General features: G+C 39.3%; 4 protein-coding genes across 4 annotated transcripts; 3 read left to right on the forward strand and 1 right to left on the reverse strand.

Annotated features, from left to right (window-relative positions):
* Positions 1 to 5,965: 5,965 nt before the first annotated feature.
* On the reverse strand, positions 5,966 to 21,798 carry LOC149280958 (adenosine deaminase-like). Its single transcript, XM_089499918.1, has 13 exons — positions 21,609 to 21,798; positions 19,657 to 19,748; positions 19,189 to 19,257; positions 13,968 to 14,029; positions 13,116 to 13,238; positions 12,663 to 12,806; positions 12,288 to 12,403; positions 8,876 to 9,000; positions 7,935 to 8,006; positions 7,416 to 7,517; positions 6,819 to 6,886; positions 6,536 to 6,665; positions 5,966 to 6,070 (listed from the first exon to the last, which is right to left on the reverse strand). The coding sequence occupies exons 1-13, from the start codon at positions 21,796 to 21,798 to the stop codon at positions 5,966 to 5,968; spliced, it is 1,398 nt and encodes a 465-aa protein (XP_089356044.1).
* Positions 21,799 to 32,728: 10,930 nt separating this feature from the next.
* On the forward strand, positions 32,729 to 40,015 carry LOC149280959 (adenosine deaminase-like). The gene is made up of 11 exons (XM_089499919.1): positions 32,729 to 32,764; positions 33,727 to 33,788; positions 34,953 to 35,078; positions 35,719 to 35,862; positions 36,122 to 36,237; positions 36,680 to 36,804; positions 37,271 to 37,342; positions 37,821 to 37,922; positions 38,406 to 38,473; positions 39,339 to 39,468; positions 39,920 to 40,015. Exons 1-11 carry the CDS (start codon positions 32,729 to 32,731, stop codon positions 40,013 to 40,015), a joined length of 1,077 nt encoding a protein of 358 aa, XP_089356045.1.
* Positions 40,016 to 46,829: 6,814 nt separating this feature from the next.
* LOC149280960 (CCN family member 5-like) lies at positions 46,830 to 50,827 on the forward strand. Its single transcript, XM_089499920.1, has 6 exons — positions 46,830 to 46,889; positions 48,198 to 48,414; positions 49,157 to 49,405; positions 50,089 to 50,285; positions 50,369 to 50,567; positions 50,817 to 50,827. Exons 1-6 carry the CDS (start codon positions 46,830 to 46,832, stop codon positions 50,825 to 50,827), a joined length of 933 nt encoding a protein of 310 aa, XP_089356046.1.
* Positions 50,828 to 59,149: 8,322 nt separating this feature from the next.
* On the forward strand, positions 59,150 to 60,205 carry LOC149280961 (P2Y purinoceptor 1-like). Its single transcript, XM_089499921.1, has one exon. The coding sequence runs from the start codon at positions 59,150 to 59,152 to the stop codon at positions 60,203 to 60,205; it is 1,056 nt and encodes a 351-aa protein (XP_089356047.1).
* Positions 60,206 to 65,383: the final 5,178 nt, after the last annotated feature.

The following is a 65,383-nucleotide window of genomic DNA, read 5'->3' on the forward strand; positions in this document are numbered from 1 at the left end:
GCTATGCATGCAAGGTTATTTCATACAGTTACAAAAAGTCCCTAGATTCCCTCTGTAGCTCATTGTGTACCGGACTCGCTCGCTCGCTGTAAGGATTCAGGTCCAAAGTAGTGCTCTGGTGTTGCACGCTAACTCAATAAATCACTATATATGGATTCATGTTCTAACACAGGGATGTAAATGTACTAGAATGAATGGTTTATATAAGACAGATGGTTGTATCTGGAGGGCTTGGCTGAGTGACTCTATTCACATTTGAAAGAGCTAGAAGGCTTTGGATACATTTTATATAGGTACTTAACAAAGGGCTGTTGTGTATTTAATGGCAAACGATCCGCTAGAAGTGCTGGGGGCACCATCCAGGCTGCCAGGTAACATAAGAAAACTCATAGATGGTCCAATGATTAGTACGCAGCTGTGTGACTAAAATTCCCATCATCCAAAGCCGATTGATCGACATAGAGCATATCACATGCCAGATACGGCTGCCCTGTAAATATATAAAAAGACTATTATAGCAGCGTATTTGCCCAACTCTTAGACCTGGATCAATGTTTATCCAGGAACAACCCACGTTATATCTGGTGCTATTAAATCATGATCATAGAGTTCAACATTTCACGTGTCTGAGAGGGCCACTCTTGTCCTTCAATCAGGGACTGTCACTTGGGAGGTATGCATTAATTAGGTGGATTCTCAGAGTCCCCCTCCAAGCTCTGTTCCTTGTGAAGATGGAGGCACCTAGGGCAATGGACATAAACACAAGTTTCTCCAAGGCTTGGACAATCAGGTCAAAGGCTTAAACCCCTGAAGAATGTCTACATTGGGTAACACCACACTGCTTGTCCAATAAGAGAAAGGAGTTCACAATAACAAACCCTTGTTTAAATTTTTATATCAATATAATTTACTACCCTGAGGTTTATATAAGTCGTATATTTAGAATATTGAGAGATTTCTAAACAGTTTGTCCAAAGAATGGAATCTGGCAGTCACATTGAAACCGGCAGAGGTTCTTAAATACAGTCAGGGTTTACAAATTGTTGAGCTTGGATTAAAGCCACATTGAGCTCCAGATACGAAAATCAGATCCAAGTTTTACTTGTTGATGCTAAGATCCACATCCAAGCTTTTATTCATCACTTCCGTGAAAGTCAGTCATGTTATCACAGATCCATCCAGGACAGGATTTCAGACAGAAACAAGTCTGTAACATACAAAACAGAAGAAAAAGTATCACGAGAAACCATTGACAGCTAAAGACATACAAGTCTGATGTATTCTGTACTTAGTAACGTATCTGCCCACTGTGCTTGAACAATACTTGCAGTATGCATAGTTTAACATGTATTTTGTCCTGTTATGGCAATAAATTCTAATGTCCTACCGACTGTTAATAACCTTTGAATCTGCTGCCCTCTACTGGACAAGTCCCCGGTGTCAACTGACACACAGGAAGGGACTACATGCTCGGAAGAACTTCATTTCTAGAAGGATTTAGCATAAAGCTCTTTGGTTCCTCCAGTCAGGGTGGACCGGCCATCTGGCACACCGAGCAAATGCCTGGTGGGCCCATGGCCGATATTACAAAATACTTACCGATCCTGTCTCCCCAGCATCAGATCGGGTCCTGGACTACTCAGCCACACGCTTCATGTGTATGAAAATGTAACCTGCTGCCATGTGCATTCAGCCGGTGGTCGCACTTGTATCATTTGGTGACAGCTGGCCTTAAAGTGCCAGGGCCACTTATTTATTCCTAGTCTGGCCCTGGTGAATTAACATATTTTCTTAAATGTTAGTACCAATTCAAAGTAATACTCCATTCACAAGATCATAAGTGGAAATATTAAGTGACAGATATCATAGTGGTCTATATATGTTATATAGCACACAGTGTGACAGAAATCACACTGAAAGGTAATTAAAATCAAATGACTTAATGACAAGCAATTTTAATGACATGTTAACTAGAAATAGGCAGTGTATCTTCCTTTGTTTTATTAAATACTAAAAAATTAAAGTCATTTTAGAAATGTGTAATAAATATTCAGCTCCTTGATTGGAAGTTAAAAACTTGAAAAGTTAAAGAAGTTCTAAGTATTTTGCTTTAAACATATTAAATACATCATAATTTTTAACATAATGTATTTTTTTTCGTCATTTGGTTCTTTTTTTTATCTAAAATGTTTAATACATAACCCAGTTCATGTTGGTGACAGTGCTCTCATACTTACCAAAACTGATTTGGTGCGAGTCATTATCTTTTGCCAAAAATGATCTAAATATGACGTTTTGTTCTTTTTCTTCAGATCTAATGAATTTGATATGAAACTAAAGTTATGGATGTTGAGTCTGCATACTCTGAATTTATATCTTGCGACAGAACAGGCAGAAGAAATGCACTTCCCGACATCAAGGGTGAAAGTACTTCAGGAGTAAGGGATCTTTCCGAAAACATGGGGGAGATGAACTTACAAGGAGCAGGTTAGTTACAAGCAGCTTGTGATTTGTTGGGCCACTACCAACATATTTCATTACTAAATCATGTATGGATGAAAGCTGTGGCTCAGTTAGAGTTGAATGCTATTCAGAAAAACATGTTAAAGTAGCCATAAAGATTAAAAAGCAGTATATTTGTATGGTTTTTTACTCTAGTTGACAGCTGGGTCACAGAAGGTCATTGACCCAGTTCCAAGGGCAACAACATGGCAAGGGTTGGAGTTGAAGGGCATTGAGGGTTATCAATTCAAAACACATCTGCAGGTTCATGTGTGCACCTCAATGTGCATTAGATCCTGGTTAGTATAAGATATTGATTAGAACGAGGGTATCTTGAGCTTATGGAATGTCGAAAGTGGCCAGAATCTTTTAATTTAGAACATCAAGCTTTGAATCCTAGGTTCCTAAGATTAAAACTCTGAGGTTGGGTTCACTGAAGAATTTAATTTTCAGAACATTGTAACGTCTGCAGAAAAAAGAGTCGGCCCTGAGTTGGCCCTGGGTATTCTACTACATTATTTTTAATGTCATTCTAATGATATCTTTTTATTTTATCATATTTGAATTATCTGATGTTGTAGAGGTTCAAGAAGGGGCAACATCTTCAGACAATGAACAAGAACAGAGGCCAGAAGCACAAGATGGTAACTCGCCATCGTGAACTACATACGCCCTATGAACTTCCACGTGAATTGACTTTTTAGCAGGGAAGAAAAGACTTATGTGATTGGAAAGTTCTTCTGGAAAGCAGGATTCCGGGTTGGAAAATACAGTTCACGTAGATGCCTACACGACATGAAGAACTCTGTGGAGCGTGTAAGAACCTCGGGTGGCTAAGGCATATTCAACATGTCTTATGAAAGTCCACCAGACCTAAACTTGCCTTAGTGATTTTTATTTTTAATTTAAAAAATATGCAATCTCCTCTACCATTGATGTTTCATTTAAGGTACATTTTTGCCCCCTCTCCTATTCTATTTTGTAATTTGTTAAATATAATTTATTCAGTAGGTTCAGAGACTTTTTTTCTTTACCCCTCCTAAATTTCTACAATGGATACAATTAGCATTTAGCTATGGAGGAGAAGACTTGCTCCATCTCTTAAGGGCCCTTTTTTAACACTGCCTTACAGGATTTAAGTGGACCAATAACGAGTAGCCAGTCCAATTTGGAAATGGCTCCTAAAAAAAGTCAATCTGCCAATTTTTTTTTTTAATCTTTTTGTTTAAAGAAAAAAAATAATCACATTTTCTAAGTACAATCTGTTCACCTAAAAACTTCACCTAAAACTCTACATCTAAAATAATTATGATACATGCTGAAAAAAGAATGTCTTTTTTTTTTTCTTTTTTTTTTAGGTTTTTTTTCTTCATAAAAATATTTAGTTGGGTGAAAAACTTTTGGTTTTGTTTCTTTGAACACATCATTTATTAAATCACACTGAAATGTGAATATGCAGTCGTGTGTGTGTGTTCAATTTTCTGTGAATTCAATATAATTTTTTTTTTACAAATTTAATAAACAATTTAACAATATTGTTTAAAATTGTAGAAAATTTAACAATATTTCTTAATGTTGTTAGGGAACATGAACACGTGCGTAATTGACAGAGTCCATGTAGAATTACAAACTGTTTTTGGATTTATCTCAATACATATAATTCAAAGAAATAATATGCAGTCTGTAGAAATGTAAATTTTAATGTAGATATAGTAACACAAAGGGCACATCTATAATTGGGTTATTCACATAAGGCATGGAGTGCATATGAAAAAAATTGCATTTTATCCAGGTCCTTCTAACATTATCATAAGGAATATGGAGCTCTGAATAATGTCCTTATCAAAGTTCCTCGGGGGCTGGCCCAACTCCTTCTTCTTGAGGGCAGATTGTCCAGTTTCTAATTAGTTCTAATACTGTGGGCATAGAAATAAATGTTGCAGAGCCTTCCATACCCTTCAAGCTTCACATCACCCAGTTAACCTCATTGCCGTAAAAGTTTTAATATATATTTTTTTGTTATTACTATTGTTTTCTATTTAGATCATGTAAATACCGCTATAATTATTTCGGTACTCATCTGATTACTTAAAAAGAATGCATAATTTTTTAGTCACACACACTGATAATTATAATACACAGAAATATTATGAAACCAAGATAAAATGTAAACTTTATATTTTGAATATATATTGTAAATGGGTAAACTGTGAGGTTATGCTTTTTACTTGAGTATAATACTTTTATTTTATAGTGTGTAAGCCATGCTTAGAATACTTTTTGCTCATGTTACTTCTGATCCTGGTTACTAAGATGTTTCCAAGTCTGTGGTCCTTATAGTCCACTCAAGGACCTTTTGAAGTTGGTCCTTAAGATGACACCAAGGATATTTGTCCTTGTATTGGAAAGCGGGAGACTAAAAACTAAAATAAGCTTTTAATCAAATTTGATCATTTACAACACTTTTGATTATTTGAATTTTATTATTATTTGAATTATTTGTATTTGAAGATCTGCCATGGAAGTCCAAAGCGTTTTAAAGCTGGCCCCATTCGTAACAAATTGGTAAAATGAAATCTATTGATGCAACTCCTTAAGGAATTATCTCATACTAGTTGAGTGGCCTTTGTACCTAGATGTATTAGTCAGTAAAGCATGATGGTATATAATGACACCAACCAAGAGAATTTGTAAGCTGGACTTTAATGTTAATTTTTAAATTTTAAAAATTAGCTCACAAATGTTAATATGAATTTGATATTTGGCTTCTGTTTAGCAATGATAATGATAGGGTTGTGAAGACCACGTACAAAATATTCTCTTTGGAAACCTAGTAATCCTGGTATTTTTACTGTATCCATTCATAATATTATCGACCACTTGCTTTTATGACCTGTATGACCTTCTTTCATACTGGGATTCACTATTTAGATAACAGGAACTGTTTGAATGTTTTATGTTAAGGTTTGGAAGGGCTTCTAAAAGGTAAGGCAACAGTTTAATTCCCTGTTCACAATGGAGCTAAAGACGATGCGCCCCCCCAGTTATTCTATTGATCGCAAATTATTTTAGAGCTGTACATCATGTGAATGTTCTACACATGTCAAGGAGCTGACTTTTATTATGGACTAACCTTAATTTTCTGTTCATTGGCTTGAGGCTCTTTATTAAAACCTTTCTAACTGCTATATTACTCAACCAAAGCCACAAACACGCAAAAAAAACAGCTCAGTACGTTGTTACCCTTATGAGACCAAAGGTCATGATGAGGATGCACTGAACATGAACTGGTGGAGGCACTTGGACCCCTTTCAGTACCAGCCTGAACTATACTTGATTTAAGAAAAAAGTGTAAAAATTAAGATATCCATCCTGATGGGCAGTAAATAAACATAGGAAGAGTGCGTGTGTTTGTCTAAAGGCTGGAGGATCTTGGGTTTTGACGAAGGTGTAAAGGTCATGTTCACAGTCCGGTTGACACCAGCATTCCGTAAGCTTCGTACAACTGATAGAGTAATTCCTTCTTCTCGTTCTCTGGTAGAAAGCTGGCTTTTGCGGCATTAATATTCTAGTGGAAGCAAAAGAGTAGGGGCATGTTATTTGATGCGTAAAAATCTGTTTGTGTGATTCGATTAATAAGCATCTGCTCCATTGCGAAAAAAGAAATTGACCCCGGGTTTACTACCTTAGAGCAGGGTTTGGACACAAATCCATGCAAGATCGAACACTCATTGGAAGTAGTGTTAGTTTCTTTATTCACAACGGAGAATATGCTTATTTACTAAGCAAGAAATTGACACATTTTAGAATGTGTAGGAAATACTGGACTGTACCACTTTTGGGTTTGGACACATATCCATGCAAGCATAAGCTCCCTTCGGAAGTAATGTCTTACTCGTGCTAAGTATCACAGAGCGGTTTCTCTGGGATTTCGTAAAACATACTTTTACACTTGTAAATGTGCTTTGAGTACTAGGCCATCCAATAAGATTGTCACAGTCCACATCCCATAATACAGAGTGCAGGAACCTACCACCCTCTTGAACTCTTCTTCGGTGAACTTCATGTGCTGGACTGCAATGGAATAATCAAGATCCAAGGTAGACCTGAAAATTAGAGGGTCGTCTGTGTTTAAGGAGTAGTTTGCTTTATCTTCCATGAATCTGCAAGAAAAGAACAAAACATTAAAATAGAACTTCGGATTTTATGCAGCATAATCAGAATGCCAGCCAACACATCCATCCACAGGAGACAGACTAGGAAGTCCTTGTGACGATCTGACATGTCTTTCCAAAAGGTTTAATATAAATACTTACTGTCTTACTGGGTGTCTTGTGAAATCTGGATTGCAAGCACCGGTTAGGTAGCTGGACCAAGGACATGTCTGAAAAAAGGACATTATATTCATTCGAATTATCCATGAGCGTCCCTTTACCCCAGCGGGATGGGAGGTTTGCCTCAACCGGGCACTGAATGGGGGAATACGGGATAGGAAATTGTGTCTGCCATTTTTGGTTTGAATGAAGTTCTATTGAGGGCATAGAGGTCACTCATGCGTTCTCATCAACGGCAGGGCATTGGGGTTACACTTGCATGAACCCTATGGAGAAGCACAGAGCCCACCCATGCATCTCACTGTCCCTTCATTCCCTGGCCTATGGGATGCAGGACATTAAATGGGTATATAAAAGTCTATATACAAATTAACCCCTCCAACTTCTGGGGACATAAGGCGGAGGGGAATCTTTTGCACCCTATAAGTGCCAGGTCAGTGAAAATCTTAAAAAGCTCCATGCAGAAATGACCCTCAAGTGCTCATCTTTAGGCCAGAAGAAGAGATGGAGATAAAACAGCCATGGGTGGTCTTTCCTCTTCTAACAATGTGTAATTTGCATTGATTTAAACTATAATACCTCAAAGTGCATGTTCTTGTCCAGCAGCTCTCTGTAGAGAACTGGATCCTCGATAATGTGGTATCCGTGCCCGATGCGTTCCGCCTTCAGCACCTCAATGGCCTAGAGAAAGCAGTGAGCATTACTAAACATGTTGCTATACGCCTTTAACATGCCCCGTAAACATAAATACCGTTCTTGCTACCTCCCTTCTTGTAATTGCCAAATACATTTACAAATACAAACACATTTAGTTAAGAAATATGTCTGAACAAAGACCCAGTTAGATAACTCACTTATGTAATCACCGTGGCCTCCACCTTAAAGTTGACCTAGAGCCGTAAATCAGAAAAAGCTTAAAAAACTTACAAACAGAATAGTTTTTTTTAACAATATTTTTACATTTCTGCCTTTTAAACTTGTATGGTATAGCGACCATATGGTCCTGTCCTGGTCTTAGGTTCTTGGGGGTGCAAGTAAGGACTTTGTCACATAGCTCTCTTACGTTACCAACTCAGGTAAGACCATTGCCCTTCTCACCTCCTTAATAATTCGTGGCGGTCCTACTTCCCCGGCGTGGACTGTCCGATGGACGCCAGACTTCACTGCCTCCTGTATTAGAGAGAGAGAGAAAAGTAAAATAAGCTGAGAGTGAAAGGAGTTACAGTATAACCGTAGCTAGCCCAACCCTACTTTACCACCTTCAGAATCATAAAAAAGGTGTCAACTACTTGACTTGGCTGTAAACACCTTGGCCCACATTTTCAGATAAACGCGGAATTTACAGCCTTCCCATAAAGTGAGAATCCCAAAAATATGAGGGGGGGGGTTCTTACCACAATAGGAGCCATTGGACTCGTTAGTTTTTGGTTAATTAAGTACAGAATTAGATTCCAGCATTATCGTTTCACAAACCCAGCAAGAATTTATATTATATGTTTTTAGTCTTATTTACTGTAATACATTAGTCTTAATCGTATTATTATTAGTTTTACTATTATTAGTCTTAATATTAAAATTATTATTATTGTAAAAACATAGCTAGTTAAGTTATATGTAAAAAATGATCTTGAAAAAATGCAACTAGCCAATGGGTCTGTAGGTGGTGCCACATCATAAAAGTTAAGGAGAATCATTAAAATGTAACACCTAACGTTCTTAAGGTAATATAGGATATGTCAACACAAAGCCAAGCGCTATAATTAACTATATTACAAAAAAATAACCCCCTGGGTGTCCATATTAGTGGTTTAATAAGTTAATTTTGCAAAAAAAAAATACTTCTTTCTTCTGCAATGATTGCGTTGTCTGGAGGCCTTCAGTCAACAAAAAACCTAACTATCATAGTTCATTGTCTATGGTTGTTGGGTCTAAGAACTGCAGACGGTAGAAAAATTGTAATATTTGGGAAAAGCAACCAATGAGTTTTAGACGAAACCTTTATTTTATTAGTCTATTAGAACTGCGTGTATTTGACACACCTCGTAAGCCTTTCTGTGCCCGGGGTATGCCTCGCAGTCCAGCGACTCGTCTCCGGCAAGGTCAATGGCAACAACTGTGTTATTTTTGTATTTCTTACAAAGCTCCACGACCTCGGCCGACCAATCTGCAAAGCACGAGATTCATTGTCACTATTCAGTGGACAGGAACACAATGTTTCGTAGATTAGGTGGATAGTGCATGTCGGTGAATAAATAATTCCAACTTATTTCTACCACGTTGGAAATAAACAACCCTGGACCTTTTTTTCTCAATGATGGGTTCAATGTTAAATTCCCCGTTGACGTCCAACAGTAAGTAGATTAAACCGGAGATGTTTTCTAAATAAACAACTTTCAGGACAACTTTTTTTTTAATAACAACATATATGAAGTTTTTTGACTATATATATATATATATATATATATATATATAATATATATATATATATATATCGCAGCAAGGGTCTGCTATATTGGGTATTTTATAATTCATATGTATTATGGAGGGTCAGCTGTCCTGCCAACCCCCTTTTTAGTTAATCAGCCCCTTCCCGGTGGCACCACCACACATGCCTAGCTTCAATAAAGCATGTTCTGTTACCTAATATGCTTTTGAATATTATTATTTTGACATTTATTTATTTTACTTTTTTTCTACTAATACTATTAAGTTACAAATATAGACAACCAAAATGAATGCAAAAAATGTCTGAAAATATAGTTTCTTCATCATCCAAAGAATGTTTTTTTTTTTCAGAAATACCATTAAACCTAAAATAAAAAAATGAATTATTTGAAAAATATTATGGCTTGAGCAGAACCTAGCAGTTAACCCCTTCCTAGCTATTTGCCCTGGAGTTTCTATTGTAGTTAGGTCACTGAGCAGTGTTGATAGTCCAGGAGAAGCCAGGGCCACCAAACCTATAAAAACGTCTCCTAAAATGCTATATCAGCAGAAGTGAAATGCGTTAATTGCTCTGATTCATCGTAAACAAATAGCTAATTACGGATACTTAGAGGTGATTAGAGGTGTGCCGAAAGTAGAGGCTTTACCAAGACTTTTTGATGTAACTTTGTGACCTTGTGATATGACTTTGTGAAGTATCTTATTTACACAATATTATTTATAAAGCAGCTGTTTCTATACACATTATCGGGGCTTTTAGGGCTGTAGAACCCTGCGATACCCTCATACCCAGCAAACATTCCGAGCTCTTAGAAAAGAGGGGCATCAGGGGAGGAAAGAGGGCACAGGGGAGGAAAGAGGGCACAGGGGAGGAAAGATGGACACTTGGTAGATATATCTCAATATACTTGTTTAACTTCTTAAATGCAAATGTATCAATGATCACACATTTTAAGGAGAGGAAAATATATATATATATATTTAGGTCAGCTTAAATTCTATCCTCATTTTATCATCTTGTTCCAACTTGTCTGCCAAGCATACTATGGCATGTATATTAATCATTTCTAAAAGCAGATTATTAACAAGGAATTATATGCTTTAGATAAACATTAATCTATAAAATAAATGCCCATATTTTGGTTTGATTTTATTTTCGAGGAGAATGCTTTTGTAGAGTTTTTCACTTGATCTACACACAACCTTTTTGAAGGACTCAAGTTCCTATCAGTCAGGATGACTTCAAAGTCAAAAAGAGGAGCTGTGTCGACTAAGAACAGATTAAACCTCCAACTTGTTTTTCTTTTACTAACAAAGTAGACAAATTTGTTTGCAAGGGAAGGTTTGGAATTAGCTTCAAGCCACGCTTTACCGGATGTAAAGATGACTAAGGTGTGTCCGCACCCTTAGGCTCTCATCGCTTCACGTTCTAAAATGTGACCTACAGTGATAAAAGGGGTGTCGATCGGAATGGAACTCCACTTAGGTCTTGAAAACATTATGACATTGTGACAGCAAACATCAATAGCGTAATAAAAATTACACTATTATCACCTTGGGTGGCAGGTCCAGGTTGATGGCAGGCTCTCTGCCCCATAACCATACCTGGGAACCCTTTGGGTTTGACTGCTTTTCAGGTTCAACACCTGAATCCTCCCGTTTATTTCCCCGTTAAATGGAGGGTGTTTCCCGTGATGCTGACCAGAACGTCCTGGTGAAACATCAGAATATGAGATCATATTCCGGCGCTCAGCAGAAAGAGTGATTGATCAGCTGGTGGCTCTGCCCTGGGTTAGTCCTACGGCGGGTTAATTCAGTGCTGACCTATGGTTTTTTTATCAAGTGATGACATTCTGTGGCACAATAAATACAATACTTATAAGAAACCAGTGAATATGAGAATTGTTTTAACAAAAGAGTGGTTTTTTACACTATTTGTAAAAATACTGTGTACTTCTTGAGTATTTTGCTGACCAGCTGAAAAGCTCTGTTATTGTCGTTTTAATTACTTGGGCTACAAGAGGAATTCTGTGGCTTTATTGGAAGCGGAGACTGAACCGATTCACCACCTGTCTTTAAAAACATTAAACAGACACCTAGTTGATCACTCAAAGAATAAAAAATATATACGCCGAATAGTAGGACATCTGTAAATTCTACTTAAAAATGTAAAAAGATGTTCTCTAGAACTAATGTAACCTTAAAGGTGACATATCAGTTTAATAATGAAGTATAAAAAGATGGTCATTTCACGAGTTTTTTTATGGCGTTATTTTTATAGATAATTGCTAACTGCAGCCACTGGGAGGATCGACAATGCGCTTGCGTCTGTCTGCCAAAGTCAACAAAACATCTGAGCCAACGTAATATCGCTCCAGGCAAAGCCAGCCGCGAATTAAGAAATTGACACTGTTTCCAATAAGGCCAACAAAGAGTGTTGTGAGGACACACATTGTACGGGATTATTGTGTTCCGTATCAAACATTTTTTCAAAAGAAAATAAGAGGGCATTAAAGGGACAGTCATACCCTATTTTTAGTGATCGGTAAGTGGTGGCTTCGGGTAGCCAGAGCCTGGATGTTCCCAGGTAGGATGAAAGGATGATGGTATTTAATATTGGTATACAAATTAAATTTTTTTTTATATTTCATTAAAATAAAATCTTTTTTTTAAAAAAAAATAGGTATTTATATGATTGTGGTATTTGGTAGTGGAACTAAGCACAAACCTTGATTTGTTTCTTTGGTTTGCTGACCTGGAGAGCCCTAGATAATCAATCAGTGGACTAAAGACATTTTGTTGGGACGTAATAGATTTTCAAAAAATATGTTTAAAGTTTCAGCTAAGAGATCAAAATCAGGTATATATACATATACAAACAATATATTTATACTATCCAAAGGACATAAGAAGCATGGTCGGTGGAACATGGTCCATGGTTATTGGTATTATCCCTGGTTAGATAGAAGAGTTAAAAAAGCGGTACGGGGGGCTTGAATACGTTACTTGGCATGTGACGCATGCAGCATAGAATAGACCTGGCTTTGATGTTAAACGCTTTCTCTCCTTCCCGCAATCCCTGATTAACGAGGTTAACCACTTCGTCGGGCGTCACGTCACCCCTGTTGAAAAAAAAAGAATACAAAACTTTAGTTTAAATGAATAATAATCAACAAGAACACGGCGGACAAGCAATACTGGCTTCTAAAGGTAGTACGAAATTTGTTTTTGCTTCACCATGGAGGAACCAGTTCCTGATGGAGGGTTCACAGTGGCCGATGGAGTGGATTAAACAAGGTGGATGTTGTCTATAAGCAACGTTACTTAACATAGTTTGTTAAAATATTAGGTATATTGAATATATTATTGGACGTGACTTACTCTTTCTGGCCCCAGGGGATGGGATCCACTTTGGAGTTGGCCAAAAAATGAGGACTATATCTGACCTCAACGTAAATCACTCCTTCTTTGGATTTCATTTCCACAAATTCGTAGGCAATTCTTTTTATCGCTTCTCTGTCACCCCTGGAAAAAAACCAAAAACAGTGAAACGCCTTCGTTAATGAAATAGCTTTATCTGCCACCGACTCGTTTTCATCAATGTGATGGGTGGTGCTGAGGCTTCCAATGAGGTGTCAAACCATAAACATATATAAGACTGAGTCATTATACATTATAAGACATGGATGCCCTTCTTGATGCAGTTGCTAAAAACCTAAAAATATATCTGAAAAAAGCACAAGAAATTAGAAAAAAATTCAAAGTTCTATTTCTCGAGACCAACCACGTCAACGGTAATCCTAGTATCTGAAAGAAAGTAAATCTATCACTTACGCAATAGCAGGCATGTAAATATTAAATTTGGCGAGGAATTCTGTGAGGCTGAGGGGTTCTTGGTACGAAACATGTTGCAAAAGGTCCTCAAGAGTATCTGCTGGGAGCTTAATCTCTCTCTTCCTGGAGAAATAAAGAAAAATAGAGAGCTCTGTTTTGGACAAAATAATAATCACGAGCAGATCACGCAAATCAAAACAAAAATGAAACCATGTCTAATAATAAATTGCCCGGATTATGGACGTGAATATACTTCTCAAAGTATGTATGCAAACAAGTACAACATTTACTGCTCCTGATGAAATCGAAAAGCGAGGGGTGTTCTGGTGCCCATCTATGCCACATACCAAGAACTTAAATGTATAGAATCAGAAGATGAGCTAAAATCTGTGCAAAGAACCATGGACCCTTCAGCTGGTTCTTTCTGGATTTGCCTAGGAGGCTCGGAGTGGTCATGACCAAGACAACAAGGTTTCTTGTCACCTCACCATCACAGGTTCTCATCTAAGAACCCCCGTCTTGCCCCTTTCTGTCCCGTTTCAAAGAAAAGAAAGGGTGACTGGATGAAGGCCTCCTTGGTGGTACCCATGTGTTACTTGTGTTTGCAGTTTTTGGTTGGAATGGGAAATGTTATGGCGTCACTGAGCTTTGGGGGATCCTGGGGATTGGGAGGAGATCTGATGATCCTGAGGAAATTCTAGGGTTCCGGATGTGCCATGGAGACCCAGAATACTGAGGAGCTGGAGGAGGGGGGGAGGGGTGCAGAAGCTATAAGAGAACCTTCATAACTGTCAAGGTGACAACAAGTAATTGAAAAAGACCTTGAAACACCAACTGGAAATTTGTGCTTACTTGGCAAAATATAAAATGGTTTCAGGCTTGATGCTTCCATCTAAATGCACATGAAGTTCAACCTACAAGAAAACAAAAACAAAAATATTTTTTAAAAAGCAATATTTTTGGTTTAATGCGCTTCTCATGTTTTGATATATTTGGTTAATTCTAGCCAACTTTTTACAAAAAAAAAGATTTGTTTACATTTTGATTGCATCGTAATTCATAAAATCATGCATCATAATTCATAATTACTATGTAATAACCGTACATTAATTATGCAGTAACATCACTACTTCACACACATTACAATATACGGTAATTATGACATCACTACCGTTTGGTTATTTTAGTGTAGTAATGAGGAGGGCAAGCTGGAACGTTCTGCACCAGGGATCCGGTATGAAAAGAGGTAAATCCCTCACCGGCTACAATTTAAAACAATCTTGCCACCCACCAATGGGTTTACCGCTGGCATGTCCTTAACTGCCAACCTTCGGCAAGCAGTCATTTCCCCCCTTCCTTTCCCCATAATATACATATTAGATTATTTTTTTGTATAAATATGCGTAAATTATTTTATTCTGTAACCACAGATATTTGAGTGTATAGAACTGTAGAAAAAATGCAGAATTTGGTTAAGGTGCCCAATCCCATTTAAAGTGGTGCTGGACGTTCTAGAGGCCCTGAGGAGTCCATCAAGTTGAACTGTCTTTGGTCCCAAGGGTTGAGCAAAAAATACATGAAGCTGAACTGCAGCCACCCCTATCGGGGACATTATTAGTCCCAACAGCTGACACTTAAACATAAATCTACACAAAATAACCAAAATACTTTGAATGAAAAAGGAGACTTCCCTGGACCCCACGCACCCTCAAGAACCTTTATGGACAGATTACTGCCGGTACTACAGTCTAGTTTTGACGGTTTTAGAAAGATAGATCATTAGAGTCTACTTCTGACATCACTAGTTGATGATCACGTGGTAATAAGTTTTGTTTTGACATCATACTTGCACCAATAACCTGTTACTTCATGCGTCAGTAGGTTACGATGTGGTGCAAGCTGCTTTAAAGAGATATGCTCCACAACGTCTTGAAAGCACTATCTCAGGCCACAGCTTGGATGGAAAGACATTCCAGCTTCATGTCCTAAGTCGTTGATATTCAGACCACCCTTAAAAAGCCATTCAGTCTTATAATTAGCAAGGATCCTTGGTATATTCAACTGTCTATAGTGATACGTTGTGTCTAAGAGATTCCCAAGTGACATCATTGACCTCTAGAAACTTTACCACTAGAACCGAGATTTTGTTGTAGTTTTTTTTTTAGTAGAGAAGAAGCAGACGGACCACAAGATTAATTAAGAAAAACAGCATAATACTATTTTATTGTTATTGTGCGTTTGAGTAATGTCCGGCACTTTAACACAGTAGAAAGGGTTAAAGACACATTCTGTTTTACTTAGAAAGGTGTGGGGAGTGAGAATCCAGAACTATTTTTTAAATCGGTATTTTCCACGTTGCTGTGGGTAAGACGAGTGCATGTGACCTTACTGATAAAGGTAACGGTAGTGTGTCACAGTTTTCAGAGTTGCTGGATCACAAAGATAAGGCTGACTTCTTCCGAAGCACTCAACATATTTTGTTTATTGAAGGTTCTGTTCCGCCTACTCTGCTGAATTTAACAGTTTTATAATTACACATAAACATTATTGGTTGTTTTTTCCGATACACTGACCCTTCCCAACAAAAGTGGGCACAGCTATGAGGAACAGAAAATGTTTAATTTTTAAAAGGTTTATTTGATAAACTTGCTGGAGAGCACAAGCAATCTATTGTGTAAGTGGAACATCACATCACAATAGAATTAACACTTAAATGAAGTATCCAGTAATACAATCTTAGTGGAATTGTCTACATCACTGAATTAATAATTATATATCCCATGATTAATAACAACTCCACAAATTGAGTATTGAGACTTTTAAAAAAATTACCTTTTAGTAGCCCATGAGATAAATAATATTATGTTGCGAACAAAATGGTTTTCATACAAGAACATGTCAAGACTTTGTGAAGTCTTCAAGCAGGGAGATCATTGATCTACATTTGAGAAATACAGCTCACAGGTTGCACAAATCAGAAATGGAAGAGTCATCTCAAGAAGAACGACCCTGAGAATTTTAGGTCTTGATAATCAAGATGGAACTCAACATGACAAATTGAGACCCAGGTAGGTGGACAACCATACAACAACTACCACCAGTCAAGATACAAGCAGCCAACAAATAGTAAGGAGATAGTGGTGTACCTTGACTGATGCTAGTTTCATTATTCTCCTTTGTGATACTTTTGAATTTCTGCGCTAAGAGAAATAAACTATTTATGATAACCCGTATAGACTGATATAATAGTCGCTATCTGCAAATTGTCTCTAAAAACAGAAAATTATAGCTATAACATTTATTGCTAGGGAGAACTCCCTATAAAATGGTTCAGTTTTGTTTGCTAATAATAAAAATTAAGAATTCTGGTTTTTCACTAAAACAGAAAGCATTCTAACTTGGAATTCAGATTTTTCAATGTTTTGCTTGTTTCTTGGTTTATGTATTTTTTCCACAGGATCTATATCTATATATATATATATATATATATATATATATATATATATAAATAAATGACAATTGATAACAGGCATCAGATCCCTGCAGAATGAAAATGTTTCATTGTTTATTCACCATACGGCCAGCAATGTCCAAGGGCAAAGCATCTTGTGTACTATTTAGAACAACTTGTTCTCTTCTGGGACTAATCATCTCACCAGATGTAATTCTGTTTCTGCACTGGGAGCATAAAAAACATCCTATTCCATTTAGTGAACTTTGGATGACTTACAAATTGATGCTTGTTAGACAGGATGTGTACTTAGTGCATGTATTTAATTTAGAACCAGAATAATAGTGTTTGACAATCACCTGGTAGAAACAAAGTGTGGAAGTGTACCTATTTTAAGTTGTCATTAAAAAAAGGGGTAAGCTGACAATATGAGCTCTTCTTTCTTTAAACGCATATAGGATGCCATCTGATTTGTTGTTTTAGCCATTAGGTTGCGGCTGATTCTTGGAGGCCTTGGCGGTAAAATCTCTGCCTATTGTCGGTGATTGACATCATCCACTGCTTCTGGTTGATGTTCTTCAATCCTTCCAAAGTCATGTAGCTCTCCTTGACCAAATTGTTCACGTTGACGTTCTTTCTAAATCTCAACATCATGATGTTTACATCTTCTTCATGTTAAAATTCTGTTTGTTAGATGTATTTACTGTTTACCTGTGTTACTAAGAGCTTATATCACAGGTATTACAGGTTACTGGTGTTTCCTTGAGTAGCTTTGATACTACCTTAATTTTCATTGAGACACACTTTCTTCATACATGCAAATCAATAAACTTTGGAAAAAGTTTGGTTCCCACTGTCATTTTATGGTTGCTATATAAATTATTCATGGATCCTCACATTTTAAGTAAGTCCCATGTTTCCCATGAACTCTGTTTCATTATTTCCAATATTGCCTCTAAAGCCTGAGAAGATATGTCCTCCTGTTCCTTCCATTATCCAGCAGATGTTAACTAAGTGATCTTGGATTCTACTCTGTGTCCTGAATCCAACAGAAGGTTCCATAATCTCCTTCACAAACATTCAGATTTCTAATATTAGTTTAAATAGTACATGTTCCAGGATTCTCTACTGCTTTCCAAGCAGGGCTCAGATTAAATCAATTTGTAAGAAATGACTCAAAAGCCTTCTTAAGGACCCCCCATTGCCTTTTTGCAATCTTACACTGTAGACTGGTAAAATCATGATGTTTGAGTCTTAAATATATGGGGTTCATCCAATAAAAATGTACATGTTGACACGGCTGTACATTGGTTAGGGCAAGATGGGTACTTTCCCTCCAGGAATCTCTGGCCCTACCAATTCTGGGACCTTTCCACCAGGGCCGGCCTTAGGGGTGTGCGACCTGTGCGACAGGGCGCCATGGTTGCAGGGGCGCCTGACCGGGACTTAGATTAAAGGATCGTTTTTTTTTGTGTGTTTTTTTTTTAAACTTTATTTAACATCATTCATGTTAAATAAAGTTTTAAAAAAAAAATGATGCTTAAATCTAAGTCCCGGTCAGGGGCGCCGAGCGGTTGCTCGTGAAGTTCTCGGCAACCGCTCGGCGCCCCTTACTCTCCGTGACTCCGTCGCGGTGCCGGCATCTCATGTTGAGCGCCGGACTATTCCGGCTCTCAACATGAAATGCCGGCACCGCGGCAGAGCGAGAAGACGGATGCCTCCCGCTCTCACCGCAGGACTCCGGCAACAAGGTAAGTGGGGGGGGGTGTAGTTTGAAGGGGCAGGGGGGGGTGTAGTTTGAAGGGGCAGGGGGGGGTGTAGTTTGAAGGGGCAGAGGGGGGGTGTAGTTTGAAGGGGAAGGGGGGGTGTAGTTTGAAGGGGCAGAGGGAGGGGGGTGTAGTTTGAAGGGGCAGAGGGGGGGTAGTTTGAATGGGCAGGGGGGGTAGTTTGAAGGGGCAGAGGGGAGGGGTAGTTTGAAGGGGTAGAGGGGAGGGGTAGTTTGAGGGGCGGTAGTTTGAAGGGGCAGAGAGGGGGGTAGTTTGAAGGGGCAGAGAGGGCGGGTAGTTTGAAGGGGCAGAGAGGGGGGGTAGTGAGGGGGGCGCCAGAGGAGTAGTCCGCACAGGGCGCCACAACGCCTAAGGCCGGATCTGCTTTCCACCACTCTTCCGTTGATGTTATGGCTGGTGAGGTTGTTCAATACAATATATAATGATGCAGCAGAGTAACTAACCCGAAGTGTATGTACCAAATATACCAAATGTATGGTATAATTTAAATCGGAATTCCAAAAATGGTGAACATAGCTATAAATCACTAGTGATTTTTAGGCGTGGAGAGGGGACTGTGCTGGTGGTAGATTAGACTCTATACGATCAGTCTCTTGAAACCTCTCAGTACCATCAGAAAAGCGCAATAAATCGCAAAGTTTAAAGGTTATTCAGTAGAGGCTCCTGAAGAATTTCATGGAAAACCCAGGAACCGCCACAGCTGAACACAAAGTACTCCCTCCTTCGTCATAAATCCTTGGCTCTTTAGTGCTGAGAACATTATGATAAGCGGCGTCTATAGGTTCGTAGCTAATTATTAATATTAGCTGTAAAAATCTCACTATATTTGCCTCACCAGCATTTTCAGCCCCGAAACCAGCTGATAACGTGTGCCACTTTCTATTAAAAAGTTCCTGTAAGAATGCTGAATTGGAAAAAAAGACAGAATGATTAACTATCAATTATGGCCTTTGCATTTCCAATGGATAATTGATAACATGAACAGCCTCGCAAAAATTTATATTGGTTCTCTGTCACCCTCCAATAATCTACTTCTAAAGGTTTTAACCATTAAATGGAAGCTCAAGGCGACGATAGAATATGTGAGGCAGGGCAAACATTGCTGAAAAAGTAAGTGATATGTGATGGCGGACATTTTCTCGACGGTTCAACTGACCTTGACTTAAGCGCTAGACCAGGTGTCATAGGACCGTAGTGAGTTGAGTTTGCGAGTTGAGGTAGTTGGGTCTTGGTTATATTTAGTTAGTACATGCGGTATTAAATATCTGGGTCATATCCTAGAGTTATCACATGTTGAAAGTACCTTCTCTTGAATGGAGACCAACGTGGACCAAGACCAACGTGGACCAACACCAAGTGTGGCCAGCAACTCCAAAGCTCCAGAAACAATTTGATCTGTAAGGATACGTTCATCCTCGTGTCATTTTTAGAACATCCCTCTCCTGTGATCTCTTGCCAGCTGATCAGCGTTAAGGAAAGTGGAACTTTTCCCCGGGATAATCATAGTTACGGTAAATAAAATCTCTCCCTCTTGACACTGAAGTGTCTCTAACATGGAGATACGTTGTTCGGGTCAATGCATTCCTGGTTTCGTTTGTGCATTTTATTAAAAACTTGGAGACTTTCCATGAATTTGCAAAGTTACACCAGGTAAGCGATATGCTTGACCTATGAGGGATTCTTAAATGTCTGCTGCAAGTTTTGATGAGCAGAAGATAAGTTAACCGTAAGCGTTTAGCCGAGGGCAAGAATCTTTTAAGTGACCTGGTAGGGTCTTATAGGATATTCACCCAAATAGCCATAGAGCCCACATTCTCCCCTCTCATACAGGAACACGTGCCGGTAAATTTTTTTGTTCAAATATTTTTTTTTATTCATATTATTATGGTTTAGGATTTATTTATATAGCACCATCATAGTCTGCGTCGCTGTACAATGGGTAAACCGGAGGTAACAAGTAGTGCATCCAAGTAGCAGTTTGGACTTACAGAAAAAAAAGGTGAGGAATTATAAAGAATATTTGAGCTGTACATCTGTATTTTCATTCAAAAGTTTGGGGTCAATCGGAAATGTCCTTGTTTTTGAAAGAAAAGCACATTGTGTCCATTAAAATAACATAAAATGGATGAGTAATCCAGCGCAGACGGGGTTAATGTTGTAAATGACTAGTGTAGCCAGAAACCGCTGATTTTTTATGGAAATACAGAGGCCCTTTATCACTCCCATCACTCCTGTGTTCCAACGGCCCTTTATTACTCCCATCACTCCTGTGTTCCAACAGCCCTTTATCACTCCCATCACTCCTGTGTTCCAACGGCCCTTTATCACTCCCATCACTCCTGTGTTCCAACGGCCGTTTATCACTCCCATCACTCCTGTGTTCCAATGGCCCTTTATCACTCCCATCACTCCTGTGTTCCAATGGCCCTTTATCACTCCCATCACTCCTGCGTTCCAATGGCCCTTTATCACTCCCATCACTCCTGTGTTCCAATGGCGCGTTGTGTTCGCTGATCCAAGTTTAGGTTTAAAAGGATAATTGATGGTTAGAAAACCCTTTTTGCAATTATGTTAAAGCCAGAAATGTCCTTGTTTTCCAGGCTTGTGCGTTTGTACCAGGCATACGAAGATACATTGATTATGTTGACCTCCGACCTTAGTAAAAGAAATCTAATTGATTGTGTGTTGTCCCTGCTGACACCAGCAGCTGTGGTACACAAGGACAGGAAAAAAAGCGAAATAAAGCACTTTTGACTAAAACACATGGATTTCGCAAGGTCCCTTTGTGTATTTTCGCTATACTTTGCATATTTGAGTGCGCATTAAATCCTTTTAGTGCCGCGTAAAGGTCAGGAGACGGACTTAGACCGGGAAAAGCTCTGTAGACCTACACATGGCTTTATCTGATAGTAAAACAAATTCATATAAAAGCTAAGCAAATACCGGCCAATGGGCTTTATGTTTATTCTACAGGATACGGATTTCGGGCCGTCCTGCACTAAACCACTTGAAAATGAATGTATCAATAAATCAAAAACATCGTAACATTTTTAATGGTTTTGCTGCCTTTTTTACATAATTATGTTCTGTTCCTTTTGTGTTTAGAAAACAATATTCCCCGCTTTGCGCCCGACTTCCTCCTCCTCCTGATTGGCTGTTCATGTTGTATATTTTTAACTGTTGTTATGTTTTACTGGTGCAGTAATAATGGAGGGAGGAATCTGAGGCTTTTTTTACCTCAGGCGCTACCCTAACCCGTGAGCTCCAGCTGCCCCTCCACAGCCGCTGTCTTCACTGCTGAGCGCCGGGATGTCATCATACCTGGGAACGTCCAGGCGCCAGCTACCCGGAGCCCTACCTTTTCGGCAGCCGAACCCGCTGCCGGCGGTGGGCTGTCCTGCTGACGGAGAATTCCCAAGTATGGATAAGACTTAAAGGCACGCATCTCCTTTTCAAGCAGTCTACGAAGGCTCGGGACAGCCTCCTTAGTGCAAGTGGGCCACTTTGGACAGCAGAGTCACAGTGGGGGACATGATCGCCCAAGAGGAAATGCAGTTTTGCAGTGGACGGGACTGCCGCCTGAAGCCAAGGCCTAGTCAGCCTGGGTGGATTGGGAAGAGATATATTTGTTCTTTTTATGTGCCTAAAATGAATTCAACATTAATTCATATTTTGTATTATTATGTATGTTTTTCTGTATATGTACTAAATCTTGTATTTTGGGGATATTGTTTCTTTTTTGAAGTGCTTGGTGGAGAAGGTAGGGAGACAATGAGAGAGAGTGAATGAGAGTGGGAGAGAGAGTGAATGAGAGTGGGAGAGAGCGTGAATGAGAGTGGGAGAGAGCGTGAGAGAGTGAATGAGAGTGGGAGAGAGCGTGAGAGAGTGAATGTGAGTGAATGAGAATGCGAGAGAGTGAATAAGAGCGTGAGAGAGCATGAGAGTGGTAGAGAGCATGAGTAAGTGTGAGTCAGGGTAAGGAAAAATGACAATATGCAAACTAAAATTTGAAACTCTCTGCTTGCTTTTTGTTTGTTTCCTTGGGGTCTTTCCACATTTTTGGTTTTCAGTACGAATTGATGAAATTGATACATTTCATTAAAATTTTAATTTGTTTGAATTGGGAATCTACTTAATAAATAAAAGGGGTTTTTTTTTTTGCTTTTTTTACTAATAAGAAAAACTAGTAGAACTAGTATTTGTGAATTAAAGACATCCTTTTAAATATTTGAACAGCTGGCAGCCCTGTCATATAAATGAACACGCGTGCACCCGGCGCACAAAACTAGTCCTTGGACACGGAATTGTGAAATCAAACATGACCTGGTCGAAAAAGCCGGCTCGTGCACAGACACGTGCTCAGACATAACAAAAAGCGTATTGAAAAGGATTTGCTGGCGCATGTCAGCGCTCACAATATAACCCCAGTGCCGCCATACGATGTACCTCCTTTCACCGGGGCAAACTTGGTGGATCTACTACTTTTCTGGTGCCTGCGTACACTGAAAAGAAAAAAAACCTAGAAGCACAGAATTTAATGGCAGATCAGACCCATTTGGTCCATCTAGTCAACACAGTCAACTAGACTGAATTATGCTGATTTAAAAGGCAAGTAAGTATGTAGTAACCCCAAGGGATCAATAAGATGGCTATGAATATACTGACAGGGTGGTAGATAAGTGGAATAGCCTCCCAGCAGAAGTGGTAGAGGGTAATACAATGAGAGAATTTAAACATGCATGGGATAGGCATATGGCTCCTGAATCCAAGACGAGACCAACGTCTGATTAAGGTTTGAGTTGGGGCCGAATGGGGCCGGTCTGCCGGCAAATTCAATGCTTCTATGTTTTCCCCCTGAAAATGATTGAAAACAATATTCGGTCTCCAGGTTTTATTCATTCTTCTGCCGTCTCTTCCCAGAAAAATGAAACCCCATACGTGGGCTTTTTCAGTTTTGCTGACTTGAAACTACATAAGGGGGGGTGGGGGTCAGTCGTAGTTTGCACACGATGTGCAGTCAGCCGAAAGTCCCAGCGAATTATGAGAAAACGTGATAAAACGCTCTGTTTCTACAATCATGAAACCACAAACAGCGCGCCATCACGTAACTCCTAAGGAAATGCGCTGACGCAAGAAAAGTCCCAATATTCACCAAAAATGACATTTTCTAGCATTACTGGGAGTGGGGGCACTTTGTGCGCATGTGCGTGGGGTAGTCTCATTAGACCCACGAACACTCGAGGATCTCGTCAGGCACCGGCCCCCCGAGCTGCCTGCCGGTAAGTAAGTATATCACAAGTAAGGAGACATGTTCTCCTGCACAGCCAAAGCATTTTAGGGATACCCCGAAAATTTCAAGGGACCACTCAGCTATCACATGCATTAAAAAGTATATATAAAAGCTATTCAATTTTTCATATATATGGTATATGGATATATATAGATATAGAAGTCATAAAGAATTGGTATAAAAATGAATCTAATGTTTTTTTTGTTGTTGTTTTAAGGATTTGCTCTTTCTATGGATTTTACTTTAATTAAATTTATTAAATCCAAAAATATTAAAGTAAAAAAAATCCAAAAATAAGAAAAATTTGAAAAATAATAAAAATCCAAAAATAATAAAAAAAATGAAAAAAAATAATAAAAATCCAAAAATAAAAAAAATACTTTTTATCTATTAAGACTACGTTACCATAGACCCTTTCCTGGAGAAATATTTTGCAGAAATTCTAGGAATGTTTTGTGAAATTGATTTCCTTTACCGGATGACATCTAGGTTACAACCCAAATAATAACGCAGAAAAATGACAGCTAAGAAAACCCACCTGATGGGTCCCTGACCTTTAACAGGTGGGAACGCAGCGAACGGATAACTGTTACTGCTTTCTTAACAAGATGTAGCGATTCAGCGACTAGTTACAAAGACCAGCCTTGTTCTCAGACGTCTCTTCCATGGAAAAGCCTATCTCTTCCAGGATATTCTTAAACAATCCACCTGTAGAGTAGCAGATCTGATGTACCAAGTACACTTAGTGAGATTATGATGCACAGGGGGATGCATCTTAGAAATGCGTGAAGCCGAATATTCAGCTGTGCGCCGTAAGACCAGTTATGTATGGGGCGGAAAAAAAAACATTTGCTGGCGGTTCAGAGAAAATTGGAATGGATGTAGGGAGAACAGGCTTACGTGTCAGCCTCCCTCACAGCCTTTACTCTGTTGGGATAGGACCTTTAAATATTAGAGTAAGGGTTAATGTCCCGTAACCCTAAGTTGATGTCAAATTCCTCAATTTTCAATACTTGTTGGAGGCGTCCAAGAAAAGCTTCTCATGAATATCTATTGCTGTCTCTTTCTTGAAGCGCGAGAGTCTCGACTGTGTCCTTCGGAACCGATCCGAAATGTCCAGCCATGTCCAAATCGGATGAATCGGAGTCTCCATGCCATTGAGGTTTAGGAAGAACCGTGAAAATTCTGTTTGCTGTAACAAATCTTGTGTTGGGTTTGCCCCGAAACAAGGATTCTTGTTGTGAAGAACAGTGCTGAGTACCTTGTTAGGGTCTCTCAGAAATGGAAAACCATGAGCTCCTAGGATGATAGACCTGGGCAAATGGTTATTTTTCCACCCTGTATATTTTGTGAGGATCATGTTAGCTTCACCTTCTAGTTCCTGGTGGGTGGCAAGCTGGTGGAGAAGCAGTTGAAGGACATTCTTGTCTTTGATCAACCCCAATCATGGGGTGGTTTTAACCTCACAAGGTGTCATAGGACCTCAGCGAGAATGTGTCATGCTCGGCATCTATTTCTGCAGCCCTACTAATAGATACGATTGGGCGTGCTGGGGTACGACGGGACCATCCACCCCCCCCAAACAGCCCGCTACTTCAAAGGAGATCAGGAGAAACAGAACTGTGTCGTGATCAGAGCACAAAATCGGGCAATTAAAAAATTCATGTCCAGCGGAATATAATAGCGCTATATAAATAAATAATTCAATACGTCAACCGCCCATCACTTTCCACTATTTCTCCTGTTTTACTAGAGTTTTTTCGACGTGTTATTTTTTTCGCCTATATATAAACCATTTAAAAAAAGATATATAGATTTAACTAACACCCAAATACCCAAAGTTATACTAAATTATATATAAACCTGTATTCAATATCGTTTTAAACAAGGTAGGTTCACTGCCTGGCTATGCAAATCTCTATGGCGCTATCTCGAGAAACATTCTGGGAACCGAAGGGTTAATTTTCTAAGTTTTAAGGACAGACTTTATTATTGTATTTGATATATTATGTATTAATATTATATATTAATATATAATATTATGTATTTAATAACCTTGTATTCTATTTTGAAAAGATTTAGACGTACAGTTACACCGATGCCGTCACTGCGGGGAGAGATTCCCCAAAAAACCCTATTACGTTTAACTCTTTCAGTGCCGCCGAGCAACAACAAAAAAAGCCAATTAAATCTCCTTGCCGTTACAGTACACTCAACTGTATTATAATGCATCGATTCGTGTAGGGCCATCATATTCCACAGCGTCGTACTGTGCTACATTAACCCTTTGTCTTCCAGAAGGCATGCACCACACCTTGCAGATAAATCTCTATCGGGCTCCGTTTGTAAAAAATAATCTTAACCGGAACCTTCGCTATCACAAACAAAGAGGAGTTAAAATTTTGCCTCCACTCTCCAGTCTAGCATTGAAACGGTTAACCCCTTCATGCCAAAGTCCGTACATGTACGGGCTCACAATGCATTGTCATTAAGGGGTTAAAAAGAGCGGCTAGATACAATGTTGCAAGGTGCGTTCTAAGCATCTATTGTGTGTCTGTAGCAGGCAATGACCGTAAAGGGTCTCGGGTTTAACTGTTTCAGGAGCTCATTCTTTAAGGGATTCCCTCCATATACATATATCTCTATCTATCTATCTATCTATCTATCTATATAGTTATATTTCAGATGTGTAGCTATATATCCTTTGGTAAGTTCCCTGCGCTAATTAACTACAGGAAAATGAACTCAGACACACTGCATGCACCAAAAGCCCATTGATTATTCTGGCTTAATCCCACCGCTATAGAATCTTTGTCCTATACACAAGCAATCCTGCAGCCCCCCTTCTAGCCCCCTGTTTGTGAATCCCCCCAATAAACCCTCCTTTATTAATGCGTATCAATAGTAAAAAATACATAAAGTAAGGGCGGTACCTTTGGTTTGTTAAAAGGAGAAGTCTTGTTTTCCATGCTGAATATGTTTAGTTCCTTCTTCTGCTTTGCTGGCTGGCAGATTGTGTGAATACTACTATAGCCTGCAGACTGTATTAAAGGCAAGCCTTAGTCCAGCCCCAGTTACTCCCCTCCTCTCATTCTATTTGTCAGGCATGACATGCTAAGATCAGCTCAGCGTTGAATAACCTTCCCTGGCCACTCTGACATGTAAAGAGATAATATTTATGGAGGAGTAATTAGGCTGCTGCTTTATCCGATCTTTAATTCTCACACAAGGAAATGCATTGCAAAATGTTTTACTTTGCCGAGAGGGTGGTAGATAAGTGGAACAGCCTCCCAGCGGAAGTGGTAGAGGGTAATACAGCGAGGGGATTTAAACATGCATGGGATAGGCATATGGCTCCTGACTCTAAGACAAGACCAACACTGCCTATGACATAATGCTTAAAGGGGCTTTCCTTCTTACCTAGGCAGTGGTCCGCAACTTGGGGGTCTGGAAGTAGGTCTGCTAATGGTATTTTATATGAAGGTATGTACTAATAATCCACAAAGCTATTGGCATCCTTTTTTTTGTAATATTTTTTTTTACCATTTTCTTAATAATTTAGCTCATTTTTTTTTCTAATTGTTCTTTTGCTTATTTTCCTTTTATTTAAACATTTGCCAACCTGCCATAATATTTCATATAGAATATATATATTCACTAAATATTTTGTCAACGCGTTTTGCATGCACACAAATAAATGAATAAACTAGCACAAAGAAATGACCTTTTTTTATTTTCTTACTTTTAGCACTGAAAAAGAGGGAGACATGACTTAGGGTCACATGACTTACATTTTTGTCTCGGAGGTACAGTCCCCAATCCCTGTGCTCCACTTTTTCCTCTCCTATTACCCCTCTTTTCTAAGAGCTCAGAATGTTTAGCTAAAAATAACAATAATATTTACAATAAAGAGCAAGAAGTTATTTTATATTAGTAAACAAACAACACTGATACATAATAACTGAAACCTATGGTTTCAGAACCCCGTCTGTCCTACACATGTATATTATATACCTTGGATCTGACCTTTGGGCAGCATAAAACTCTGAGAGATTATGAAATGGCCCTGAATGGTGTTATATTGACAGCCAGGGAAAGAACTTGTACAATATCTCTAATTTTAGTGTCTTTTCACATAAATGAAATACTTCACCAGTACTAATAATTCTCAGTATGAGACCCGGATCCTTAAAGAGACAGTACAACGTCCCGTGGAGCTATTCCAAATAACGGATCGTTAAGAACTTTCGGAGTAATTTCTTCTGCATTAGTGAAAAAAGTTTAAAACCCCCCCCCCCAACAATGCCATTGGTTGATACAATAATATAAAGTGCATATAATGCCTGGAGCATCGCTTTAAATAACTCTTTTTACCTAATCTCTATGTTCCAAAATACATTAAAAAAAATACAGGAAACTGGCAGCCAATCAGGAAAGAGAATCCAAGTCCATACTTCGAAACAGGTTTATTGTATTATTTATAACAAGTTAAAAATCTATCCCTACACGGGCAGGCCAAAAATTCTTCAAATGGTGTATGTTGATCATGGACAAAGGGCCGATGGGGGCCACTTGGCTTTACCTGCCCTCCCCTGCTTCCCTAACACTCGGTTTAGTTTGAATGCTCTGTTGAGTCGTGTGGAGGGTTCTTTAGTGACGCTTTAATGAGTATTACTGAGTGATAATGTAGTAATCCTGTCGCAGGGAGGGTAGAGCGCTCAGCCCCGCTCGGCAAAGATAAACAGAGGGAGAAACAACATTATCTTTATTCAGAGTGGAATTTCAGCAATTTGTTATTGTAGAAAAGAAAGCAGTAACTTTGACCTTGTAGCCCGGCAATAGTAAAAAAAAAACAAAAAAATGGACCTCACTGTTTTCCTAGAAATATAGAATTTGCGGGTAGATCAGGCCCATTCGGCATTATTATTTATTATTATTATTATTTGTTATATATAGCGCCAACAATCTGTGCATGATGCATGATTAAATTCACTCACTGTATTAGCCTCTACCACCTCTGCTGGAAGGCTGTTCCACTTTTCTACCACTCCTTTGTTTAAATATTAGATTTCAGAATGGAATTTTTGTTTTTTGTAATTGACTGATGCAAGGATCAGTCCTCGAAGATTCAAGTCACGGCCTTAGACACCTCAAAGAGTTAAGCAGTCTAATAAATTAGACGGCCATTCCATACCAGGTAACCCTTAAGTCATAGAATATAGGGCCACAGTGAGAATACATGGCCTTGTTTGGCTTGATTTGGCCCACAACCAGAGCAACTCTGGTTTGCTTGGGGCACTGGCTAGTAACCCAAAAGGCCTTCTAGTTCACTCTATGGTGTGATGGGGCAGAAGATCTCTAGAGGGATTTATTCACTAAATAAAGCATTTCACCTGCCTGGTAGTGTTACACATTCCTAAAGGTCAACCCCAGTGAGCTTCTTCTGCATAGAAAATCAGTGAGAGGTCTTGGAAAATAAAAGCACTTTTTGAACTTTTTGACACTTTTTGGCTCTTTATGAAAGAGACGCTTGTTGGGTTGGCCGGGGGGGGGGGGTTGGAAGAGAAAGAGTTAGAAAAAAATAAATACTTAAAAGGGATTTAACAAAGTACAGGAAGAACAAGACGCCATAAGCTAAAACTAGAAGGTGAGAGGCGTAGATGAAATGTAAGGAAAGTGCAGCAGCCTCCCAGCAGAAGTGGTAGAGGGTAATACAGTCAGAGTATTAAACCATGCATGAGATAGGGCATATGGCTCCTGAATCTGAGACCAACGACTGATTAAGGTTTGAGTCTCTACAGCAGGAAAAACTGGCAGACTAGACGGGGGCCGAATGGGGCCGGCAGATTCTGTTTTTCATTATAAATAGTGCAGTCAGATGTACCGTGTAAGAATCTAGGACAGATATAAGGTTTGTACTAGTAATGTAACAATATCCTCTATTTCATTTCCTCCTGGCGTCTAAGTCTCGGACCCAGGCCCTCGAGCGGTTAATATCACAAACCTCCCATCAAAAGGAATTTCCGGACATTTTTATTGCATCTCTTAAACCACCATCTTCAGCCATCTGACATACTTATCCCGATTGGCTGGAGCATTGTTTAGGTGAATGTCAGGCAGCCAATCAGCGCTGAGAATTGTCAGACCACGAACAAGGGCAGCAGGTGCAGCTCTGTAGCTGCAGTTTCTCCCTAATGTAACAAGTTTATTTATTATAATTTTTTATTATTATTATTATTATTATTATTATTTATAAAGTATACCTTGCAAGCAGTTTTCTGAGTTTCCCTTATGGTTGATTATTGCTTATTATATCATCTGATTTACATTTGGCATTTTTGCAGTTTTGTCCTCCAATGCAACAATCTTTTGATGTACAGCTGGAATCAGTTTTATGTTTAGAGAAAGAATAACGGCGACTATAACTGTTTGTAGATCCGTTTGTAGATCCGATCTAGAAAAGAACTTTGTTAGAAAAGCAAACACTGCTGCGTCAAAATACTAAGTAGAGTTGTTTAAGTCTTGCACGGGCATGTTTATGAAGCAGAAGTAAATTTGTATAGGGTAAGGGGATAAATATCTCAGCTTTACATGATGACATGTGTGTTATTTCAGTGACCTTTCTTGAACCTCAAAAATAAACAAATTGAGCCTCAAAACTGTGTTTGTGAATTGTATCTTTCACTATGTCAATATTTTCCTAGCCAGAAACAATGTAACACAGCGCCCTCTAGTGGTCGATTCAAAACAGGCAACCCAACGTGGCCTGAAAAACATGTCAATAAAAAGGTAACCTTTGCCAGTTCTGAATATTTGTCTTAAAGGGGCTTTGAATCCAAATGTAAGACATTGAATGAATCAAGAACTTAAAAAGTGTGACATACTTTAGTATGTGAATGGGATATCAACCTACAATACATTTTTGACTGTAGAATTAGGAGGGTTATTTATGAACAAGTGATGTTGAATATTATTCTTGGAGAACAAATGAAAGCAACATAAGATTCTGTTTCTGGGCATGTGGCCAAATAACACAAATCCCCCCCTAAAGGGATTCATCTGATCCCCCTATGGTGGGCTTTGTCTAATTCCACGTATCCATTAAGGGAGAAAGAATGTTACATCAATACAGACACATGGGCTTCTGCTGAAATAACTTCAGAAATTCCAGAAAAAAAAGGAAATTAAAGGACTGCAAAAATACTAATATCTACTGAACACAAACACTTCTGTCTTACAGGTCACTTTTTTTTTATTGCTAGTATCCGATTATAAATAAATTCTCAAAATAATTGTGCCATATTCTTTTTTCAAACAGTTACTACTTTTGCAGCCGTTTGTATGAGTTCTCGCTCTGATACCTGAGTCCCAATCTACTAGACAAACACCCTGACTCCTTACCATACTGCCTGTGGGAAATAATAGAATGACTCAGTCTTAAGCACCAAGTTGGTCACGCTCACTATTGAATGCCTATGGGTGAGCGGACTTCTTTAGCATTGCCATAAAGAATCAGCTCAGTCTTTGGGAACTGAAAGTCACGTTTGGCAGCTTCCAGGTCTGCAACTAAAGGGGGTTTATTGAAGAAGAAGAGGAAGAGAGAGCCGCTGTTGTTACCAGTTTTCTGATGTGTTACATTAGAGGTATTCTGGCTAACAATTATTTTAACAATCTATAAATCAATCCCGTATATGTGCCAGCATAATATATTTATTGCATGTCATTGTTAATAAAGAAAGGAAAACTTGGCTAATTATATGATTCTAGCTGTTTTCTATAATGGGAAAAGTTGCAAAAATGTGTGGAATAAGCTAATTAGCCATATCTTGGCACTCCATGGGGTATTAATCTGTCATCTGGCGCCACTGTAGGGTTATATTAGTGCCTTGAAGCTGAACTTTAAACTCTTGCTTTGTAGTTCCCTCTGCACTGTAAAGACTCCGAGTTTAGATAAGGAACGCACTATAATGATACCTATAATTTTCAACAAGCAAAATGAGAATCCGTAGCGGCTATGATGTCAGAACATGCCCCATATTCCATACCTCCTTCCAAATAAGCATCCCAAGCCATTTTCTTCATATACTAATAAACTGGTAGACCGAAATTCTAGAAACCAAGGTCATAATCGAGGTTTAATGTTTAAGGTGTAAACATAGTCTCCTGCGCACTGTTAAACGTACAAGACTTCTATATATGAGAGAGGTAAGTCGGCTCTGGAGACTCTCGGCAGCCTCCACTGCACTACAAGGGATCACGAAGGGGGAACGTGTTCTGCCACCACATACAGGATGAGATACCTGGTTGGCTGTTGGGGTCCACTTTGCCAACCACCTATGCCATACGTGGACGGTACTGAAACATTTAGACGGACGGAACTGTGTCCAGAGAGTGGATGAGGCCAAAGGACGCTCCTCTGCCAGGAGAAAGAAGAAACTGACCCAGGAAAGCAAGGCTTCACCTGGAGACTCTGGGTCAAACCTAGAGCACTCCAAGGTATGTGTCCAGACAGAACCTACACAAAATGATAAACCTCTATGGTCACCTTTTAGTGACATAAAAACAGCAAGTTAGGGTTATTTTCTTAAATCTATTATTTTCATGCCACGCTGCTACTTATCTATACAACTCCCATCCTCTAGATTGTAAGCTCCTTTGAGCCGGGCCCTCCTCACCTGTTGTCTCTGTAAATCAATCTGTTATGTTACATACTACTTGTTATGTCCCGTCTACCCATTGTACAGCGCTACGGAATTTGATGGCGCTATATAAAACAATAAATAATAATAATAGTACGACCACATTTTAATAGCATAATAACACATACAGTATTCACTTGTTTCTGTTACGTTCTGTCTCAGGAGGCACTCACTTCGATTTACATATTGTTATTGTTTTATTGTTATTTTATCTCTACGTGTTAATATAATATGTATCTAGTCGTTCATTAAATATTCCCCGTGTAAATGCTGGCCACTCCCCTTCGTGTTCAGAACGGTAACACATTAAATAAAGGGCAAGGTGCAAACACAGGAGCGGATTATTACAATCGGATCCAACGCCGAGCCCGAAACAAGACGTAACAATGGAACAAGTTTCCCAAACCTTTAACAAGCCCAAGGTAAGTAGAGAGACAATCATAGGAAAGAATTAAAAGAGTCAGTTTTTGAATAAGAAAAATAAGATAAAAATATATATTTTTGTTTCCAATACAGTTTTTTCCTCCTTTTTTGTATTTGGGATTTGTCCTTAATCGCATAAGGTCCTCTCCATCAAAGTGGTGGGAATGTGTGCTTGCGTTAAGGCATAATAAGATCCAACGGAACCAATTAAAAGCAAATTACCCAAATCTGCTAAACCTATTGGGTTTCTGCGTCAGTAACTTACGGCTAAGGGTGGTTATAACGGGAAAATTACGGCATTATTAAAAAAAAAACGCCAATTCTCAACTGGTGCTACTGTAACTCCGGCGTTCTGGTTGTCCTAGTATACTTAGAGCTAAAATGTGGCATCACGGCCGGTGCTTTATACAGCCCAACCCCCATACGGGTACGTTGTACAAGAAAATAAAAATAGTAGAAGAAAAGGGTTTTTGAAAGCCACATTTTTAAATTAGAAGAAATTTTGCAATGAGCAAAATAAATGTTTTCCATTTTTTACCAAGTAACCCATCCACAATCTCATTAAACCCATTGATGGCTGCGCTCAGCGGAACCCTCGGAGCTCGGAGGACTTTAGTTGGTCCAGAAGATGGAATTTGTCCACCTGCTTGCTTCAAGAACAATTCCATCGCTCCTTATTGACACAGCTGTACTTCCAACCAATGGTTCCCAGAGTCCTCAAAACAGCCCGACGCTGCTAATATCTTTACCCGAGAGCTGGAGACCCAGGCATTCGCCCCTTCGTTTCCACTGACCGTCACCAGGATGTAGTGTTTGGTATTTTATGGACAGACTAGTTGGGCCCAACGGTTCTTATCCGCCATCAAATTTATGTGGATACTAATAAGCAAAGCCATTCATTATTTTTATGAACGTATAAGTGTGCAGACTCTCCGTATAATACTTTCAATGTCTTTTTCAGGTCGAACTACATGTTCACTTGGATGCCACCATCAAGCCTGAAACCATACTGCACTTTGCTAAGTGGGTTTTCTTGGGAAATGCTGTAAAGACAAAACTGTATAATGTATATAATTTATATACAAACACTTTGTTGGTCTGCATACCATAGCAGAGCAGTATAAATGGTGGAACGCGTGGTGGGATGAAACACTTCAAGAACATTTCCACTTTCCTCCCTTCCAGCCCTCGTCTACTTCATTACAAGACGATTATCTACTCCTTCTCCTTTACTTCTCTGTTCTGCACTTGAACATCCTTCAAGCTTTTCTTTAATAAGACTTCTTCAGGAGGGAACCAGATCAAGGTGAAGTCTGATCCCGAGAGGTTCATCAATGGGGATGACATTTGATTTCTGCGATTCACGTACATCTTGTAATCATGCCGATTCTACTCTGGAAACGATGATTTACTGACCTCAGAAGAATCTTCTTCTCCTTCTTCTCCTTCTCCTTCTTCTTCTTCTTCTCCTTCTCTTTCATTATTATTATCTTTTCTTTATATAACACCAACAATTTCTTACAGTACATACATTTATTCAAATCTGACCTGATACATTAGGTGAAAAGGATCCTGCTCACAAGCTGACAATCTAGAGATGCCCAAATATTTCCTTCCTATTTCCCGTTCTCTAATTCCCTTCTTACTGATCGCCCAGACGTTTCTCCCTCTCATCCATCAAGCCGTATTCCCTTTCCTGGTCCATTCAGCCTCCATCATTATCTGTGGCTCGTTTTCCTATCGTTTGAGCAATTTCTCCTTGTTCCTCCTCAAGAATTTATCTCTCCAACCCTTTATCTCCCGTTCACCATTTTCCCCGATCATCTGCTTTAGTAAGGGCAAGAAGGTTCTATCAATGATGTTTCTGCTTTGTGGACAAAGAAATAAAGGAGTCCAACCACAACCTGATTTTGAGAACAAGAGATATCATAGTTTTTATAGATTTATTTATTTATTATAGTTATTATTTCCTTAAAGGGAATCACTATGACTTTGCTGTTTGATTTATAATGTTTGATGAATGGGCCTTCTAAGTTTCACATTAAGGAGATCATTTATTGGGTACCATAGTACCAGATATATATATTTATGATAAAAATATCAAATCCTCAAAGAAGATCACCTTATTTAGTGTTTCTTTTGTACGACTGTGAACCGGTGAATGTTGCATTATTATTTTTTGTTTAGGAAAAAACAAATGGAATTACCCGGAGGGGAGAGCGCGGGGAGTCTAATGGAAAAAGTTGTTTGTAAAAGCCCTGGAAGCCTCACCGAGTTTCTTTCCAAATTCAACATCTACATGCCAGCTGTTGCGTAAGTAACTTAATCCACGTGAAAGCGCTTTCACTTGCCGAGAGGGGATGTAGGATCCTGAGAGACCTCCGATGGGCTACAAGCTTTGTTTTAGCTCCTTATGACTGTTATTAAAAGGCGAGGAGGGCAAAATGCCCCTATTTGCCATGGAAATAGCTTCTGCTGTTGCTTCATAGAACGATAAATGTGTTGGGATGTCTGTGGCTGGACCACCTGCCTTTCACGGATCGGTGGTCCTATAGGAGTTGTCACAGATGTAGGTGAAAATACAAGGTGTCCATAGTAAGTTTGATTGGAGCCCTCTGGCTCATTGATTCTACCCATTTTTCTTTTTGCTTTAAGCCCCCCCAAACTTACATAGTCCCTTGTCTTGCCTTATGTCTGCCCCGTCATACACATTTAGCTTCCTCACTGGATTAGCCTCTACCACCTCTGCTGGGAGGCTTCTCAGCAGACTCTGGAAACACGTGTTTATGAGCAATTTCCTTTTACAGGTGGGCCCAGAGAAAATAAACTTTATCTTAAGTGGCTTTGATGTTATAATAAAAAGTTACTTAGACTTGGCTATTTTCTCCTCCATCTGTTGCTGGAAACTTGTATCTTGTCCTAAGAGCTGACATTCTATTTGTGTTTTCCTTAGCGGGGACCGAGAGGCTGTGAAAAGAATCGCTTATGAGTTCGTTGAGATGAAAGCTAAAGAAGGAGTGATTTATGCAGAGGTCAGATACAATCCTCACCTCTTTGCCAATTTCAACGTTGATCCGATCCCTTGGGGACAGAAAGAGTAAGTCTGGCTACAATTTTAAGTTGTTTATTTTTGCTTTTCCAAGTAGACGTTCTAGAATTTTGTTGCTAACACAGAATGTAGTGTAGTACATGATTTCTTTAAAGAAAGTTCTTGTTACCTTCAGCCCTTCATGACTTAAAGGAGCACCGAGTAGATTCCAGGTTTTCGGCAATAAACCCCATTTTTTTTTTTAAACAATGTAAATCTTCTAATAATGGCTATTTTGCAAATCCCGTTATTTTGTATTTTTCCATAGAGGAGATCTCAGCCCTGAGGAAGTAGTAAATCTTGTGAATGTAGGGTTGAAAGAAGGTGAAAGAGATTTCAACATTAAGGTCAAGTCGATCCTGTGTTGCCTGCGACATATACCAAGTAATATCTATCATTCATTTTATTATTACGCTTGTAGTCATGGATTTCTGATGATGGGGTGCACATTGTCGGCTACTGTAATGTCGGAAGCATATAATTTAATAAATATGTTTGGATACTATTTTTTTAAGCATAGCTGTGTTGGGTCTGGGAAGAACAAAGATGGCCGACCCTACCATATGTGTGGCCTAGCTAGCTGCTTAGGAGTCAAAGCTGTGGGTCAACTTGATCTCTAAAGCAGCGGAAACACCAACACAAGCCCCCGAGTGCATGATAATCCAAAAACCCTAAAAATAGAGCCTTTTAAAGGTGCAATTCCACCAAAGATCTTGATAAAATGCAGAATTAGAAACGTCACTCCTGCTAATGGTGAATGCCCAAGCCCTTCCCCCGAGGAACTATATGTTAATGTAACATTTCCTGTTTTTTTTGTTTCGAACAGGTTGGTCACTCGAGGTTGCGGAACTCTGCAAGAAATATAAGAACGATACGGTTGTGGCTATCGACCTGGCTGGTGATGAATCCCTGAATAATAAGGCAGTTCTGGAACATCTGATAGCTTATGAGGTCTGTATCATTCGCTGGCTATAACAATTACACAAAGTATATATTATATCGTCTTCCCTTATATGACCCCATTGCATGCTTCTATCACTGGAACTAGACTGAAAAGAGCAAAAAAAGAAAATAAATATAGGTTATGATCTTAAACGTACCCCATAACAACGTTTGTCGATGAAGGTAGGTTGGAACCATATGGATGGGGTGGCTAAAGTCACATCCGACTCTGGTTTATGTCGACCATCCGCGTCCCCCCTCCACTACATACCCAGTCAATATATTCAAAAAAAATTAAAAGAATACATTTTTTTCTCTAAAAGTGCAAATATGACATGTAAAAGCCACTCATCTTTAAAAAAAAAAAAAAAAAATATAAAAAAAAAAAAAGCCACTCATCTTGTGGCCTTAAAGCACGATTCCCAAATCTAACACAATTATTCTCATGAAACCATCTGTCTTAACAATTAAATAGGAGGCTGTCAGATGTGGAGTCCACAGAACCGTTCACGCTGGAGAGGCAGGGCCGGCTTCAGTGGTCGAAGAGGTAAGAAGAACCCCGATATATTTTGTAGACCTAAAGGGTTACAGAATTTCCATTTATTGATAGATATATAATGGTTATGCGTATGAAAACATGACAGTAAAATTTGCTATTAAAATTATGTTAAAAATTTCCCTATTTTTTCCCACCAAAGCCAGTGACCCTGACCTAGTAAATGTTAATTTGTAGGGGTGCAGAGAAATATGTTGATATTGATATGCTATGTTGATATGTTCTTTAAGAGCAAACCTTGTTAAACTCTGCCTAAAATTAACCGGTTTGTTAACCTGGAGTGATCTTGTTCTAAATCAGTCATTGTAAAAAGTCAAGAGGAAGGTCCATCAGACGGATCTCCTTTTGGGGAAAAAAACATTTTGTGGTCACATTACTGGAAAAGAAAAGTAGATCACCTGTCATTAGAAGAAGTGATGGAACGTGGCCTGGTGCCCACAATAACATTCCTGTGTTCTAATTCTATAAGGCTGTAGACGTGTTAAAGGCCGAGAGGATAGGGCATGGTTACCACACTCTGCAGGACCCAAAGCTGTATAAACGCTTACTGGAGATGGACATGCATTTTGAGGTATGTGCAGGATGACACCTAATTCCAAGACAGTTCCAACCAAGAGACCAACTTCTTTAATTTCATTAACCATCTGTGGTCACCCTGCTCCCCTACATTAAAAATAATAATAATAATAATAATAATATAGTTAATGAACTGGGATGATTTTACGAGAAACTGAGTAGTTAATCAACCCCATCAGATGGCAGGACCACATTTTGTTTTGGGTTCCATCATACTCAGGCTCAGGCAAGAATACTGCGCCCTTCTGAAGCATAAATAATTGTAATGAACATCCACAGGGCATAAATTATAATACGTACTTGATGTAGACTTCTTCCTCGTGAGTCTTCCATCATTCTGTCTATGATCCCAAAATATTCTTCACCAAAAGGCCAGTGTTTATAAAACAGGTCAACTAACCCAACCTTAGAACGGAATATTATGCAAATAACACGTGATGAGAACATTATAGATAACGGTATTTTTCTTTTATGCCAGATGTGCCCTTGGTCAAGTTACATAACAGGAGCCTGTGACACCGACTTCACCAACCATCCACTGGTCCAGTAAGATGTATTTGATATTTTTTGTTAAATCATTAAAGGGTCTATTTGACTGATGACCACTTGCATAACCAGATAGGATTTATTGTCAACATAGAGTTGTTTGAACAATGCTGAATAATTTGGCGTCTAGAAGGAAGCTATGGTTTTAGCTAAGGTCATAAACCATGGCATTTATCTGCTAAAGCAGCTTGTGCTGGACCTTACCTGGCTCAGGTTTATAAGGGACTAGAACATCTCCTTAGCCTGGACTAGTACCATGTTTTGGAGGAGACCTCATATTTTATCCCGTGTTATTATTTTCTAGTTATACACAGCCCTTGTCCAAGTCATACCAACATCATTCAAGTGACCATTTTGGTATGAATTAGCCATTGGGAGAGAAGGGCAAAAAGGAATGATTTCCTGGAGGTTTTGAGTGTTTCAAAATTTTTTCATTCTTTGGCAATGATGAAACGTCCATGTTAAGGAATATTTCAGGGTCTACTAAATAGGCTCCTTCATGTACCTTCCGAAAAAACCGCTTCCATACAGTTTTTTGTGTTTTAAATTTTTTGCCGAGATTCTAAAAACAATCTTGAAATATGTTCTCCATTCATCTTTCTTGTTACTTAGCAACCGAATACTAAACATCGACTTGTCTGTGAAAATTAATTAAAAAAATATGCGTGGATAAGCGAACATGTGTTTCTCCTAATATCCGTAAGATGCTTTTATTACATGAATTTGCGTTATAATACCTGGAAACAAACATTAATGGGTCTGGCCAATGCTTACTGTATTCATGTTATATCACCAGAAAATTAAAATGAAAATGTTTTTTTTAATTTTTTTTTAAATTTATTTAGAATTTATATTTTTTGTACAGGCTCAAGGCAGATGAAGCCAACTTCTCCTTGAATACAGACGGACCTCTTCCGTTTGGAACCACCCTGGAGAAAGATTACTCTATAGCAAGGAACCATATGGGGTTCAGTAATGAAGATTTCATGCGTGTGGTAAGTGGACACGGAATCCAAGGAATCAGGTACCCCCAACGTTGGGTAGGGTATGGGAAGAGGTGATGAAGGTGGGACTTACCCGGGAGATGGGCAGATTCAGCCTAGATGGAGGTGGGACCACTGTTGGTGCTCATCTTCAGAGCATCCCAGATCCTCATCAACCAGCCCATCATCCCCACTGCTTGCAAAAGCGGGGCAGCAGGGCAGCGACCCAGGACAATGCCTTCAAATCATGACTGTCCTGCTAATTCCAAGTGTGTTGGGAGTTATGGAATCTGAAAAAACATAGTACGAGTCTTCTACATATCCTATCACACGATTTACCTTGATAAAGTTTTTGGCCTTTGGTTTTTCTTACAACGTGGCCCTTAATTCTACTTTTACGTCATCAAAATCTGTCCCACATTCTCACTTCCATTAAACGGGGAAATCCTTTTTGTGTTCACAGAACATCAACGCGGCGCGTTCGTGTTTCCTGCCCGACGCGGAGAAGCAAGAACTTCTGAATCAATTATACAGCGCCTATGGAATGGCGGCCATATAAAGGATTCTTGGGGGTTCCGCGAAGGTCTGCTTTGGTGAGGCCTATAGAGGCCTGAAGACCAGAGAATAAAGTCAACGCATTTGTTTAATCTATCTATAGCAAAACAATACATTTTACGGAAATTAACCTATTAAATGGATCAAATATTAATTATCGGCTGTCAAATTCTGTTTTTACTTCATTTTTTGTCCAAAAATCTCTCTTATAGTTCTTATGATTTACACAGCAATAGATGTAGTTGTATATAAATTTCCTTTTTTTTCCTCGGCAACACAGTGCCATATTCTGTCCTAGGCCTAGGAGGTGACAGGAAGCCAGCCTCCCCATTGGTTGATCATCCTCCCCGCAGCCCCATTGTTCTATGGACCACTTGAAAGGGAGATCAATTAACCCCTTAATTAAACCCATTAAGGACAATGCATTGTGAGCCCGTACATGTACGGGCTTTGTCGTGAAGGGGTTAATAAGTATTCTAACAAATGTTTCACCATGGATAGAGTAAATCATTGTTTTTTTGGAAAAAACGCCGCGATCCGCACTATATTTCTTTCCACATATCTCCTGCTGACATCCCTTAAATCTTAAACAGATGCAAGACCTGGAACAGAGAGATTGAAACATTGCTTAAGGACAACCATATTGCACAACTTCTCAAAGTTTTTGGTTAAACTTTCTTAGAATCCATCAACCAATAAGTGAGGTTTTTAAACCAGGTGTGTGCGAAGTTGTCGAGGATACCCGGGCTGGTTCATGGGTTAAGGTGCAAACAAATGAGTATTGTAAGGACATTAACAACCTTTCCTTCTTTCCTTCCTTGATGTCTATTATGTATATATATAAAATACCGTTCAAAAGTTTGGGGTCACTTAGAAATTTTATTTTATAAAGAAAAGCACATTTTGTTTATGAAAATAACACGAAATGGATCGGAAATCCAGCGCAGACGGGGTTAATGATGTAACTGACTATTGTAGCTGCAAACTACCATCACTCCTATCACTCCCATCACTCCTGTGTTCCAATGGCCCTTTATCACTCCGATCACTCCTGTGTTCCAACGGCCCTTTATCACTCCCATCACTCCTGTGGTCCAATGGCCTTTTATCACTCCCATCACTCCTGTGTTCCAATGGCCCTTTATCACTCCCATCACTCCTGTGTTCCATGGCCCTTTATCACTCCCATCACTCCTGTGTTCCAATGGCCTTTTATCACTCCCATCACTCCTGTGTTCCAATGGCACGTTGTGTTCGCTGATCCAAGTTTAAGTTTAAAAGTTTAATCGATCCTTAGAAAATCCTTTTTGCAAATTATGTTACAGAGAGAAATGTCCTTGTTTTCCATGAAAACAGCCCAGCGAACCCCAAACCTCGTGAAAGGTAGCGTATTTACATAGTTAAACAATACTTTAAGAGCAACCCGTATTAAAATTAAAAATTCTGATTACGTCAAAGTATATTTTCCCCACGATTCTACACATTTTAGCTTTAAAATAGCTTATCATTAAAACACATTAAAAATGAAAATGAGAAAAAAAGCGGTAATCAAAGCTTTCTGTTAATAACTAAGTTTTACCAGAAGATGTCACTGGAGTTCTGAAAAAAAAAAAAAATTCCTACAGAAGATTTGGAGGTCAGATATTTCAAGAAAATTGTTCCGTTGATGTTGGCTGATCCCCTGTATTCTCAGAATATATGAAGAATTACATTTAAAGAAATGTAAATATATATGTAAATGTTATGGGTCTTCTATAGAGTCGGACAAAATATTGAAATACTGAACATTTTTGGAAAAATTCGGCTTTTTTTCACGTTAAAACCTAACTTCCACAAAAGCCTGAAAAGTTACAAACACTGCGACAGCGACGTTGGATTTCAAATACTTGATTTCTCTAAAATTAGAATTTTTTGTTGCGATGGAAAAAAAAAAGGAACAATAATAAAATATAGTCGATTCTTTAATTAGGATTAAATGTTATATTTTTAGTCTGTTATTTTGTAACTTCTGATGAACAGATGTCAGCAGACAGAGGAATTTTTATAACAGAAATTCATTTTGCGACCAGAAACGTTAAATGAGCAATCAGACAAAACAAGTTATTAATGAAAAGAAAACATTTCTGGAATTACGACGGCGAGTTATTTGTCTGGGAAAATAGACCAGATCTGGAATCCATTCTTAATGTATAGATTTCCAAACCTTTGTACGTGGGGGCACACATTTTTCTCCCAAAAAGAAGGGACTGTTTAAGGCTACAAAGGAGGAACGAACAAAGAAACACCCTATAAATACATTTAAAAAGTAGAATTTATTTTTAATAGAAATATCAGACATTGAAATGTTTTGTATGTTTAGCAGCTTGTAACATTGTAACAAGTGGTGCCATCTTTTTACTCCTAAACAGAATATCTTTGAGTTGCACAGCAAAACGTATGGACTGTGACATTTCATGGGTTAAAGTCTGAATATTAATTCATAGCGAAGCAAGAAGCCTGCGTTCTATACGTTATGCATAGGGTGATGCTAGGATTAAAACTAATATAAATATTATGATTGTATCCAGAAAGGGCATTTTAGATTGGAATGTTTGGAAGATATATACGGTATATATGTTTCTTTTGCAGTCATTTCAGTGCTTACACCAACTTCAGTTGCCAGGAGCCACGAGAAAACAGAAAACAACCAATTAGAATAAGACCTTAAAGCAATAAAAATCAGTTTGATAAATTAAACCAAGTGATGTTTTCTAGAATAGGCTCAGGGCATTTCCAAGGGGGCAACAGCCCTTCTGCTGCATCACCGGCAGAGACCTCCATGTGGAGCGACAAGTGTCCCTGGTCCTCCACTTCTACTGTCGGGGAGAGATCTCTCTTTTAAACGGCCTTTATATGGTATGGAGTAGCCTCCATAGTGAACTTAAAATACAGCATGCTGATATATGATGTAATATCTTGTCCGGGCAGGTAAATGGTGGGAGGCTGGGGTGCTGTCTTGGGTCAGAAGTAGGGCAGTGAAGAAACATCACCGATTTAACCCACCATCCAGTGGACCTTCTTGAAAGGACCTTCTATGACATGAGGAAGAAGGACTTCTTGATAATGAAGACAAGGGAATCAAGAGGAAGGACTTGGTGGCTATTAGTCTTGGAGCTCTTGGTTTAATGATTCGGCGAACAGGCAGTAGCATTTTGTAACGTGATCTAAAACATAGCCAGATATTCAGTGCTGATTTTCAGAAGGGACATGATGTGCTTTGAAGTGGGAACCTGGTGCGTTCCAAGGTCATCAGCATCATTTTTACCTGCATCCAAACTAGAAACCCCTAGAAACTACATCATGATGTAGAAAACCTTCCGTACCCAACATGGACTTTTGCCTGAACTCTAAAAAATTGGAATGTTTAAATATTTTAACAAAGTTAACTAGTTTTAGATTAGCTGATTGCACAGCCAAAGGATTAGAGTTTACCCAGAGGTTTTATGTGACCTATTGATTGCTATTTATGCCAAAATGTCATTAATAAACCCACTTTGATGTTTTTATATACATTATTGGGGCTTTTATGTCTGTAGAACCCTGTGATGTCTTCATACCCAGCAAACATTCTGACCTCATAGAAAAGAGGGGTATCAAGGGGAGCAAAGTGGGGCATCAGGAGAGGGAAGAGGGGCATCAGAGGAGGGAAGATGGACATTTGGCTCATGAGTCCAAAAGTGGGAAATATGGAAAGTATGCTTGTTGGATAACACAATCTAACGTTAAGCCAACAGTGTGGACATTTGTATGAAGTTTTTCCCAACGTTCAGCATTTGATTTTGTTTGGTATGGTCTGCGTTCCTGGCACAGGGTAAGTATTATCCGCTGCGGCTCACAAACGATCCAACAAATGAGAGCAGTAGGATTATCCGTGGACAAAATGTATTTGTAAGCAATCATTAAGCTCTCAAATACTGCAAACATTGGAAGAGTGCATGTCCATCCCAAAACGTTAAGCAGATGTTAATAACTAAATATAGCCAAAAAAATGGCCATTTGTTTGACTTGGATAGTGAAAACAATGTGTGGAATTTTAATTTTTTTGTGGTTTAATCCTTCCTGGTGATAAAACGATCCCCGGGGTATTTATACTACACATACATTTCTTCTTCAAGGATGATGTTAGAGTGTTGAATTAGTTTAGGGTTGTTTCGAGAGGTTGTCATGAGGTTCTCGATAGGCAACCTCTGTCCAGCTAGGCAATCTGGGAGCCAGAGCGCAACGACGATAAGTCGCTGGTAAAGCATCATGGGATTTGGGAACATCATTTTTTTGCACTTTTAGGCCAGCTGCTGCCAATGACATGCGGTTAACGCCTGGATATGAGGCCACACACACTAGGTTTTATGTGATGTCAGCCAACGGTCCATCATCCTTCTTCACTTGATGGACGGACATAATCCTGATTCTTGCTGCATGTGGTTTTATTGTGGTTGGACTCCCTATCATTCCAAGCCTGACTGTACTCTTTCTCTATCAATCCCTTGCCTCTTTCTCTTCCATCTTCTGGATCTGTCCAGTCATTATTCAGGATCAGGAATTCTCCATTAACTGGCTGTACTTATAAGAATGAATGTTGGGAACGCACATAACACTTTCCAAATTTGTCTCGTGGAATTTCGTTTCCAAACATTCCTGGGATTTTCTTAGTTCCTTTTATGGGTTTTTCATATTCGCTTTCAAAAGATGTCGGGACAGACGAAGGTTAGAATGTAAGGAATAAATCTTTAAATCATCTCTCATGGCCCAACTATTTATATATAGGGTAGAAGGTAAAATTCTTATTGCAAGAATAATGTTGGGGAGACTAGTCATGCAGACTATTCATGGTATAAACATTCTAATGGTTGGCATTTATGTTTCTGGGTTGGGGTTATTTACTAATTTACACTGAGCATTGTGTAGGTTTGACTGAGCTAATCTTTGAGGTCCCCAGTCACCTCCAGATCCATGGTTGGCCTCCAGGTACAATAATGGTGCTCCGCACCTATACCAAACTGAGCGCCAGGATATGATGTTACACAGACAAGTGACGATGTTCTTCACTTGCCCCTGTTCTACTCCATGTATAGTGAAGGGCATCTGATCAATGGGAACTTGGACTTTTTTGGAAGTTTTATGTTCATAATGACACAACGCTGTGAAGTCAACTTGTAATGAGAAAGGATCTGGCTTGATATAGCTTAACAGAATGTCTAACACTCAATGTCTTCCCTGAATAGAGGCAAAATGAGGACTGCCTGTACCAAACAATATAAGTTGTGTGGTTTGCCTTGTAATTCCACATATAGCCACTAGTGGCGCCTGTGGTATAAGCGTTGAGTGGGTTGTTAATGTACGGACTGTATAACGAAGAAACACATTTGCCTTAAGTATCTAAGTACAGTTTATTGAGTTAGACACATATTTTCGTGGTATACATCACGGTTTCCTTACTTATTGATTGCTTTCTAGAAGAAACAAGTATGAGTTTGAGAACAAGTATTTTTGTGTCTAGTCTAGTCTCGTTGGCTTTAATAAGTGGGAACCGTTAGAAACGATGCTATTTTGTGTGCATTTTTGAAAAGCGAAATAACTTTCATCTTTAATGTTCAATTAAGCTTGGCAAGTTTAATTTGTGAGACATTTAAGGAATGCTAAATTTAATGGTTACTGAACCAGCAGCTTCCTCTTGGACCTAAACTTGCAAAAATCGAGCCAGTATGTAACGTCTCATGCAGTCTTTTCATAAAAAAATCTAAAGCTTTAAAATATATTATCTTCTGTTTTCTCCAGTGAAGCCTGCACAGCGTGCCACGGTCTTCTCACAATGGGGAGAGTGGTGTAGCCTAATATGGGACCATTGTCTACAAGAGTGTGGTGGTCTTCATCATCCATCATCAAGGAGTTGCTGGGTTCTCCATTAATGCTACAAGGAGTTAGCAAAATGTCAAAATACATTATATTAGGATGAATTCTAGGATGCCCCAGCCACACTTTGGGTTTTAATCAAACCTACTAGTCTCCTACTTAGTCTTTTGATGAAATGGGGCACGAGGATCATTTTGCAACATAGAAACAGAATGTGCCGGCAGAATGGCCCCATTTGGCTTATCTGGTCGCCCGTTTCTCCTGCTGTAAAGACTCAAACCTTAATTAGTCGTTGGTCTCGTCTTAGATTCAGGAGCCGTATGCCGACCCCATGCATGTTTAGTAGGCTTTTCCACTTATCTACCACCCTCTCAGCAATCAGTCATGGCGAGCACGGTCACCATGAGCATATTAGCTGTTTAACATGCCCTGTCCATCTCCCCAACACACTTTAAGCCTCAACTACAAAGTTTTAGGCAACTGACACAAAAACGGAATAAACTATAAATGGTGTTGAGTGGTGTTGGTACCAGAAAAGAAAATGTGTTCTAGACATATATTTGGCAGAAAGCTAAGAAAAATATTGTCAAGTAATCTCGATGGGCAATGGACAAGTAGACAGATGTTATCCTCTATTAAAAATATTTTTCCCCTAGTTTAGTCCATACTGTTTCCTATTTTGTATCCTTACACGGAGGTGAGTGCAAAGTGCAAAGCATCGGCTTGAATGTGAAATTTGAAGAAGAAGGAAAAAAAAAAAAAAAAAGTTTGATAGGTGTCCAAAAGTTCTGATGTTTGTACAACAGACTGTGAATAACATCGGAGCAATGAGATTATAAACACCGAGTCTCTGGGAGCAGAGGAAGAAGAACTCGCTGCATTCCTAACCCAAGCGAGACCTTCATCAGATAAATGGTATGTAGATTATCATGAAGTTTCGGCTGGAGAGCAAGTGCCTTCTGGTTTACGCCTTCTGCTATCTGACACAGGTAAGAAGACATGTTTCTAACACTTATATGTGATTCCAGGAATCCAGGAAAACATTATGTATATATATATATATATATATATATATATATAAATATAACAATATCTAAAAATATAAATATATATATAAATATAAAAATATAAAATTATATATATATATATGTAAATATAAAAATATATAAAAATATAAATATATATATATATATAAACATAAAAAAATAAAATAAAATAATATATATATGTAAATATAAAAATATATAAAAATATAAATATATATATATATATATTTAATAGCATATTTTGCAGTGTTGGAAACCTCTTTAAGGACATAAATTGCAATATTTACTTGGAAAATAATTACCCAAATTATTATTTTATGAGGCATACCAGTCAAATATACTATAATAACTTACCAACCTATTCCAATAAGAAGTTAATTAAAAGAACCACTTCATCTGGACGGCAGTTCCATGCAACTAGTGCTTTTTAAGTAATGTGATTTTTTTTTCTGGTTTTGTACATACTTTTTTTAACCTTTCTTTTTGATGGTATGTTACAAAAACATTACTATTTTTACACTAAAATATAGAATATTTAATAATATGTGTGTTGGTGTGCAAGTATGTGTAAATAGTTTTTTTCTTGAAAATGTACTGAACAGTCCTGCCTTATAATGACTGGAATTTTGGAAGGAGGAAAATATAATTATTTTTGGATGCAAAAAAAAAGTGATTTATAGAGGAATGATATTTTTTGTAACCAAATAGAGAACATTATGTGTATTATTTCAAAATGTCCAAATGCTGGGCAGCAATACACTTTTATCATCTAAACCTTTGCAACATTCATATTTCTGCCAGGTTTAATTGAATATAAACGGTTGTCACATGACAGAGAAAGCCACTGATAGGTAGAAAAGATTTGTTGCTGTAGCAGCAGGAATCAGTGCTGTATTTTTAAACTGCTTTGAGGAAGAATAATATGTTATCAAGTACTTTCATGTACGGTTCTAAAGGCTTTAATGTTCTCGATATCTATCTATCTATCTATCTATCTATCTATCTATCTATATATATATATCATTTATTTTTATATATTCTGAAATTATTGAATATACCACCATTTAACCCACATAAAGAAGCCATAAACATTCCGATTCTAGGCTGAACCTGTTGTTTCTGTATGTCCACTTGTTATGTTATTTTCTAATTGTTATGTCCTTTCTACCCTTTGTACAGCCCTGCGGAATCTGATGGCCCTATCTAAAACAATAAATAATAATAATAATAATAATTTTGCCCCTTTTTTAGATTTACGCTCAGGTCTGCCAAACGCCGTGTTCTTGCCCTTGGGTTCCACCAAGATGTCCTCCTGGTGTCCCTCTCATCATGGATGGTTGTGGATGCTGTAGGATCTGTGCCAGAAGGCTCGGTGAAGCTTGTAACCACATTTACCTTTGTGATCAGTCACAAGAACTACTCTGTGACTTATCAACCAGCGCTAATGGACGAGAGGGGACGTGTAATTGTAAGTAGTCATTCCTTGTTTTGAAGAACCAACATCTTCTGGTTTAACACAAAGAACCTAATTGTTGTGTGAAAGGATACCATTTTATCATTGGTGAGATATCATATGTTGTCAGACTACTTACTATCACAATTAACGTGGATGATTACTTCCTGAACTAATTTGTTTCTTTGAGCTGTATAGTTTTTGGTAACATTTAAGGGGTCTCTAAGATCAGCTCCAGCTTTTCTTCTCTTTATCAAGTTGACTTCTAACTACTAAATATTCAGGAAAAAATGCTGGTCTTTACAATTCCTTTAGAATTAGATATTTTAAATATGTCATGCAAAATTCTAATAACAATCTTATGGAGGGAGGTGAGAGAGCCGTGATGGAAGTAGAAAGACCAGAACTAGGCCACAACACAGATTTAGGGCATGGAGTCCACGGGTTGGCAGTCCTATCCAACTGGGGCAGATCCAATAGGACCCACAGTGCGCCGCTGCTCAATGGGTTGGTTACAAAGGGATCTCTGATCTCCTCAACCATCCCATTTATAGGTTCCCAGGTGCCACACGTTCTCATTAGAGAGGAGCGTTGGAATATGACATCATATCCGGATAGTCCTTGGGTCATGCCTGGGGCGGCACCAGAGATATAAATGTTGTTGGTCACAGTTCTTCACAACTGAGATATCCCTCTCCCTCCATATATATACATATATGGAAACTGCAACTGATTGAGAATTAATCTGTTTACCCAGATAATTATGATGGGAGTTGTGAAATTGATGGGAAAGTATACAAGGATGGAGAGACCTTTGAGCCGAGCTGTAAGTTTCAGTGCCAATGCCAGGACGGGGGTGTAATCTGCACCCCTCTCTGCAGCGAAGATATCCAACTCCCAACTCCAGAATGTCCCTCTCCAAGACGCATAGAAATTCCAGGGAAATGCTGCCAGGAGTGGATATGTGAAGACCAACGCGGTCAACTATCTGACAATCACATTAACGGTATTGAATTATATTGTGGTTCCACGTGACTATTAAACCAAAATAGTTCTTACATCAATAAATATCCACCTACACACACACATATAGATATATTTTATTATTATAATATCGTGGAACCGCACACAATATCTAGAGACTATGCCGGTAATTAGACAAGCCACATCACAGGCAGTTGAAAATATTTGTGGCATTTATATGGGAACCGAGGTCAGGGAACACCTGTACTTAGGCTTTGTCTATTCATACGTGGTTGAAACATTTATGACACTTTCCAAAAGTCACGAGCACCGAATGGCTGCGTGGGTGAATCACCAAGAGTTCCTCTTCATAACCATACGTGGCTTAGAAGCCCAGAGCTACGCTTTATTTTTTCCTATTTTTGTGTATTTTTTTGCACATTGGGTATAGTATCTTTCCATTCTGATGCCTCCTTTCCATCTGTATCACTATTTCCTACAACGGTCATTTTATTTTTGGTTCAATGTTACCACGAAACGGTGTCTTACTATAGCAAATATCTTATAACTCACATATTTTCTTATATTTATGAACATAAAATAAAATACTATAATAATATAGAGATCAGTGTAGGAGCAGAATAATAAATAAATTATCAGAAGGCAGTTGAGTGCCCAGGGAATGACATCTAAGTGTGAGAGTGACGCTTTCTTTTCTTAATAAAGGAGCCATCATACCCAATGGATCTCCACACAACAGACCCTTCCTATGCCCCGAGTGGAGCACAGAGTGGGGTGCTTGCTCGACGAGTTGTGGAATGGGGTTTTCGATGAGAGTGTCAAACAAGAACCCCCACTGCAGGCTGGAGACACAAAGTCGGCTTTGCATGGTGAGACCATGTGGTCAGATAATGTCAAATCCGGTAGGTACCAATACACAAAGGTCTACACAGTGGGGAAGTTCTAATGTCCCATAGGTTGTCTACTTTCTCATTTGTGAATGCAGCAGAATGTTGAAGAGATGTCCCCAATGACTCCATACTATGTTGGGTTTGTTGGGAAAGACTATGTGTCACAGTCTGTTGAAAGTGAAACCTACTTGACAAATCCCTATCATAACTCCTCAAGGGTCAAGAGGATGCACTACGACTGCACTCTTGGTGGTCTTAAGGGGCACTTTGCATCCCATTCAGCCTTTGACTTCAGTAAGTAGAAGTATGGATCATGACATATCTGCCTTTAAGATGGTTCCCCTGTTCCTTCAGTGGTCACACTTGCCATCAGTGACAATGCTACCTATGATGGTATCAAATCAGAGGTCCATGCAAAGGGACCCATTTTTTTCGGTCTGATACTGACCAGAATCAGTTAATCTTAGGCAGAAAGTTTCCAGCCATGCATGTTCTATCTACACATTACACCTTAATTTAATGTTTATACATTTTTCATCGCAGGCTCAGTGTAAAGTATACACTACAATCCATAGGAGGCTGCGTTATGTTCTGAAACAAAGCATTTTTTTAAAAATATCTCCAGGACGGGAAATTACTAAACTTTAATCACGACGGATGTGGAACAAAAAGCTTGTAAAGTCAAATGATTTACCAGTTTGCATATACATGAGGCCTAAGCTAATGTATACTTTCTATGATACGTTGGACCGCCATTACATACTGGAGTTTTTATACATATTTGAAGGCGCCAAAGAATAATCTGCGGTTAGAAATAGCTGGGCTGATATACTTTGGAATACTTTGGCCGAAAGATAGAATGTTAAAGAATGATGAATGTTAAAATTAACCATTGATAATATCGTTTGACTAAAGTCACGGTGGCCATCGATAGAATAATAGCTCAGCGTAAATATGAACAATGAAGGCAAGAAAAGTTTGGGGCAATACCATTAAAAGCTTCCTGTATGTTGAAAAAAAGAAAGTTTTACTCCCCGTGCATCCTTTATATTGCATAGGAAATGTGGATATAGTTGTCTGTGTTAATTTAAGGAGACACTTGGGCACTTGAATGCAGAAAGTATCTAAGTGGCCCGTTTAAGTTTCCATCTGGTGCTGCTTGGAAACCCATGTGGGGATTTAATACTCAATCTCTTATATTGTATTAGTGATAAAGATGCTGTCTTTCCCAAGATTTAATTCCTCCATCCCCTCCTTCCATCCTTGCTTCCTTCTTTCCAACCATCTTCCCTTCCTTCCTTCTTCCCTGCCTATTTCCTTCCTTCCTTCCTTTATTCCTCCCTTACACCTTCCCTCCATATGTTCATTTCTCCCTTCCTCCCTCTTCTTCCTTCCTTCCTCCCTCCTTCCTTCCTTCCTTCCTTCCTTCCTTCCTTCCTTCCTTCCTCCCTCCATCCTTCCTTCCTTCTTCCTCTTTCTTCCTTGCAACCTTCTTCCCTTCCTTCCTTGCATTCCCTCCCTTTCTTCCTTCTTTTATCCTCCTTCCTTCCTTTTATCCTTCTTTCATCCTTCATTCTTTACTTCCTTACTTCATTATTTCTTTCCTTCCTCTCTGCCTTTTTCCTCCACATATCCATTCCTCCCTCCCTTTCTTCCTCCCTCCCTCCCTTTCTTCCTTCCTCTCTCTCACCTTCTCTTCTTTCTTTTCCCCTATCTAGGGAAGAGCAGTGTGTGCGCCAAATGTCGTCCCCCCTCATCCAATCAGATTTGAGTTTCAGGACTGCGTCAGTGTCAAGACGTTTGTGGTTGTGTTTTGTGGTTTCTGTGGCAGGAGGCGCTGTCTCCCCCATCAGACGTCCAACGAGCAGGTGGATTTCCGGTGCAGGAGCGGACATACAAAGAAAAGCATGATGTTCATTATCTCATGTGTTTGTTATTAGCGCACTTGTCGTATATCACTTACAGCAGCAACATAACCAATGTGTGTGCGGGAGACGCCATTTATTTGTATCATGTAACTTTATTAGCTTTTGAGTAAAATTTCACATTGTGCCTTTTTTGTAAAATTAGAAACTTTTGGGAAAACCCAAGTTAACCTGACTTTATAGCAAAGATCTTCTCAATGTGCGCTAACCAATATATGACACATTAAAAATCCCTCTGCTGGGTGGAGGCGTGGGGTATCAACTTCAAAAGAACTTTTGTTTTATTTCTGTGGGTGTTTTTTGTCTGTAGATAGATAATAACATCGGGAAGGACAGTTTAAGGTATCAGTACCAGCTCCTGTTGCAATGCACCCTGTTCAAATAAGATTGTAAACCTATTAAATCTTCTATTAAAGAGTCTTTTTGTGGGTCCTTTAAGCCCCCTGTCTGTCCAGTACGTCTTTATTCATCACAACCGGTTGGGTTTTTAAGACGCCTGCAAAGGGCAAACTTTTTAAAGTTTTTTAAGTCTATAAAGCCTTCCTGCCACACTTTGTCTTGGGTCATGTAATTGCGCAGGTTCAGAATCAATACTTTCGCACGTGTGGTAACAATATGGAGTCAAAATATGGGGCGATGATTTTATACCAAAAAAAGAAGCCAGTTATATGATAACAAACTCTGTTTTAAGTCTAGTTATCAATAATTAGGGAAATCATTGGCATCTGATGTCATAAGTTCAACGGCTGCTCCGCCCCACCCGCTATGAGCACAGCGCAGACCTCCACCGATTTTACGGCTCCCTGCGCCCGTCAGGGGAGATCAGAGGGTCCCCCGAATCCCCACTCCGGGGGGGGGCGGCAAACAGCGGGCCGGAATCAGGACTGTGCCATGAGAACTGAGACTCTTGGGAGGTATGGTTGTCTCGCATCACAGACCCCTGCGTTACAGCTCTGAAAACCTGTATTATCACAGCCTTAGATGCCGGATCGAGCTGTCGAGGTAAATGAATGTTAATAAAGAAGTGAATGAAAATTGCATGAGAGTAGTGGGAAGGGTAGTCCGGCAGAGCCGTTAACCCTTCCGGCGCCAGGGGGTTTAAAAGACAGATGTGCTCTGGTTTGCGGGATTCCTAAGAAGAAAAACATCATTAGAAGGATTAAAAATAGGAAGATGAATGAAGGAGGGACTGTTCAGAAAAGGAATCTGTAAGCGATGCCTGCTGGGGTATTAATGCCGTAGAACGCAGACATAACACTTCTAACGTCCTGTGTAAGTGTCAGCCTCCCGTGGCTTCGCTGTAAATTACTACTAAGCTGCTTTTATTCCTCTTTGGCAAAGCCCTTGGGGTGATCCATCTTTCTACTTTAAAGAAAAAATAAAGCACATGTGATACTATTTGAAATAAAATTCCCTCCTGTACTTTGTTAAATGGAACAGCCTCCCAGCAGAAGTGGTAGAGGGTAATACAGTGAAGGGATTTAAACATGCATGGGATAGGCATATGGCTCCTGAATCTAAGACGAGCCCGGGCACTGATTAGGATTTATATATATATATAAACAATGAAACAAGCCTAGCTAAAATGTAATTTTAAATTCTAAATTTAAACATTCTTTTCAAATTAAATTAATTTCTAGTACTTGCTGGATTATCAGTCTCTTCCCAGAAATAATTGTTTTATCAAGTAAAATATTTGCTTCATTCATACATTTTCAGGGAACGATTAATTGCCATGTGACACAAACGCAGCCGCTGATAGGTTGTTGGTTTTTAATTGATTTACCGGCGGCTTCCCTGGTCTGATGATAACCAGAAGACCGGATTTCGTCTTCAATTAGGTTAACTTTTTAACTAAATACTCCCAAATATTTACAAATAATTGACAAACAAAACCACAAGATACTTGCAGTTGTTAACCCCTTAAGGACAATGGGCGGTCCCTAAACCCATTGAAAACAATGCATTTTGAGCCGTACTTGTACGGGCTTTCTCATTAAGGGGTTAAAAATGGTTTATTTTGTTATACAACAGTTTTTTTTCTTTAAGAACTGGTCAGTTTAATGACAGCGGGTGACCTGACAACACAAAACAGGGAGTTTCGGTTTAACGTACAATTAATGTAATAAAAAACATTGTTATTTCACTTATTATGAACTAAATATAGCCTATGCGTGCAGGGCCGTTCTCATGGCATGTGGGGCATAGGGCGTAAGCCCACCTGCCCAGGCCTAAGGGTGACCCTGGGTGTATGTCGTCCTACCAGGCTGGGTGTTGTCATGGTTACACGGGATCCCAGTGATCTGCATTGCCCTTATGGTCTAGGCTGTTGCTGGACTTTTATAGGTTAACACATTGGGATTTCGTGTGTTAATGGAATTTTTTAATCAACACGTCACTTTTTAAAAAAATATATATTTTTCCTGAATCTAAAAATATATTCCGAAACCGAACTACACAAATAAATATACCGTTCACAGCTGTGTCCTACATCTCTTTATTTATTTTTTATTCCATTTACTTTTACTGAATCAAAAGGTCTAGTCACACTTAAAAAAAAAAAAAAAGTTTTAAATAAATATTATTCTGTACATTCCGTGAGCCAGAAATTCCTAAAATAGAAACAAAACAAAATTTAAAATGTATTTTTTTAACTTATAAGATATAATGGCCTTCTAACAACCCTTTTATATTAAAGATAATGTTTACATATAAATTTTCAAAAACGTATTAACATGATGTCAAAATATGCAGATTTTTGGAGGTTTTATAGTCCTTCTAAAAAACGCATGTAAGATACCCCTTCTATTTAAAAGGCATATGGCCAAGCACATCGAGTTTAAAGGGACGTCCCATGGAAAAAAATATTTTTCTTCTTGAGCATAAACCCAAAAGCTGTATACAGTAATAACCCCAGCGCTGTATACTGTAATAACCCCTCCAGGGCTGTATACAGTAATAACCCCTCCAGGGCTGTATACAGTAATAACCCCAGCGCTGTGTACAGTAATAACCCCCCCCAGCGCTGTATACAGTAATAACCCCCCCCAGCGCTGTATACAGTAATACCCCCTCCAGGGCTGTATACAGTAATAACCCCAGCGCTGTATACCGTAATAACCCCCAGCGTTATATACCGTAATAACCCCTCCAGGGCTGTATACAGTAATAACCCCTCCAGGGCTGTATACAGTAATAACCCCAGCGCTGTATACAGTAATAACCCCCCCAGCGCTGTATACAGTAATAACCCCAGCGCTGTATACAGATATAACCCCAGTGCTTTATACTGTAATAACCCCTCCAGCGCTGTATACAGTAACAACCCCCCCAGCGCTGTATACACTAACAGCCCCCCCAGCGCTGTATACAGTAATATAAACCCCCCAGCGCTGTATACAGTAATAACCCCCAGCGCTGTATACAGTAATACCCCCTCCAGGGCTGTATACAGTAATACCCCCTCCAGGGCTGTATACAGTAATAACCCCAGCGCTGTATACAGTAATAACCCCAGCGCTGTATACAGATATAACCCCAGGGCTGTATACAGTAATACCCCCTCCAGCGCTGTATACAGTAACAACCCCCCCAGGGCTGCATACACTAACATAGCCCCCCAGCGCTGTATACACTAACAAAGCCCCCCCAGCGCTGTATACAGTAATATAACCCCCCCAGCGCTGTACACAGTAATATAACCCCCCAGTGCTGCATACAGTAATATTTTGTGTTGGTTACGCCTTGATGTATGTTTTGATTACAGTATCCCTGACGTTTTCTGTAAGAAATGAATCGTCCCGCACGGAGCCCGAAGAAGATTCCGCCGGTAGCATTTCCAGATATGGCGATATAATCTGTTTATGATCCGGCAGCGAAAACATTGACCTCTTTTCTTAGCAGCTTAAATATCGGACCACACGCATTCGCGGTCTGATTATTCATTTCCTGGAAGAGCAGAGCGAGCGGCTAAGTAAATTTTGGAATATATCACAAATATCGCAGAACGCAGCCCTCCCTCTATGTAACGTTAATGACCCAACGACGTTGTGATTGATGATGAAAGGACCATCGGTTCTTGGTAGGAGAAGAAGCTTCCTCTATGACGGATGTTCCACCGGAGAATATTCCTTATTTTCTCTGGAGTTTCCTGATAGGGGTGATAGCGTTGGGGGGGGGGGGGGGGTTCTGATAGGAAGTCAAATAAAGGTTGAAACAGGAAATTCCTGGGTTGAGGAAATCGTCCGGCTTCTATCAAACCTTGAGGTCCCTTCCTGGGTCATCGTTCCATTTTACTAAAAAAAGAGTGAAATCCTGCTGAAAAATGAGCTTTATTATCGTTCCTCTGGTTTGAAAAATGTGCTATATTTGTGAGGAAATCTGTAATTCAGCACATATAGGATTTATATTTTATTATATGAGCACCCTTTTAAAGGGAAAATCCCACCACTTTTTTATTGCAGGTATCAGAAAATGTTTACTTTAAAAAAAAAACAAAAAAACAGTTCTAGGTAATGCAGCTGTATATTATCCGTCTGTATCTGTTCCAGCTCTGTTCTTATAGACCAAACACCTAGACTCTGTAATATACTTCTTTGTGGTAAACAACAGAATGGCTCAGTGTTAATCACCCAGCCGGACTCTCTGACTAATGAAAGTCTATAGAGGAAGGGACTTCATTAGCATTGCCACAAAGCATCAGCTCAGTGTGGTGTTTGAGCCGGGAAAGTCGTGAAATAAAATAATTGCGCCGACTTTATTTTCAATGTTCACTGAATTAATTTCTAAGCGTGGCTGATAATTTCTGGATGTTCTTGAAACCATTGAATTGCTGCCCAAATCATACATAAAAAACTTAGACTAACATATATCTAGCAGTTAAACATTTTTCACATTCTCTTCAATGCTATCTAATATAACACCTATAAAAAAAATAATAAAAATAAAGCATTTTGAGGAATTTTCCTCAAAATGCTTTATTATTATTATTTTTATAGGTGTGACGACTACAATGTACTATAGTATGCTTTTATTGTTCAGGATGGTGTCCCTGTAACACGCCGTTTATCTCTGCTGAGAGCTGTAAAGCGTGTCACATGTTATAACGTGATTTCCTGGAAACTCTGAGAATGGTTGAAAGCCTCTCTCGCTTGGGGCAATCGGTTCGCTGCAGGACAATTTGCGGAATCCTTTTAAGTTTTGCAACGTGTATCATACTACATGTATTCTTTTTTATATTTTTGTGTTTTGCACAAAATATTTTTTTTCTTATTGTATTTTGTCCTTTATTTATTTTGGACTTCAATATTTTTTTCGTGCCAGAAATACCATGGTGGTGGGTTTACTCTAATAAGAGCCATTGGTCTCATCTTGCCTGCCTATGTTCCTACCCATGTGAGACATCATATATTACCTAGTTTTTGGTTTTGTACACTTATTCCATCCATGCTTAAATTCCCTCATTGGATTAGAAGGAAATGCACCGTTAACAAAGACGTTAACGTATTTACAGAGGTGTTAACTTAAAGCGCCTTCAAGGGCCAAGGGATCCATGTTGGGTGTCTACCCCCTCATGAGCCACCTTCGATAATCATATGTCATACCTTGTCTTCTAAGTAAGTTCAGAGGAACCTTGCCAAGAGCGGTGAAAGATATGCTGGTCTTCAGCAAAACTAGCCAACCCGGGCTACAGATCCAACCATAGGACCGGGGATGGGGGACAAATGCCCCCTGAGTTAGTCCAAAATTGTTCACAAAGGGCTGGTCTAACCTGGACCGGGTGGTCCAGGTCAGACTGGCCCTTTCTGAGCAATTGTGGACTGGCACACGGAGGCAGGAATGCAGTATCCCTGCGGTGAATGAAAGGCTGTTGGCAGAGTGTTTGAGTAGCCAATGAGGTCAGCGGTTATGAGAGGGAAGAAGTATTTATGTAAGTGTGTTAGAATGATAATGTATGTATAAGTGTGTGTATTGACAGGAATGTGTTTGTGTGTGAGCTTGAATGTGGATATGTATGTGTAAGTGTCTACGTGTAAGCATGAATGTGAAATTGTGTGTTAGGGTGGATGCGTGTGTGTAATTGTTTGCGTGTGAGGATAAATGTGTATGTGTAAGTGGTGTGAGAGGGAGTGTGTGTTAGCATGAATGCGTAACTGTGTGCTAGTGAGTATGACTAAATGTATGTTGGTGAATGCATGCGTATGTATGTTAGCATGAGTGAGCACATTAGTCTAAGTGTGTATACATATGTTCGCCAGTGCGTATGTGGTGGTGCAAGGGGTGGATTGGGCCACTTGGCTTTACTTGCCCCCCACCCTGTTCCAAAAAGGTGCCAGCCCTCGCTTGCTTAGGACATACAATAAGCTATTTGTTTCCTTTGCAGGCGACATATTAAATTGAAAAGAGGAGGAATAAATCATTTATGTGGATATGTTCTGTCCATGCGTTCTTTTATTCTGCTTTCATATATTATATTAATTTCAGGCAAATTTCTACACTTCTTTCGAAAGCCACGGAGTAGACTTTGGACGACAGTCGTGTAACAGTGTTCTAAGTGCTTGAATAATATCTCACTGACAGTGGCCTGGAACGCGGCCAGATGTAGGCGATACCCATTATGGGAAATTCTTCTTACTCTGTGTCTGCTGATTGTGATTATCAAGTGAATTGCTGGGAGGAGTTGTGGCCGCACGGTACTGCAGTCTAACAAACACCGTGATATGCTCTAAACCCTCTTCCGACAGCAGCCCGCACAGCTGTGTTCTCTTGGTGAGTTGCTCCACGGTACAGTAAATAAGGCGAGATATCTTGACAGCGTTGCCTCTTAAGCCGCCATGGTCAGAAGATGGAAGGAACGCGTATGACCATTAAAAAGCCAACCCAGAAGAAGCATTGCGGGATACGGATTTGAAAGTACATGTGTCGGAATTCTGATGGGTAGATAACGCCATCATGGAAGATTATTTTGAGGCGGCTTTTACAACCGGCAGCTTTAATTCCAGCTCCGAATGCTCCGTCAACAAAGAGTTTACTTTTCGGTTCCTGTCTTCCGTTTACCTCGTGGTCTTCTTGATTGGACTGCTCGGCAACGCTTTCGGCTTGTGGAACTTGGCCGCGAACTGGAAGAAATGGACTTCTTTGAACGTGTTCGTGCTAAACCTTGGAATCGCGGATCTCCTGTACGTCGCCACGCTGCCCTTTTTTGTGTCTTATTACGTCAACAAAGGGAAGTGGATGTTTGGCTACGGGTTCTGCCGACTGGCGCGCTGTCTGTTTCACGTGAACATGTACGCCAGCATAAGCTTCCTCACGTGCATAAGCGTCCAACGCTACGCTGGCATCGTCCACCCGATGAAAATGATGGGCCGATTCCAGAATTTAAGGCATTCTCTGTACATCAGTATCCTGGTGTGGATTTGGGTGGTAATCCAGATCCTGCCGAACCTTCACTTCAGGAACGCCGAGAAGAACAACACCTTTTGCCACGACTCAACGGTTAACGAGCATTTGGAGACGTACACGCCGTACTCCTTGATGATAACGTTTACCGGTTTCTTGATTCCCTTTGTCATCATCGTGGTGTGTTACACGCGCGTCCTTACGGTCCTGATAAAAAACAAAAACGTGGATCCCAACCTGAAGAGAAGGAGCATCAAGTTGGTCTGCATCGTTCTCGTCCTGTTCTCCATCTGCTTCTTTCCCTATTACATCTTCCGAAATCTTAACTTGCTATCGCGGTCTTGGCAGTTGCGGGGAACGTGCACCAAGACGCTGAAAAGTGTTTACGTATCTTATCAGGTTACCAGAGGTTTGGCCAGCTTGAACAGTGCCATTAACCCCTTGCTGTACTTGGTGACCAATGAGAACTTTGTTTCCAAGTTCAGGAAGCTGAGACAAAAAGCTTGGTTTAAGTTTGTGTACCTGGGGAGAAATCAAAATCTTCACAACATCGAATCGTTAAACGTTGACGGAACCAAAGAACTTGAGGAGGTATCCGAGGAACTGTGAATTTTAATATAATATTAAGGTATATACGTGTGTGTATGTACATAGTGTGTGTGTATATATCTATATATATTATATATTATATATGTTTACCTTTTTATATCACATTCACCCGTCTTTCTTGCTGTAAAGACTCGAACCGTAATCAGTTGTTGGTCTTGTCAACTTTGATACCCTTATAACACCCATAATGCCACATTCCCCCCCCCCTCCATTACATCCCCTCTGAAAGTGTTGTCTTAGATTCAAGAACAATATGCCTATTCCATGCTTGTTTAAATTCCCTTACTGTATTAGCCTCCACCGCTTCTGCTGGGAGGCTGGTCCACTTATCTACCACCCTCTCAGTAAAGTGACAATTCCTCTGAAGAGCAGAAACTATTGCATTCATTTTCTAAAATGAATTTAAGACTACTTGGGGTGGAGGAATATATTGGGCAACGGCTCTTGATGCTTGATCTATAGGATATTCACTATTGATGTTTTTTCTCCAGTTCCTGCCCTATAGTTCTAGGGCATCCAACAGGTCAATAGAAGTGCAATTCTTATTATGCTTAACTAGCTGTAATTCCTTTTGTTGTCTGTTGGCTGAGCAATATAGAAGTTGCAATGAACAAACATTGGAAGGCAGAAATCACGGTGCATTTATTACAAGCAATAAGGCCACTGGCGGAACTACAGGGGTCACAGAGGTCACATGGATGTGTACTTGTGTGCTTTGTGTGTGTGAGCATGGATGTGTAATTGCACGTGTGTGTGTGAAAGCATGGATGTGTAATTGTGTGTGTGTGTGTGAGCATGGATGTGTAATTGTGTGTGTGTGTGTGCATGCGTGTGAGCATAGAAGTGTAATTGTGTGTGAGAGCATGGATGTGTAATTGTGTGTGTGAGCATGGATGTGTAATTGTGTAAGTGGGGTGAGATGGAGTTTGTGTGATTTGTGTAAGTGTGTATAAATATGTTGTATGTTTGAAGAGGGGTAAGGGGCAAAGAAGGCACAGACTAGTTCTGTGGGGGCAATGATGACACAGACCAGCTGTTGAAATTGGGGGCCCCGTGGTTTCTAGTTATGCCCCTGAATAAGGCAGAATGTGTGTGTCCTGGGGAAATGTACAACATGGTCATTGTAACACTTCTATGACACAATTTGGGTTATGTATTTCACACTTGGTGGAAATACTAAAAGCAGTGCAATCACCATGGGAACCAATGGAACTTCTGTTCATTGCTTCCCTATTACCACTTTGCAACTCCTACGTCTGCACTTACTGTGTGTATAAACTGTTAAAAGTATAAAATATTATGTTTGTGAAATTTACATCAAAATAAAAAAGTGGGTGTAAATTTTATCTTTCAATTTTTTTAATCAAGAATTGGCAAATGTTTTATGCTAGCATTCCAAGCTGGCATATAATATCTACCCCGTTGACCACCACCGGTACAAACATCCACTTTCATCTTGTTTAGATTGATAAGGCCCATTCTAATTAAATAGCCAAGTAGAAAAAGAGAAAAAATTATTTCAGGCTGGTTTTTTATTGTGAAAAAACAGTGTTTTATTTATATATTTTGTCACGTTGAGTTACAAAAGTAAAAGCTTGGATGAAATGTATTTTTTTTCCTCTTTTTTTTTTTTAATATAAATCTTGAACAATCGTCAGTTTATTGCATTTTTGAATAAACACATTTCACCGTGTTGTATCTCAGTATTATTGTGATATTTCTATCTACCATGATGAACACAAATTTTTGGGTGAAGCCTAATTCATTTTATTTCCAGACTGCTAATTTTTATATTTTAAAGGACCCCCTAAACAATCAATATATATGAAAAGATGTACAGAGTTACAGCTTCCTACTTCCTGCGCGTCCGAACATTTTGTGTCACTGATTGGCTGCTTGAAGCAGCCAATCAGCACTCCCGTTGAAATCAAAGGGCATGGGTTCTGCACATGGGCAGGGGGTCTCATTAGACACATTTGTGGAGCAAGGAGCTGACTGGGGTAAGCATATCACAGCCAAAAATATGCAAAATAGCCTGCGGGCTAGGCCAAGGGGCAAAAGCCTATGGGGGGAATCTGCATCACCCCCTCCATGCAAAGTTGCATCTTATATGGTTTAGCAGAACATTCAGCTACTAGGCTGTGAGTAAGTTATTGGCACCTGTGTGCAGACCACCACGTTCACCTGAAGCCAATCAATAGAGGCTATACATTCATCCTGTACATGTTCTAAAGGAAGCTCTTGAATTGCATGTTTTTTTTTCCACAAAGCATATGTTTTGATCAATTAAGCTTATTTTGACATCTAGAGCTCAAGCTTAGTTTACAGAAGATAAAACCCCACTCTGTTCAGCGTTTACATCTCATCAGAGAGCACCAAACGCAGATCCAGCCTTCAGATAAATACATCTGTTGGTGGATGTCCAAGTGGAAGAGTTCAGAAGATTTTCATTATTATGGCTACATGTTATTATCAAACAATTTCCTCTTGGCTGCACCGGTTAGTTTCAATGACTCTGGATAAGGATATGTGGTAACATCAGAATTATAAACTCTTCTTCGAATGGTAAAATATTAAAGTTAATCAAGAACTAATGTGATACAGGAACTTAATGCTCAAGGGCTACTATATCTGTTTGATCTGTTTTGATATTCGGTGTTATCATAGAAATAATTCCATGATAGCCTCAGGACTACTGAAAGCTGAGCCTAAATCCTATTACAGTTCTTTACTCGATCAGCCCGTGATCCATAATACCAACTTCAGATGTCCGAAAGCTTCTCCTCATGGACTATTGGCGTCTCTTTGATCATGGAATTCGGTCTTATCGTGGAAATGAGGTCCAGGACAATCTCAGTACTAGTTAAAGCTGGACCTAATGTATCTAGACATAGACCTAAAAACAGTTTGGGACGCATTATGCCAAATTCAGATATTCAAAAGCAGTTATTGAAAAACTGGTTATTCAATATGGAACATGCAAAAGGTTGTGAGATTAGCTTGGCCAAGAATCTGGGATTGTAGACCTTCTTGCTCAAGGGGATACCAATTACTCCTGATGAAGGTCATAATGTCACAACGTGAGGTTGTTGGTTCCCATGTACAGAGAACATTTGTCTTGCATTTAGGTTCTAGGCTGTCTTTCCTTAACCTATTATGTTCATTGAGATATTTATCTCCGTAATGACAAAAGTGAGCTAAAACATGAGACTCCCCAAGTAAAGCTTAACCATGGATCAAGTTGTTTAAGCTGGTCTGGTACGCGTTTCCAGAGAAGTAGAACATTCCTTTGTAGGCCACATCAAAGTTTCAGGAAAGTTTCCCTACATACTTGAGGACAAACATTTAATGTTATCAGGCTTTAAAGACAACATATTGGAGATTTCAACACATCGACCATTCCTACAGGTAAAATTTTCGACGGTATTCATATTTCAACCAAATCCTCCAAAATGAAGGAGAAACGTTCATTCTGAAAAGACCTATCCGTTTTGTTTTTAAATAAAATTAATGAACATGTTGACTCACGAGTCCATGCAGACTTCCCGCATAGAGCAATAAAGTCTTATCTTGCTTTTCAGAAGTCAGTAAAATGTATGAGACTTCCTTAGCTTTCCCGTGAGGTTTTACCAGCTTCACGGCATGACCCCTGCTCTCTCTGGCTGTTTGGAGGGTATGTCCTGTGTATAGAAACAGCAGTAGATGTTAACCAAAATTCTGATTTTTTTTTTTATTAATATATTAAATATCTATTAATACGTTAGAAACTGAACTAAAAAAAAACCCCAACTTTTAGCCAAATGCCTTAAAACAAAATGATCCCTCTTTGTTTCTTTCCAAATGTTGAGAGGTAAGAATTGGCAAATAATTTAATAATGCAATAATATTCTGACGGCGAGTAAATAATGTTAAAGCAGTCTTTGTAGTTCATACCAAATAGTTTCAGTCTACTTTATAATCTAGTAACAAACTATGAAACACGGAGTGTTTTTCGTATTCCTGACAAATTATGTTCCCTCCAGCGGTCTGGCGTGTCTCCCGGCGGAATGTCGCAAGACTTTTAACCCCTTGAGGACAATGGGCGGTCCCTAAACCCATTGAAAACAATGCATTTTGAGCCCGTATATGTACGGTGCTTTGTCGTTAAGGGGTTAACCATATCAAGATTTGCACAAATCCTCACATATGCATTACCTCCCTATAGTCCTGGTTTTCCCAGGACAGTCCTGACAATTACAGGCATTAAGGATCCTGAGCCAGTTGGGGAGACCCTTTGGTTTCCATTGACCGGCCCAGGGTTGTGCCATTGGAGTACACTACAGACCTCCATCGCAACAACCACATGGCCACCTTGCGATGTTCTGAAGCTGAGTGCTACAAGGTAACTTTTATGGTATGGTAAGTGAGTGGCCACGCCTCCTGTTCTGGCCCCACCCCTTGTCACACCCCCAACACAGGTGTCCCAATTTTGGGGTGTGCATATGCCCTTTCCACAATATGTCCAATGACTATAGCAAGATATTCTTGGCTTTGTCTTGGGTTTAATTTATTTAATACTTTCATATACGCTTGTTAGGTGTTCCGGATCTCTTTGTTATGGATTCTACAGACTGAAACCTATTACCAATATTTAGTTACTTTCATTCGGGCTCTATAAAACACAAAGTTTCCAAAAAAAAACTTAATATAGGAGCTGTGAAGACTCCATCAACTCTTACAAACTCATACAGACAATAGGTCTTCCCTGGGAAGCTTCCAAGGCCTTGATGGTTTCATAGATCACCAGGATTCCGTTACAATGCCACATCTTGTATGACAAAAGTCGACTTCGGTGCAAGACCATAAACAACTTTCTTAAACAAACCCTGTCTTGTTAGATGATATGCAGACTGCGTCCGTGCTAATGAATGGTGTCAGCGTGGAATTTCAGGGTAGCTTGTGAAAATGTTCAAGACCTTTAAATGCATAAGGGGGTTAAACAGAGAACAAGGGGGGAAGAATATTTCCAAAGAGGATAATTGTTTGGACATGTGGTGTCATCTAAAATAAGAGGGTCACAGGTTATACGTAAAGTATTTCTTTAAAAAGAGGATAGAGGAAAATAAGCCAGTCTTCTGTCAGCAAGGGCATATCAAATTGTGTGGAATAGGCATAAGGTTGTTTCAAACGAACAAAAGA

Source organism: Sceloporus occidentalis, unplaced genomic scaffold (assembly GCF_023333645.1).
Source record: "Sceloporus occidentalis isolate IW3139 unplaced genomic scaffold, rSceOcc1.0.p SCAF_143, whole genome shotgun sequence".
Lineage (NCBI taxonomy): Eukaryota > Metazoa > Chordata > Lepidosauria > Squamata > Phrynosomatidae > Sceloporus > Sceloporus occidentalis.

What these genes read in the sequence shown, in the direction of transcription:
- LOC149280958 (XM_089499918.1), bottom strand. Translation starts at nt 21,798, where the DNA reads ATGCGTGCCTTTAAGTCTTATCCATACTTGGGAATTCTCCGTCAGCAG. An exon ending in CTGCATGCGTCACATGCCAA is followed by an intron (nt 9,001 to 12,287) that starts GTAACGTATTCA and finishes CGTGCTTTGCAG; the next exon opens with ATTGGTCGGCCGAGGTCGTG. An exon ending in AAGAAGAGTTCAAGAGGGTG is followed by an intron (nt 6,071 to 6,535) that starts GTAGGTTCCTGC and finishes TGCTTCCACTAG; the next exon opens with AATATTAATGCCGCAAAAGC.
- LOC149280959 (XM_089499919.1), top strand. Translation starts at nt 32,729, where the DNA reads ATGGAACAAGTTTCCCAAACCTTTAACAAGCCCAAG. An exon ending in AAACCTTTAACAAGCCCAAG is followed by an intron (nt 32,765 to 33,726) that starts GTAAGTAGAGAG and finishes TGTCTTTTTCAG; the next exon opens with GTCGAACTACATGTTCACTT. An exon ending in ATCTACATGCCAGCTGTTGC is followed by an intron (nt 35,079 to 35,718) that starts GTAAGTAACTTA and finishes TGTTTTCCTTAG; the next exon opens with CGGGGACCGAGAGGCTGTGA.
- LOC149280960 (XM_089499920.1), top strand. Translation starts at nt 46,830, where the DNA reads ATGAAGTTTCGGCTGGAGAGCAAGTGCCTTCTGGTTTACGCCTTCTGC. An exon ending in CCTTCTGCTATCTGACACAG is followed by an intron (nt 46,890 to 48,197) that starts GTAAGAAGACAT and finishes CCCCTTTTTTAG; the next exon opens with ATTTACGCTCAGGTCTGCCA. An exon ending in ATCTGACAATCACATTAACG is followed by an intron (nt 49,406 to 50,088) that starts GTATTGAATTAT and finishes TTCTTAATAAAG; the next exon opens with GAGCCATCATACCCAATGGA.
- LOC149280961 (XM_089499921.1), top strand. Translation starts at nt 59,150, where the DNA reads ATGGAAGATTATTTTGAGGCGGCTTTTACAACCGGCAGCTTTAATTCC.